The sequence below is a fragment of the Leucopleurus acutus genome (genome assembly GCF_964270905.1).
Source record: "Leucopleurus acutus genome assembly, chromosome: 21".
Taxonomy (NCBI): Eukaryota; Metazoa; Chordata; class Mammalia; order Artiodactyla; family Delphinidae; genus Leucopleurus; species Leucopleurus acutus.
In genome coordinates, this window is record NC_139163.1 from 16,818,235 (window position 1) to 16,880,213 (window position 61,979).

At 39.4% G+C, this 61,979-nt stretch overlaps 1 protein-coding gene across 1 annotated transcript; it reads left to right on the forward strand.

Annotated features, from left to right (window-relative positions):
* The first annotated feature begins 13,772 nt into the window (after positions 1-13,772).
* On the forward strand, positions 13,773-59,800 carry ASAH1 (N-acylsphingosine amidohydrolase 1). Its single transcript, XM_082863812.1, has 14 exons — positions 13,773-13,879; positions 30,718-30,764; positions 42,393-42,483; positions 42,893-42,979; positions 46,615-46,693; positions 49,924-49,998; positions 50,836-50,881; positions 51,541-51,685; positions 52,227-52,281; positions 52,413-52,494; positions 57,415-57,546; positions 57,653-57,776; positions 58,207-58,263; positions 59,436-59,800. Exons 1-14 carry the CDS (start codon positions 13,802-13,804, stop codon positions 59,523-59,525), a joined length of 1,188 nt encoding a protein of 395 aa, XP_082719938.1. The 5' UTR covers positions 13,773-13,801; the 3' UTR covers positions 59,526-59,800.
* Positions 59,801-61,979: the final 2,179 nt, after the last annotated feature.

Genomic DNA, 61,979 nt, shown 5'->3' on the forward strand with positions numbered 1-61,979 from the left:
TCCACCATAACATGCTCAAACTCTTACTTTTTCCTTGCCCTCTTCCCAAATTAAGGACCTGTCTGGACTTTCCTAGATACAGATACAAAACTCACCAACATCCTACAGAAATAAGTTAATAAAGAAATCATTAAAATCAATGAATACATTCATACATCTTAAAATAGGCCTGAATTCCTAAAATGGACTCAGCATACCAGATGACCCAGTACCCACCCAAATGCTACGGAGTTCCTGGGTCAGCTCTAGTGTAGAGCTAATCAGGGCATGGGTTCAACTCCTTATTGTAGGAATTATATTTACTCAGTTATTCTAAACTCTTATAATACAGAAGAATATATTAAAATATGCTAGCTTAACATCATATTTTATTAACCAAATTATTATGACATGATAGCTTTCATAATGGGTGAAAAACATCAAAAATTACTTTTCAAGATATTGTTCTTTTATGGTATTATTATCATCAATATTAGCCTAAGGAGATTAATGCAGGTAACCTCTGTGATAATTTTTTCAAGCTCACTCATCTTGAAATCCATTTCATTTAATTAAAAGATTAGAAACAAAATGAGAAAAAGAACAATTTCATACCTTTACTTTCCTTTTCCTCACCCACCTATTAGTTTACAGGCTTTTTTTTAATGCATATTTTATTAAGTGAACTGGATGGTGTTAAGGCAGGTTTTGCTTTATGACATTTCCTGTGTACTTTACCCCAGGAAAATCTCTGGCACTATTTGATGTATTTCTGCCACTGGGCTACTTAAAACATTACTGAGGCTTATTTTCCAAGATGGAGAAAAAACAAGCCTTCTTTCCATTTGGCCTTGTATTTCAACCCTGCCTTTGTATTTCATTAAAAAAAAATAGATTTTCTTTTCAGACTGCACAGCAAGGACTTATAAATTAAAATCTGCAGGTGTTGTTCTTACAGTGTTCTGCAAACCTAATGAGGTTCTGCAATCCTGTTAGTGCTGCTAGTAGAGAAAAAGGGGCATAGCACTACTTATTAGTGTTTATTTTTCCATCATGCTATTTCCTATTTCTGGTTCTTAGATACTAAGTGGAATCGTAAGGAAGAGAACAAAGAAAACAGAACATGTCTCTTTACTCCTTTAGAAAGGTGTAAACGTAAATATAAATAGACTCCAAGGTAAGGAATCAAGTCATGACTTCTAACCTTAGTTCCCTAACCACAACACCTGACAAAATTAAGTTGTATAGCTGTAGTCATTCACATGGGGGGAAAATAGGCAATGTCTTCTCATGTCTTATTTTTTCTTTATTATCCCTTATGCTTGTGTAAGTACTATTCCCTGTTTGTTTTTTCTTTAACCTGCTAAATATAATCCCCCAAGGCTTTTTGTTTGTTTGTTTTTTTACCTGATACTAGAAAAAAACCAGGGAAAACTTAAAATTAAGATAATAGTTTAGCAGGCCACCAGCATTCATACAGTCTGATGCTACCTGTGCATGCAAAATGGCTTTCTAAAGTGTGGTGACTTGTTTGGAAATCGCCAGTGGACCTCAGACCAATCTAGGCTGTCGTGCAGCTCCTCAGCCCTAAATCCTAGTATAGATCAGCTTTAAAGCAGAGCAGCAGGAATTGTTTAAATATATCCCTTCCTACTGTTCAGGAAAATAATTTTTCCCCAAATTCCTACAGATACAGAACCTTCTTGTATGCTCCCTTGTTTTTCATTTTTAGCCCAAAAATCCTCTCTAGAAGCCCTTCTGTATATCCATCACTGCCTCTTCAACCTCTCCCACCTCTCCACCTATGATTACCAACTCTTCTTTTTCCATGTTCCTTTTACTGCCATAGCCTCATTTCACACCAGTGTGCCCTTTCCATAATGTAGAAAAATGGACGAAAACTTAAGCATTTAGCAGAAGGTAAACAAAAGTTTCTAATAGACAAATTTCCTCTTGACTCTCCCATGAAAATGCCCCTTCTGACTTTTTCCACGCTGAATTCAGCTCTCATCCCAGTGCACCCAGAGTTAGAGAATCATATACTAGAGCCCAAGTACCAGTTTTGAAGCTTCTCATTACCCCTACCCATCAACTCAGGCCTTGTAGCACATACCATCCACACCCATTACCAATGCAGTTCTACACTGCTGTACATCAGGGTCCTCGACCCACACGGAACCTAGTTCCCGGTCTTTCTCTTCACTGAGCCTCGCATCCTCTGTTTCACTGACTTCAGCATTGACACTCTCGTGACGATTCATTCCAAAGATTCTGTCGACTCAGCTCAGCTGATCTTTTGCTCCACCTTAAATTATCTACAGACCAGCAAGGTTAAACACTGCTTCTACTACACCTTCATCCTGCATTGGAAATCCTTATCTCTAACTCTGAACGACCCTCCAGGAGCATGACTGTTCATTCTTTTACCAAGTACACTTTTCATTTTTAAAAGTTTTGAAATATACCTTCTCAGTTCCAAGCCCTCTCTTACTATTAGATTTAATTTTCTTGCAGTTAGTGTTTTATTTCTAAACCTAATAAATGATTTGCTTTTTAATACATTATTTTATAGTTACTGAATTCATAGACTATAAAGTATCATTTTTTCAATCCAATACTAATATTTTCTTGTAACAAAGAAACATATAACAAATATATTACCTCTAAGAAATTCCACATCTTGCCCAATTCCAACTGTAATCAGGACCCTCAGTTTTCTCTTTAATATTAGAAAATTACTGATCAATTCACCATGTGTAAATAAGAAGTGAATAAAAAAGTCATTTTATAGGTCTAAGAACACATTTACTATTTTTCCTTCTGCTTTCTGCCTCCCCCCACTATTCTAATGCATACCCAGGAGTTGGGGGGGTACGGTGCTAATAGACCTACCATTTAACTACACAGAGTCACAAAATAATAAGTACTAAACGCACTGACTTCTTTCTTCTTTCTTGGGATTTCTCATCTCACTCATATCAAACCCAGGAGAAGTGGGGTAGTTTCACCATGATTTTACAAAACCAGCGCTTGCATTTTCAGTAATATAGCAGATTAGACACCATGAATGGCACTCCTTATTAAAACAACTAATACACTGGGTGAAATATTTTAAATATCTTTTAAAACACCACTCATCCACACAAAAGAAAGGAATCTACAGATATCAAACAAAGGGAAAACAGGAACCCACAGAGATGAATGAGGACCAAACCTCACTCTCACCTGGAAGTTTCTTCCAAATCCTGGAGACTTTGAGCTTTTGCTTTGACAAGTGTCCAAGATATGGGAGGTAGGAGCCTGGACTCACCCAGGAGGGAATCTATGACTATAAAGGGCTATGCCTTCAAGGGTAACAGTGCATGAGAAATAAATCTTACTGCACAGAGGTGGGTGACAAAGAAAGTTTTTCTTTTGTTTGGCACTGAGTAGAAGGAAAGGAAAAAATTAAAAATACACAGAGAAACAAAGAACCATTCATGAGAATCAGGAGAAGCAAAAACAAAAATTAATCATCAAATGTATAATATTAAATAACTATACTTGACATGTTTAAAGAAATAAAACTTATTTCTGGGATATAAGCAGGAAATAAGAGATTATAGGACTTCCCTGGTGGCGCAGTGGTTGAGAATCCGCCTGCCAATGCAGGGACACGAGTTCGATCCCTGGTCCGGGAAGAAACCACATACTGCGGAGCAACTAAGCCTGTACGCCACAACTACTGAGCCTGTGCTCTACAGCCCGCAAGCCATAACTACTGAGCCCCCGTGCCACGGCTACTGAAGCCCATGTGCCTAGAGCCCATGCTCCACAACAAGAGAAACCACCACAACGAGAAGCCCATGCAGTGCAACGAAGAGTAGCCCCTGCTCGCCACAACTAGAGAAAGCCTGTGCGCAGCAACAAAGACCCAACACAGCCAAAAAATAAATTAATTTTAAAAAAACCCTCATTAAAAAAGATTATAAAAAGACTAAGAAGATTTGAAACAAGAACTTAATAAAAATAAGAACTTAACAAAATTAAAAACATAATTAAAAATTCAGTGGATGGATTAAACATCAGATTAAACAAAAGCAAAGAAAAAAATAATGAGCCAGAATATAACTGAGTAATTGATCCCAAATACAGCTCACAGAGACAAGGAGATAGAATATACAATGAAATAAAGATCGAGAGACACAGAACATGATGAGAATGTCTAATATATGCCTACTTCAGGTACAAAAAGGAGGTAATAAAAAGAATGAGAAAGAGATAATAGACATAACAACTGAGAACTTTTCAGACATCAGATCTTGGCATACCAGTGAATCCCAAACATGATAAATAAAGATACACACCTAAACACATTACGGTGAAACTACAGAATTACAGAGAAAAAAGTTTCATCTTAAAAGCAGCTGGAAAGAAAAGAGTGATCACTCCAAAACTTCAGCAATTCAGCTGATGGCTAGCTTCTCACTAGCAGATATGAAGCCAGAAAACAGCAGAGGAGTATTTTCCATGAGCTGAGAGAAAAAAATTGTCAACCTAGAATACTATGATCTATGAAACTATCTTTCAAGAATAAGAGAAAAGCACTAAAGCAGAATAAAGACACTGTCAACATAAAAATTGTGAGCATTTATCACCATTAGATGACCATTAAGAGAAGTCTAGGTAGAACAAAAATGATCCCAGAGGGAAGGTCAGAGGTATAATAAGAAATATGAAGCAAATATATTGAAGATAATAATGAGTAAAGTATTTATAAGATATGAAAAACAATTGTGAATGAATCAAAAAAAAAGATAGACAAAAAAATTTTTAAATAGGCAAAAGACACAAACAGATATGACATGGATTGAATGTTTATGTTCCCCCAAAATTCATATGTTGAAACCTAATTGCCAATGTGATGGTATTCGTAGGTGAGGTTATAGAGAAAAGACGGTGGTCTATGAACCAGGTAGCAGGCCCAGACCAGATAGCAAATGTGCCAGCACTTTGATCTTGCACTTTACAGCCTCTAGAACTGCAAGAAACAAATTTCCGTTGTTTATAAGCCACCAAGTCTATGGCAGTTTGTAATAACAGCCCAAGCCACTCAAGATAAAATAATTCAAAGAATTACAAAAGCCCATAAATATATGAGAAAATATTTAACCTTATCAACAATGGTATATAGGTAGGTAATCTTTAACACTTGGCTCTCCAGAGGGGAAAGCCCTGATTTGTAATGTTTGCTGATTTCCATGGGGTAAATATCATATGATGAATCAAACGACCAACATGATGTCACTGAACACAATCACACTGTGATGTCACTGGCTCATGAGAGCCCACCCCACCACTGCAAAAGAAAACTACAGTGAGACAGCATTTGCAGCCACCAGACTAGTAAAAATTTAAAAGTCAGTCAATACCAGAGTTGGCAAATATATGAAACACTAGGAACTCTAATCCACTGTTTGTGGTAGTAAATAGGGTTAATCGCTTTGGCTGAATATATGCATATCCTACAACTCACAGATACCACTCCTTCAGATCTTTGTATTTTAGGTACAGATGCAATATTAACATCCAGGATTAGATTTGGTCTTTTCCTACATGATCCTGATAAAATGAAGTATAGGATTATGGTTGGTTTGGTTGTGCTTCTCGTATCTTTAATAGAACAACAACAACAAGATCCCTAAAGCTTTATTTTAGAGCCTGAAGAATAGAAAGAAAGCTTATCTCTGAGACATTCTGAGATAAAAGCCAAGGTGTCTTACCCTAGGTCCTTGACCCAGTCCTTTTTCTAGAACTCACACTTCTTCCAAAGCCCATCACAAATTGGAGACTTGAGAGAGAAAGAGAGAGAAAATGAAAGAAATGTGATTGAGGGAAGAGAAGGGAAGGATAGGCTTGTAGAACCCCAGTTAGCACTTGAATGCATTCCCCACAAAGTATTGTTACTTACAGAAGTTAGGATCCTGAGCTCTGTAAGTAATAAGTCACTTAATAATCATATGTTTATTCTACACCATCATTATGTCAGGAATTGTGCTGGATATTGCAGATACCATGATAACAACATAGACATGACCCCTGTCTTGAAAGGGTTTATAGATTAAGGAAGGCAGACTTTAAACAAATAGTAATTAATCAAATAACTACGTGTGCAAAGGACAAGGAAAAGTACAGGATATCTGAGAATTGATTAACAGGGTATCAAAACTTGGTTTGGAAAGATGTAAGTCAGGGAAGCCTTTGCTAAGGAAGATATAACTTAAGCAGAACTCTCAGGAGTTATATGTGTGAAGGCGGCGTGAGAAAGAATATTCCATGCATAGAAAGCCAGTGAGTAGGTACACTAAGGTGGGAAAAAGCATAGTATTTTGGAAAAATTGCTTTAAGGGAATGAGCGAGTGGGTGTGATAAGCAATAATTCCTTCCAGAGAGGAAGTCAGAAGCAATCCAGCTTCTAAGCAGAGCCTTCTGAGCTATGGTTGAGAATGCGGGACTTGACTGTAAGAGTAATGGGAAATCACTGAAAGATATTAAGTGGGGAAGTGAGAACATGCGTGAAGAAGAAAAGACATCTGAAGACCAGGCTCTGGGGCACCCCACATAAAAAGGTCAGTTGATGAGTAGAAACCAACGGAGGATATTGAAGACGTGTCCAGTGAGGAATATAAGAATCAAAGAAGAGTGTTATTCCAGAAGCAAAATCAAGTAAGTGTTCTAAGTCTAAGATATGACAATGGAATTGGGCATTTGAGGTAAAATACAGAACATTGCAAGGGAAGAGGTCAAGAAACCGAGAAAAACTAGAATACTGGAAAAATTGTCTTTGTGGAAATTGCAAGTCAAGCTTCCAAGTCAAGTCAAATGACTGTGAATGTTTTGGGTGTCGGTAACATCAGGTAGGCCATATGAAAGTATCGGTAGTCAACTACTTATTAACCTACAAAAACGGCAGTCTCATATGGTTCAACCCAATATAACTGAATATATAAAACATACATTTGAATTGTAGTTGGCCTCATAAGTTGATATATATTTATGTTTGTGGTATTTTTCAGTTGTAAACTCCCTTTGATTAGGAATTCCTATTTTACTGCATGTGTGTCTTTCATGGCACCTAGTGGTCTGCTTGGTACTTTTAGTAGGTCATTTAGTACTTTTAATATATATATATTACTATAATTGCTACTGCTGACGTATGTTGTCATTTCAGGATAATAATCATTCTCCTCACCTTTCCTGTTTGGGAAATGATTGAGAAATATGCACAGGCATTGGGTGGCAATAAGTATCAGCTTTACTGCTGATTAAGCTGGAAAAGAGAAAACATCTTGGACCTGAGGCCAAGATGGGATGCCAACTCCTTCTCCTCTGGAATGAATTTATGCACTCAGTCATTTGACAAATGCAAACTGCTTCCCAGGGGCACAGCCAATTTCTAACATGACAGGGAGTAAACTGAGGGCAGAGTAGGCCAGGTTGGGGGGCAGCAGATGCAAGTACATACAAAAGGCTCCATTTTTTTTACTACCTTCTCTCAATGTCTCCCAGAGCCACCCTTTCATGATGCTTTCTTCAAAGTCTTCACAGCCATGACATTAACATAGTATTTTAAAAATTTGTTGGATAGGTGCCAATTTTGGAAGATGTAGTCAAAGACAGCAATTACTTCCCCCTCCACTCTTGTCATCCAGGACTTACCACTGTGGGCACACAGATCTGAGTGAGAGAGCTAGAGAAGTCAGGCCACACATGTGCAGTGACCCATCCAGCTATTTACCAATTAGGTAAGTCACTCTTCCCCTAGGGAAACATGAATTAAAGGTATTGGGGAGAAAGGTGGAAATTTTCTCCCCCAAGACATCTGATGGTTTTTTTTTTTTTTTTTTTTTAACATCTGATGGTTTTGTAAGGCCTAAAGCTTATACAATTTGGATGGTCCTCTTTAAAGACAAGAATACAAAATTACAAGTATAAAATTGGGTAGAAGGTTTGGAAGATGCCTGAGCAAGTGAAGGTCCTGAAACTTAAGCGTTATAGCTTTAAAAATTCTCCTCTGCTCTTCAGAAGGTAGACATATCTATTTTTATGTGTGCATCCCCTAGGATGCTATCAGATACAACAATTCAACTTGCAAGCAAACCAACTTGAACTGGCTTCAGTAATAAAGAAGAGTAGTGGCTTACCATAATTAAGAGTCCAGTTGTTGGACAGGCTCTGTGTTTGGTCATCTATCAGCTTAATGTCATAATAACCCAGTTTCTTTCCTTCTCTCCTCTGTGCTGTCCACAGTACCTATTCATCCTTAGGCAGCTCCCTTCAAGTTTACAGCATGAATGCCAGCAGTAATGGAGACTAATAGCTTACTCTTTCCTGTTAAAAGAGAAAGGACAATTGCCTCAATCATAGAGCAAAAACCCTGAGATTCAAACCATGGCCTACTGAATTCAAGAGTCCGAGTGACTAAGGCCGAAGCCAAGCATGGTGGCAAGAGGACTAGTGTAACCTTAAACATCAGGCCAACCCGGGCCCACCTCCAGAGATGAGGCTAAGGATGGGGACATGGTTCATCCAAATCGCATGTCTGCTGTATAATGGAGGAGTGGAACTGAGGTTGGCAAAACATCCACAATATTAAACCAGAGGGTAGAGCATGGAATTAGTTAAATCTATTGATATTTTACAAAATAGTCATTTGATTTACATTTTCCCTTCCATCTTCATTTTTCTCTCCCACAAGACAAAGCCCCAGGGCAGGGATCATTTGTTCGCTAGTTACCCAGCACCTAGAGTAAGTACTCAGAGTTTACTGAGGGAAAAGTGAATTTACCACAAACTTATGAGAAACAACTGGTGGGAAGCATTAAATAGGTAATTATAATGGTTTATGTAAAATGGAACTATGCAGGAATATGAAGTCAGAACAAGAAAAAAAGATTTAGAGATTATTGAATTTGAACTGAATTGACGAATAATTTTCAGATCAGAACTATATGTCTTATCAAAGAAAGTAGAAATAGACAAAAGGATTTTTTTGTAAAGTGTCTCTTCAGATTCTTACATGTCTGTGGTACCAGGGGTTCAGTAAGACATCAAAAATGATTAACAAAGTAACAAAAAGATAAGTGCAAAGTAAAGGATAATTAAGATAACCTTTTGATTTTTTTTTTTTTTTTTTTTTTTTGCAGTACGCGGACCTCTCACTGCTGTGGCCTCTCCCGCTGTGGAGCACAGGCTCCAGATGCGCAGGCCCAGCGGCCATGGCTCACAGGCCCAGCCGCTCAGCGGCATGTGGGATCCTCCCAGACCGGGGCACGAACCCGTGTCCCCCGCATCGGCAGCCGGACTCTCAACCACTGTGCCACCAGGGAAGCCCAACCTTTTGATTTTGACATTACATGGGGGCCAATTAGATTAAATGTGAGCAATTAATTTATAGTTTTGTAATGGAATAAAATATCATTATACCTTGAGCCAAAGGTAATAATTTGACATATTTTTCTTTATAAAAGTAAAACATAAAGCAAATAATCTTGCTTAGTGTGATAACTAAAGCTCCTGGAGGAAAAGAATCATGTAACAGTTTTGCAAGATTTCTGATTTTCCATCTATTTCATCTTTCATTCTCTAGATTCCTTCCTGAAAATATGGATAAAAATCAAAGCTTTGAAACTCAGATTACATTTTAGATATACTAAGTCTTTTCTTCTTAATTAAACAATTCATTGGTAAATACTTCTGGTAAAATTTTTTTAATTTATTATTTTTAAAAATTTTTATTTATTTTTTTGGCCGCACCGCGTGGCTTGCAAGATCTTAGTTCCCTGACCAAGGATTGAACCCAGGTCCCCTGTAGTGAGAGCTCAGGAGTCCTCACCACTGGACTGCCAGGGAATTCCCTAAAATGTTTTTTTTTTAAACTGGAACATTATTTCCATATTTCTTTCTTTTTTAGTGTAAACCTTTGAACATTCAGTTTTATTAAATCAAGTCATACCTGTTCTAGGTAATGGGTTATGTGCGGTAGATTTCATTAAGGGTTGGGTGATTAGACTGCAATGATTTTAAATCACCTCAGGAACCCAGGAATGTTAGGTAGGAGATTAGAAAAGGTCCACAGCTTGCCAAGAACTTCAGCTATTCTGATAAACAATTCGATTACTGATGCTGACTCTTGCACATTAAATATGTTATCCAAGTCTTACACCTGATGCTTGCTGTGAAGATAGTATTTGAACCACCCTTCCTGCCGACGTAATCATTCCTTTGTACACTTAAATACCATTTCCATGAATATGTCAGTGTGCCATAAACCATAGCAAAGTTTCCTATAGCCACATGCTTTGCCTTGGCCTTCCGTACATTTCTAGTACTGAAGAATCGAGTAGATTAAGAAAAAAGATGTAGGTGTAAGAAAAAAATGCATAGGGCTTCCCTGGTGGCGCAGTGGTTGAGGGTCCGCCTGCCGATGCAGGGGACACGGGTTCATGCCCTGGTCTGGGAGGATCCCACGTGCCGCGGAGCGGCTGGGCACGTAAGCCATGGCCGCTGAGCCTGCGCGACCAGAGCCTGTGCTCCTCGGCGGGATAGGCCACAGCAGTGAGAGGCCCGCGTACCGGGGGAAAAAAAAAAAAGCATAAAATGGTATAATTTTAGGGAAGTAGGTTTAAATTTTAATTTGCCTGAAAATAGAATCAATGGTATATAACAGGGCTTTGAAAGTTAAATGCAAAGTTATATGAAAATTAGAATTTTTCATGCCTAAGAATATCATGCTAATTGACGTAAATTTTCTGTATAAAGATTCTGATTTTGCCAGACCATCTAACCAGCAATTAATATCCTCTCATAGGGAAAAAATGTGTTTGGTGACATGTTTAAAGTGCTCTCGGTAGTATTTAAGATGAATGATCTTCAAGGATGTGGAGAAAAGGAAACCCTCATACGCTGTTGGTGGGAATGTAAATTGCTGAAGCCACTGTGGAAAAGAGTATGGAAGTTTCTCCAAAAACTAAGAATAGAACTACTATATAATCTAGCAATTCCACTCCTGGCTATATACCCCAAAAAAAACAAAAACACTAATTTGAAAAGATACATGCACCCCTATGTTTATAGCAGCATTATTTATAATGGCCAAGGTATGGAAGCAACCTAAGTATCCATCAAGATGAACGGATAAAGAAGTAGTGGCATATATATACAATGGAATACTACTCAGCCATAAAATACAAGGAAATTTTGCCATTTGTAGTAATATGGATGGATTTTGAGGGCATAATGCTAAGTGAAATAATACAGAGAAATATATATACTGTATAATATCACTTAATGTGGAGTCTAAAAAATAAAACAAACTAGGGTATAAAAAAAAACAAGCAGACTCAAAGATATAGAGAACAAACTAGTGGTTACCAGCTGGGGAGAAGGGAAAGGGGAGAGGCAATAATGGGATTATATGAAATCATGTGCATGAAACTTTTGAAAACTGTAAAGCACGGGCTTCCCCGGTGGCGCAGTGGTTGAGACTCCGCCTGCCGATGCAGGGGACACGGGTTTGTGCCCCGGTCCGGGAAGATCCCACATACCGCGGAGCGACTTGGGCCTGTGAGCCATGGCCGCTGAGCCTGCGCGTCCGGAGCCTGTGCTCCGCAACGGGAGAGGCCACAACAGTGAGAGGCCCACGTACAGCAAAAAAAAAAACAAAAAACAAAAAAAAACTGTAAAGCACCATAGAATTTAAAGAATCTTTCATTCAATAAAAAAAATGTTTTTAAAGATGAATGATCTTCAAACCAAATAGCTACTTATACAAAAGATGGGAATCCTCTACTTCTTTTTTCTTTTTTTTCAGACTTATTTTAAGGTCCAAGATAATTCAACCTATTTACACATTTGCACAGAGAAGCCCAGGTCTTTACAATAGCTCCTTATACCCTATATAATCTGCCCTACCCCCCCTTACCTCTCAGACTTCTACTTTTTTTACCCCCTCTTCCTTCTGCTCTACACACACTGACTTCCTCGCTGTAGCCAAACATGCCAGGCACATTCTCACTGTCAACCCTTTGCCCCAGCTGCTCCCTCTGCCTGGAATACTCTTCCCTAGGCATCCACAAAACTAACTTCTTCACCTCCTTCAAATCTCTGCTCAAACATCACTTTCTCAATAATGCTTGTCCTGTTCATCTTACTTAACATTGTGACTCTCCCTATTCTTGATCCCCCTTACTCTGCTTTTTCTCTATAACATTTATTACCTTCCAACATCCTATATAACTTTTCTCGGGTATGATGTTTATTGTCCATTTCTCATCTAGAATGTAAGCCTCATGAGGGAGGAACCTCCTGTCTTTTTTGTTCCCTGCTTATTCCCAATGTTTGGAAATATGATTAGCACATTGTAGGTGGACAGTAAATATTTTTCAATTAATGAACATTTCTATGATCTGCTTGCTCACTTTTCAATCAGGAACCACTGATATGTTTCAAAATCATGTGATATGTTTCAAAAGTCAAACTTCCTCCTCAGAGACAGGAACCCTGTCATTTACCAAAAACCAACCAAACAAACAAAAAACCCTAGGAACATCAATTCTCGTTTCCCAATCTCCAGCAAAAGGATTGTTTGGTTTTTCTAACCAAGTAATACAAATGGGTAAAATTGCAATTTCAAACACACACAAGAAAAAAAAGAATATATGAAGATTTTAGTGATAGTATTCTGAGTTTTACTAAAGCATTTAAAAAAAAAAAAAAGCTAGTTGGATTTCAGAGGCTCAATCAGAAAGTAGAACCCAGTGGGTAGGATTTCCTGTTGGACTTCTAAGTAACTCATCCTACTAGGGCGACGGCGTCCATACAAGGGACGAATGCCAAGCAAATACATCTGTAAAGCTGTTTTTCAGGTGCGAAAGCCTACCCTCCTCCCAGGTTCACCCCCGGCTCTGCCAACCAGAAGCGTTTCATCAGTTAAGTGAAAACACACAGCTGCTTCCCATCAGTGAAGGAAGGTTCGCGGCTCTACCTGGACATTCCACCTGTTGTCTAAGTGCAAGGAACTGAAGCCTAAATTCTGTGCCTTGTCAGGTCGGCTGCTAAAGTCTAAATGGGTAATTCACAGTCTTTACTATCCGTGAGAATTAATTATACCCCCTCCCGGGTATCCCCCCGCCTCGACACCTGTTCGGGGACCCCACGGTCTGGACGAAAAACCTCACTCACTTCGGCCCTGCCCTCCTTAGAGCGCAAAGACGGGTCGCGTTCGCGAGCTACGCCGCGTTTTGAGACTCTCGTGGCTTGCGCCCGTTTCCTGGGCTTTTGGTATCGAGCTGCCCGAAGGCGGACTTCGCCCTGGGCTGTTTGCGGACGCTGCACGGCCGCACCGGGCCGAGAAAGGAGTCGGAGAAGGTGCCCAGCCCCAAGCTCGGAGGTGGGCGCGGCCCTTCGTGAGGCAACTCGTCGGCTGTAAGTTCCTCAGACGCACCCGCCGGCGCGAAGCTGGGGCTGGAGCTCGGGCTCGGCGCAACCATTGCTCGCGGAGCAGTGGGGGGGTGGAGGAGACCGACAAACACCACGGTCCTAACGGAAGCGCTGACCCCCATCCTCTGGGTTCGTTCTTCCTCTCGGAAGGCTCCCTTGTCCTGCCTTACCACCGAAAAGCCCGGCCCTCTCCATCTCCTGCGCGTCCGTCTCCCCCCGCCTCGCGTGGTGCGGTCCAGCCCGCGGGTCACGCGGCGGCGGGGGCGTGGTCTGCTCTGAGCTCAGGTGGTACCTTGTGCGGCCTCTTTTGGCGTCATTTGTAGCGGCGTTCGCAGCAGGAGCGATGCTGGGTTGGAGTCGCCTAACCTTCGTCTTACTGAGCGTGACCGTCACCGGCTCGGTGGCGCAGCACGTGCCACCGGTGGGTGAGCTGGCGGCGAGGGCGCGGAGAGGGGCGCGCGGGAGCACGGGGAAGTGGGGTGCCCAGGTGCGGGGCCGGCGGGGCTTGAGGGACACCTAGTCCCGGCAGCATCTTTACAGGGGTCGGTGTTTTCCTGAGCAGAGTTGTGGGTGCAGAGCGGGCTGGGGAATTTCACCCCGGGTCGATTCGGTACAAGCTGGAACAAGGAAACCTTTTGGGGAAATCCTGATCTCTGCGGATTGGTGATTATGATTTGCATACCCTCACGTTTGATGGATTGCATCTGTTCTACCAGTACCAGCCTCGAGCATCCAGAACTGTAAGAGAAAAAGTTCCAGTTGATTTGTGTACATGATTAAGTGACGAACTTCCTGAGGACTTTGGCATCCTCTGCCTGGTGACGAGGTGCTGAAGGAAAAGTATTAGCTAAGGATCCTGAGGGTCCTGGGAAAGGGCGAGGCATCCCCAGTCAGGGCAATGGGAGCAGCCCAGGCCAACCTAGATGTGGATGCCTGGTCTTTATATCCGAGTCAAGTGAACACTGGACCTGTGGCTATTTCCCCTTGAGGGAAGTAGCAGGAACACAGACTTGATAACTACAAGAGACAATGAGGGACCAGTTTCACTCTTACTTTGCAAGGGAGGAAGTTGATTCCGAGTGAGAAAATGTCTAGAAGCATGACTGAACTCAGGCTTCTGGACATCTGGTCTCCTGGTCTTGCATAATTCTCTTCTTTAAAAGCAATAAGACTGCATTTTTCTTATCAACAGATCAGATAAATAGGAACTTGGGTGCATGTGACCTAAGACTAGGTGAGGATGTTTTTGAATAGTTTAGGTAGAACATTGACTTTGGGAGCAAGATGTGCATTCTCCTCTTTTATTTTATTTCTCTACGGAGAAAAGCTTTAAGAGTAAGATCATGGTGAGATATTACTCAGCCATTCAAAACTGATACAAGATAAAGCAAGTAAAAGTAGAATACAAAATAGTATACACAGCAATTTCAGTAACAGAAAAATACACAGTATATACATGTGGGTGAGGATTGGAGGGGTATAAGGAAAAATAAAATTAGTCTGCTTTAGTGTGAGTAGGGAGTTAATTTACTTTAAAGTGGTTGGGATTATGGGAATTTTTAAAGAATTTTATACTTTGACACTGTCAATGCTTTCAGCCAAAGACCCCAGGAAACACACCTGTAGTTGAAGAAATTGGGTTTATTATTTTGCAGTGAGTGAGAATGCATGCCATGGGCAACCGTGGGGCCTCTCAGTAAAAGGGCATTAGGAAAAACCTGTTTTATAATTTGGACTTTGTGTGTTTCAGGGGCAGGTCTAAGGAATCGGGGGTTTGCTCTAGATTGGTTGCTTTTAGAAAGTGAGGCAACACTATGGGTAAAGAAGAAACAGTTATTTGTTTAGCAAGAGAAGGAGGTGTTTGGTGTTTACCGTGTTACACGTACCTTTGTTTTTGTCTGTGCTTAGAGTCATGAAGTGGCCTTGCTTTGTCTCATTTGATCATGTCTCAGATTAACCTTCACTGAGGTGGGTATTCTGTGAGTTGTGTCTAACAAGAGAAGAGAAACGGCCTGGCTTTTGAGTGTCAGAGCAGCAAGTTAATACTGAGAGGTCTAGTTGTGGACCTCAGAACAGTTTCATATATCAATATCTGCCTTTTATTTTCGTTGTCAGTACTTTATTTTTTCAAGCAAAAGTACTTTAAAAGGTATTTGTAGAACAGGAAAAATCAACAGCCCCTCCATGAATTTCATAGTTCTTATCTGGAAGAGTGGTTGCCAAATTCTAGTCTGGCCTCTGGTGTCAATTTGGGAAACTGCTTCCACAAGTCTTTAATGAAATGAGAAAAATGAGGCCTTGAAATTATTAATTTAGAATGTTAGCTTTTATTCTGATTATGACCTTCCAATTTTTGTTGTTAAAATGTTCTTTTATATGTGTGAGTTGTTTTGTTTGTTTTAACATCTTCACTTTGTAGAACAAAAACTGGGACTCCTCTCAGTTTTTTAACTGATCTAGAAAACCTGGGGGCCACTGGCTGACAGGATTTTGGGAATTTCACAGAAATTCAGTGACCTCATCCTTTGACAAGAATAAGCATTTTTTTCCATTTTGAATTGTTCTGTGATAAACTGTAGCCACACATAGTAACAAAATATATTTCAAAACTACTTTTGATAAATATGATAGTGGGAACTGGCTTTAAATTACAAACAAAAATCATTGGATTTGGAATGTCTATGGATTTTGTTTTGTTTTGTTTTTGAGGCGCTTCAGACTATGGCATATTTTAAGGTCTTCTTGAGTTATTTGATTCTATTAAGAGATGGTGGTGACAAGCTATCCCACTTCTGGGTATTTATCCAAAGAAAATGAAAACACTAATTTGAAAAGATATCTGCACCGCCATGTTCATTGCAGCATTATTTACAAGAGCCAAGACATGGAAACAACCTAAGTGCCCATTAATGGATGAATGGATAAAGAAGATGTGATTCTCACTCTCACACACACACACCCACCACACACAATGGAATACTAGTCAGCCATGAAAAAGGATGAAATCTCGCCATATGTAACAACATGTATGGATATTGAAAGTATTATGCTGGGTGAAATAAATCAGACGGAGAAACACAGATACCGTATATGTCTAATAAATGAACAAACCAAACAAAAACAAACACGTAGATACAGAGAACAGCAGCATAGTGGTTATCAGAGGGAAAGGGGCAGAGGGAGGGTGAAATGAGTAAAGGGGATCAATTGTATCATGATGGATGGAAACTAAACTTTTGGTGGTAAGCACTCTGTAGTGTATACAGAAGTAGAAATATAATGTATACTGGAAACTTATGTTATAAACCAATATTATGTCAATAAAAAATAAATTTAAAAAATATTTTAAAAAGAGAGATGGTGGTGACAGAAGTGGTGCAAGAAAATCTGGAGAGGGAGATGGAGATGACATCATCCAGGGCTCTGTAGACCTTGATAAGGATTTTGGAATTCATCCTAAAAACAATGGGAAGCTGTTGACTGGTTTTAAAAAAGATGTGATAAATTTCTCACTTTCAAAAGATCAGTTTGGATTGGAAGGGAGCAAGGGTGGATGTGAGGAGACTAGTCCAATAGCACAACCCTCCTGACTTACAGGATGGTTGTGCTATTGGAAAAGGAAAGAAGTGGATGGTTCCGGAGAAGATTCGGAGGTAGAATGAGAAGAAGGAGGGGTTGGATGGGGATGAGGGACTGGCACCTTTCTGAAGTGCTCAGCTGGGAGAATAGTGGCATCACTACAGGAATATGAGGAGGGAAGAATGAAGATCATTTTTCACTCTGGTTATGTCGAATTTCAGATGGCACCAAGACATCCAGCAGACCTTTGGGACTGGAGCTCAGAAGAGGATATTGGAAGTCGTAGGCATATTATTTTGAAGCCCACTGGAGTGAACAATGAGCAGATAGAAGAGAAGAAGAGGCTTAGTCAAAGGCTCAGGGGACTTGCATGTGTCAGGTCAGGAAGAACTGGCAAAATTAAAGCAGCAGCCAGAACTGGAGAACAAGTGTTAGGGACGCTCAGGGGAGAGAGGGACAGGTCACCCGTGTTGAATGCCATTGAGATGTCTAGTATCTGTTGTACTTGGCACCTAGAGGTCATTGGTCACCTTGGCCAGAGCATGTTGGGAGCAGAAAATAGATTGTAGTAGCCTATGGAGTCATCAGAAGGAAAGGAATCAGTAGGCGAGATGGCTGTTCTCAGTAATAAATCTAAGCAGATCCCTAAAATGTGTGAAAATTAAACACACTGGCTCAGTAGTGAATTACTGAATCGAACTTATTTTTATGCATCAGCTTTTCAAGTGAGTGATAACGTTGTTGACATTAGCCACTGAATCAGGTTTTAGCAATGATTTTTACAACGTTTTCCCAAATCACTTAAACTCCATCTGGCCTGGCCAGTTTTACTGTACTGCATTTGTTTTCCACCCAGTACTTTAAAGGAAGGAATACACAGATACCATATGTTTGCTTAGTCAACAAATACTGCACGCCTACTCTGGGCCCGACTGTTACAGATGCTGGGAACAGGTCAGTGAACAAGATAGAGAGGTCTTTGCCCTTATGGAGAGTTTGTTCACATTCCTTTTACCTAAATATTCTCAATTTAATAGGGTACCATTCCATCAAAGGTCAGAAAACAAGTGAAAAACTTTGCATGCTCATTTGAATTTATTATATATGCAAGAAAACATGCCTTTTCTTATTCAAGTGTGTCTTGAATATGTGTCTGCTCTGTCTTACATAGAGAACACTTTAAGAAACAAATCTTATTTAGAAAATAGTTGTCGGTGAATTAAAGAATTGAATTGAAATTGTCTTGTTGGACTTCCCTGGTGGCGCAGTGATTAAGAATCCACCTGCCAATGCAGGGGACACGGGTTCAAGCCTTGATCCAGGAAGATCCCACGTGCCGTGGAGCAACTAAGCCCGTGCGCCACAACTACTGAGCCTGCACTCTGGAGCCTGCGAGCCATAACTACTGAGCCCCCATGCCACAACTACGGAGCCTGCGCTCTAGAGCCCGCGTGCCACAACTACTGAAGTTCACGCGCCTAGAGCCTGTGCTCCGCAACAAGATAAGCCACTGCAATGAGAAGCCCATGCACTGCAACGAAGAGTAGCCCCCGTGCAGAGCAACAAAGACCCAATGCAGCCATAAATAAATAAAGGAATAAAGAAAGAAAGGAAGGAAGGAAACAAAAGAAGGAAAAAAAGGAAGAAAGAAAGAAGGAAGGACAGGGAGGAAGGAAGGAAGGAAGAAAGAAAGTTGTCTGGCTGAAATTGTTCAGCTTCTTTTCCGATGGTAAGAACACTGGTGTGAGCTATATAATTAAATTACTTTTCACTGCCTTTTTCTGGTTATGTGAATAAGACAAGCACATGAGGGCTTTCTGAACTCTTTTGTACAGTCTTAGAAGCATACATTTCATTGAGGTTCTCATTCCAGAGGACTCAAATATTTTAGGGAGCTGGATGAATTATCTCATTTGTTTTAGGCATGGAGCATTCAGGTTGCTAATGGAATAATTTTCACTTTATATTTTATTTTCCTAAATACAGTTATGTCAAGTAGCTCTGTAGTTAGTTTTTTTTTTTTAGTGAGTGGGGAGGACGTAAAGAATGATTAATTTTGAAGACGTTCAAGTTCTTATCAAATAACTAGAATAATTAGAGAATTCGCTGACTCAGGAAGTATTAACAAAACATTTTACAGAGATTTTCACCACTTTCTTTGGCTTTAGGAAGCAAAAATGAGAGAAAACACACGTGAAAGATTGAGATTTTAAGTTGGTTGTATTTTTTCACCCTTTGACAAGGTAGCACAGTATACCAAGCAGACTACCTAATATCGCTCCCTTTCATCTATTTACATTCTATACCTATCATCTGTTTAAATTTTTACTTACCTTGATAAGGTTGTCTATTATTAAAACCATGTATAGTTAAATTTGGAGATAGTAAGAAACTTTCAATAACAAGTGAGCTCACTGTGATTTTATTTCAGGTCTGTACATAGATTTTTGAAGCTGTCTTTCCCTGTTGAGGTCTCCCTTGAAAGTAAGGATGTACCTGTCTCCACTCTACCCCAAATCTAATCTTTTTGTTTAAAATGACTGTTGTTAGAGGCTATTATGCTTAGTGAAATAAGTCAAAGACAAATACCATATGTTATCACTTATACAAGGAATCTAAAAAATAAACAAAAGAATATAGCAAAGCAGAAACAGACTCACAGATATGGAGAACAAACTAGTGGTTACAAGTGGAGAGGGGGAAGGGGGAGAGGCAAATAAGGAGTAGGGGATTAAGAGATACAAACTACTATATATAAAATAAATAAGCTACAAGAATATATTGTACACTCCAGGGAATATAGTGAATATTTTATAATAACTTTAAATGGAGTATAAGCTATAAAAATTTGAATCACTATGCTGTATACCTGAAACTAATATAATATTGTAAATCAACTCTACTTCAATAAAAAATTTTAAAAACAAAAAAAAATGACTTCATTGTCAGTACCTTATGAACACCTGAAGTACCCTGATCTTATGGCTGCTAGCTTTAAAAATTACAATCACATTTACCCTTTACTCTTACAGCCAATTTCTATGCAGATTTCATGTCTTTGTATTTCATGTTTATTTATTGCTGTCAGCATTATCATAGTAAAATGTTTTATCAATCTCAGACTCTTGCATATATGATTAGGTTGCTCTGTTACTTCTGGGGCAGTTGAACTCTCCTAATATTTGATAGAGCACTTGTAACTTCCCTCACAGTCGTAAGAAATATGCCTTGTAGTTTAATTTTATATTGGCTTTGGAACCCAGGTCATGCAGATAAAATTACTAGGGAAAGACGAGCGTCATTACATTTCATTTACTCACTGAGTTGATTCTAGTGATCATCAAAAGCCCTGAAGGGAATGCAGATTGTTCCCTATTAGGAATTAAATTGAGGTTTTCTTGTTATCTCTGTGGGAAGCTATGAGAAAGATCAGGGGGAGCCTGAACTGGGGCTCTGTCACCCGTTGTGTAACCTTGTCACTAATGGAGCTGGGCCTTGCATCCAGAACATGACCCCATGACCCTAAAGTTTCTGAAAACTTGAACTTCAGTGAAAAGGGCATAAATTAGATTTTTGTGAATCAAATCACATTTTAAACTCACCAAAAGGGCTGATATTTAGAAGAATCTTATAGTGAATAAGTTAGAATGAAGTAAGAGTTGTATTTCTAAAGTTAATACTTGCCCTTCTTATTAAGTGCTGTTTGGAAAATTCGTAGTTTTAAATCAAGATGTTCTTAAGTAGAGTGTTGCTTTTTGGTGTCCATTTCCAATTTCACTAAGCAAGGACTAGTGAATTTAGAATACCCTGCCCTCCAATGCAGTCATATGTTGTTATCTTAAAATAATTTTAGATACTGACAGCTAAAAATACTTAAAATCAGGGTTTGCCTGGTGGCGCAGTGGTTAAGAATCCGCCTGCCAACGCAGGGGACATGGGTTTAAGCCCTGGTATGGGAAGATCCCACATGCCGCGGAGCAACTAAGCCCGTGCGCCACAACTACTGAGACTGCACTCTAGAGCCCATGAGCCTCAACAACTGAGCCCGCGTGCCACAACTACTGAAGCCTGTGCTCCGCAACAAGAGGAGCCACCGCAATAAGAAGTCCGCGCACTGCAACAAAGAGTAGCCCCTGCTCCCTGCAACTAGAGAAAGCCCGCATGCATCAACGAAGATCCAACACAGCCAAACATAAATAAATTAAATAAATATATATATATATATTTTTTTGCGTTACGCGAGCCTCTCACTGTTGCGGCCTCTCCCGTTGCAGAGCACAGGCTCCAGACGCGCAGACCCAGCGGCCATGGCTCACGGGCCCAGCCGCTCCGCAGCATGTGGGATCGTCCCAGACCGGGGCACGAACCCACGTCCCCTGCATCAGCAGGCGGACTCTCAACCACAGCGCCACCAGGGAAGCCCAAATAAGTAAATTTTTTAAAAAAACTTAAAATCATGTCAGGGAATCACTCTGAAAATCCTCAACATAATGTAAATGAAATGTACATGTAAATGCAGTTTTTTAATTTGATATTTTAAAATGCGTATCAAAGTGTACATAGTTAAAATCAAATAATATAGAGAGGCTTATGATTAAAAAAACCCAGCCGTCTCCCTGCTTATTCTTTCTACCCCATCCCCCTTCTCTGGAAGCAAACACTTTTTTGTTGTTTTTGTTGTTAATTGTTGTCGTGTTTTTCGAAGTATAGTTGATTTACAATATTGCATTAGTTTCAGGTGTACAGCAAAGTGATTAAGTTATATGTATTTTTTCAAATTATTTTCCATTATAGGTTATTACAAATACTGCATATAGTTCCCTGTGCTATACAGTAAATCCTTGTTGCTTATCTATTTTACATATAGTAGTACGTATCTGTTAATCCCATACTCCTAACTTATCCCTCCCTACCTCCCTCTCTTTCCCCTTTTGTAACCATAAGTTTGTTTTCTATGTCTGTGAGTCTATTTCTGTTTTGTAGGTAGATTCATTTGTATTGATATTACTTTTTATATTCTACATATAAGTGATATCACATGATACTTTGTCTTTCCGATTTACTTCACTTAGTATGATCATCTCTAGGTCCATCTGTATTGCTGCAAATGGCAATATTTCATTCCTTTTTATGGCTGAGTAGTATTCCATTGTGTATATATACATCACATCTTCTTTATCCATTCATCTGTTGATGGACACTTAAGTTGCTTCCACGTCTTGGCTATTGTAAATGTGCTCCTGTAAACATTGAGGTGCATGTATCTTTTCAAATTAGAGTTTTCATCTCGGAAGCAGACACTTTTAACTGTTTGTACTCAAGTGATGTTCAGCCAGATACCACCTCTACTGTCCTACTAGTTATTTGCAGCTCATTCTGTTTTGATTAATTGGTGCCCATGCCAAATTGGGTGCTGAAGGATCCAAATATCACCCCTGGTTAGCTTTATGAATACTGCTACTGATAATGTGTTTATGCTGAATTTGTCTGAATCCACTTGAGGCATTGTCTGCTCTCATACGTATCCATCTCAGTGATGGATAAAAATTTAGTTTACTTTCAACAATCTTCCCTGAACCTTTCTTTTTTCTTTTTTTAACAGTGTTACTGAGATATAATTCACACCATAAATATCACCCACTAAAAGTATACAACTTAATGGCTTCAGTATATTCACAGAGTTGTACAACCATCACTACAATCAATTTTAGAACATTTTCATCACCCCCAAGAAACCCCTCACCACTTAGCCTTAACCCTGAAACCTACTTCTCAGTCTTAGGCAGCCACTAATCTACTTTTTGTCTCTATAGATTTACCTATTCTGGACATTTTCTATAAAGGGGATCATACAATACATGTGACTGGCTTCTTTCACATATCATAATGTTTACAAGGTTCATTCACATTGTAGCATCAGTACAGTAAATGTGCATTCCTTTTTATGACTGAGTAATATTCCACTTACGGATATACCATATTTTGTTCATTCATCACTTAATGGACACTTAGGTTGTTTCTGCTTTTGGCTATTACGAATAATGCTACTGTGAACATTTATGTACAGTGTTTTTGTGTGAACACATGTTTTTATGTCTCTTAGGTTTATACCTAGGAGAGTAATTTGCTGGGTCACATCATAACTCTGTGTTTAACTCTTTGAGGAACTGCCAGACTGTTTTCCAAAGCAGCTGCACTATTTTGTATTCCCACTGGCAGTACATGAGGGTTTCAGTTTCTCTACATCCATGCCAACACTTGTTTTATTATTATAACTGCCATCCTACTGGGTGTGAAGTGGTATCTCATTGTGCTGTTTTTTTTTTTTTTTTGCCATACGTGGGCCTCTCACTGTTGTGGCCTCTCCCGTTGCGGAGCACAGGCTCCGGACACGCAGGCTCAGCGGCCATGGCTCACGGGCCCAGCCACTCCACGGCATGTGGGATCCTCCCAGACTGGGGCACGAACCCACGTCCCCTGCATCAGCAGTCGGACTCTCAACCACTGCGCCACCCGGGAAGCCCTCATTGTGCTTTTGATTTGCATTTCCCTATTGGCAAATGATGTTGAGCATCTTTTCATTTGCTTATTGAGTTATATTTTATGTGGAAAAATGTCTGTTCAGATCGTTTTTTGAGTTGTAAGATTTTTATATATTCTAGACAAATCTTTTACCAAATATATGCTTTGTAATCGGCATAAATGTAAGGGTTTATTTCTGCACTCTCAGTTCTATTCCATTGATTTATATCTTTATGCTGGTAGTGCACTATCTTAATTACTGTAGCTTTGATAGTACGTTTTAAAATCAGGAAGTGTCAGTCCTCTAACTTTGTTATTATTCTTTAAGATCGTTTTGGATGTTCTGCGTCCCTTGAATTTCAGTGTGAATTTTAGGATCACTTGTCTATTTCTGCAAAGAAGCCATCTAGGATTTTGATAGGTATTGCATTGAATCTGTAGATCAATTTAGGGAGCATTGCCATCTTAACAATATTAAGTCTTCCAATCTATGAACAATGTATATCTTTCCATTTATTTAGGTCTTTAATTTTTTTTCTACAGTGTTTTGTAGTTTTCAGTGTACAAGTCTTACACATCTTTGGTTAAATTTATTCCTAAGTATTCTTTCTGATGCTGTTGTAAGTGGAGTAGTTTCTTAGTTTCATTTCAGTTTGCACATTGTTACTGTATAGAAATACATTTGACTGTTGTACATTCATCTTATATCCTGCAACCTTGCCCAACTTATTTATGATTTTTAAAAAGTTTTTAATGGATTCCTTAGGGTTTTCTGTAGAAGATAGTGTCATGTGAAAATGAGACAGTTTTACTTCTTTTCCAATTTGGATGCCTTTTATTTCATTTTCTTGTCTAATTGCCATGGCTCAATACTTAAGCACAATATTGAAGTGGGGCAAGTGGACTCTTTGACCCCTCTACCTTTTTCTCCCTTTTCTTCTTCAGTTCTATGTGCTTTCAGTCTTGTTTAGTAAACATTGGTAACATAATTGTAACTGTAATTGAGTCATCTATGTTTCGTATGTCTCCTTTCAAAGAATGAAGACAGTAAACAATGTTTAAAGAAGTGTGACTTGAAAACATTGGTCATTGCTCAGTGTGCTGTGATTACATGTCCTTCTCTATAATTCTAAAGCCGTAACTCTAACGGCACTAAAATATATATATTTTATATATATATAAAATATATTCAAATATATTTTCTACCAAATACTCATATTCATGCCAAATGCTCATATTCCTTTTAATTTGCTTCATTTTAGTTTGCTTCATATTTATATTATGCCTTGTACAAATTTTTTCATTGGAGTTTCTAATTTCTTTCCCTTTTTCTCATTAGAAGAAGAAAACAAACCTATGCCATCATCACTGTATCCTGTATATTTTTCAGCTTCTGACATATCTTCTCAATATTCTGTCTATTCTTCTTGAAACCTACTGAAATCCGCTTCTAGTTGAGACCATTTTCTTTTTATTTGGACCATTCTTTTCCAAGACTGTAGCTTCCCCCTATAGTTTCTGGTTGTTTTTCTTTTTTTCTTACACTGTGTGCCTCTTATCATATTCTCAAATTCTTCCAGCCTTTCAACTGTACAGTTTATACTGTAGAGTCCCACTTTTTAGGGCACCTGTCTCCTTGATATAATGTTGCACTATTGCTTTCTAGGTCTGTTGACTAGCTGTCACCTTAAGGGCTCCCTTTACCACTCTGTGTTAAGTTGGAGCCATTCTTTTCTGGATCCTGTCCCATCTTTCTCTTGGTTTATGCCAGTGTTTTGCTAGAGTACATCTTGAAGTAATTTAAGAAAGAATGTATGGGAGGTGAACTTTCTGAGTCCTTGCAGTGACTTAATAGTAAAGACTTTAAATAAACTCAAAATTGATCGATGCCTTTACCAGCTATAAAATTCTAGTTTTAAATCAATTTCCTGCCAAGTTTGGAGGCATCACTCTCTTCTAGCATTTATATAGCTGTTGAGAAGTTTGGTGGAAGTGTGATTCTTATTCTTTTGTAGGAAACCCACTTCCCCTGGCCCAAACGCGGTGCTAGAAGCTTTTATGTTTTTCTCTTTATCCTTTATGTTTTGAAATAACTCAGTGATGTGTCTGACTGAAAGTCCTTGTATTCAGTCATTATTTCAAATAATCAGTAGGTCTTTTCATTTTCAGGACTCATCTCCTTTCAGCTGTGGGAAATTTTCCTATATTATTTCTTTCATAATTTTCTCCTCTTTATTGTCTCTGCTCTCTTTCTGGAAATCCAGTTAATCAGATGTTGGGCCCCCTGCACTGATTCTCTAATTCTCTTCTTTTTTTTTTCCTCCTGTGTTTTCTATATAATTTTTCCCCTGTATTCTGGGAGAGATTTTCTCGCCTTTATTTTCCTATCCTTTTTATTTCAGCAGTTACCTTTTTTATTGAAGTATAACTGATGTACAATATTATTTAAGTTACAGGTGTACAATATAGTGACTTACAATTTTTAAAGGTTATACTCCATTTATAGTTATTACAAAATACTAGCTGTAGTCCTCATGTTGTACAGTATATCCTTGTAGCTTATTTTATACCTAATAGTTTGTACCTCTTAATTTCTTACCCCTATATTGCCCCTCCCCGCTTCCCTCTCCCCACTGGTAACCACTAGTTTATTCTCTATATCTGTGTCTGCTTGTCTTTCGTTATATTCAATAGTTTGTTGTACTTTGTAGATTCCAGACATAAGTGAGATCATACAGTATTTGTCTTTCTTTGTCTGACTTATTTCACTAAGCAGAAGGCCCTCCAGGTCCATCCATGTTGCTGCAAATGGCAAAATTTCTTTCCTTTTGTGGTTGAGTAGTATTCCATTATGTTTATATACCTTCTTTATCCATTCATCTATTGATGGATGAGCAGTTATGGGTTTTTTTTGCGGTACACAGGCCTCTCACTGTTGCGGCCTCTCCCGTTGCGGAGTACAGGCTCCAGACGCACAGGCTCAGCGGCCATGGCTCACAGGCCCAGCCGCTCTGCGGCATGTGGGATCCTCTCGGACCGGGGCACAAACCCGTGTCCCCTGCAGCGGCAGGCGGACTCTCAACCACTGCATCACCAGGGAAGCCCAGCAGTTATGTTTTTAATTACCTGGTTGAACTTATTTTTTATAACATCTTGTTTTTGTTTTATAGATATAACAGCATATTGAATTTCTCTTGAGGTTACTATTAGAGTATTGAATCCGATATTAATTTATATTATTTTGTTTTATATTTTCCTCTGTTCCTTAAAGTATTGGAATATTTTGGAGCTAGATTTTTTTTTGTTTTGTTTTTTTTTTTTTTTGGCGGTACGTGGGCCTCTCACTGCTGTGGCCTCTCCCGTTGCGGAGCACAGGCTCCGGATGCGCAGGCTCAGCGGCCATGGCTCACGGGCCCAGCCGCTCCACGGCATGTGGGATCTTCCCGGACCGGGGCACGAAGCCGTGTCCCCTGCATCGGCAGGCGGACTCTCAACCACTGCGCCACCAGGGAAGCCCAGTTTTCTTTGTATTTTTCTAAATGTTAGAATAGGAGGCCTTTACTCTCAGGCAGGAGTCATTAAGCTTTTCCTGCACAGGGCCAGATAGTAAATCTTTTAGGCTTTGTGGGCCAAGAGGCAAAATCAAGGATGTTATATAGATATTTATATGACAAGAGAGAAGACAAATTCCCACAAAATTCTTATTGATGAAAATGTTTTAATAACAAGTTAGTACGCTTTTTGTAATAGAGGTCTGCTAATGCGAAGAATTGAATTCTTGTGGGGTGGGCATTTGATTTTTGGGACTTAGGGTTAGTGTCCCAAAGTGATTGCAAATGTTTCTATGTTATTCCTGATCTGTAATGAGATTTTACATATTTCATCTTTGAAAATGTCTTTTTGTATAGATATATGGTAGGATGAATAATGGCTTCCCAAGGATGTCCATGTCCTAGTTCCTAGAACCTGTGAACATGTTATTTTTTATGGCAAAAGGAACTTGGCAAATGTGATTTAGTAAAGAATCTTGAGATGGGGTTGTTGTATTGGATTATCCAAGGGGGCCGATATAATCACAGACATCTTTATAACAGGGAGGCAGGAGGCCAAAGAAGAGAGAAGATGCTATACTGCTGACTTTGCAGATGGAGGAAGGGGGGCACAAACCAATGAATGTAGGTGACCCCTAGAAGCTGGAAAAGTCAAGGAAACAGATTCTGCCTTGGAAACCCAGGGGAAACTCAGCTGTGCAGAACCATTTTAGACTTCCAACCTTCAGAGCTGTAACATAATAAATTTGTGTTGTTTTAAGCATTAAGTTTGCAGTAATTTGTTACAGCAGCAATAGGAAACTAATACAACTAAGTGCCACCAAAGTCTAATATCAGTCCACGAGCGTATGATTTTAATTGAGTTGCGGTATGTCCGAGAGATTTTTAGTTACTTCTCGGCATTTAGGTAGTAGGTGGAGGAGTTTTGACTGATGAAACAAAGTGGACAAAGCTGTTTTGAGGAAAGGAGATCCCAGAGAGGTTCCTGGCTCAGAGTAGCATTTATTCTGGAGAGTAAGAATAATAGATGAGGATGAAAAGAGTTTAGTTGAGGGGCCAGCAAACAGAAAATAACCCCCATCCCAACCTCTGCACAGAGAACTGCATATAATATTATAGCTAAGCAAAAGACTAAACCCACACACTCTCTTCCCCTCTTCTCTCTTTTTTTCACACATACATACCACCTCAAAGGGTTTTCCTTGACAGAAACTGAAGAGATCATCTGGCAAGAGCAAGGGCAACTTGTGTGCGTGTTAGTACCCTGAGTGGTGGTTGGCAAACTACAGCCTGGCACCTGTTTTTTTAAAGTCTGCGAGTGAGGGATGGTTTTTACGTCTTTTAAAAGTTGGGGGGAAATTCAAAAGAAGATTAATATTTTGTAACATGTCAAAATTTTGTAAAATTTACACGTCAGGGTCCATAAACTGAGTTGTATTGGAGCACAGCTACACTTGTTTGTTTGCATTTTGTCTGGCTGCTTCAGCACTACAGCAGTTGGGTTGTTGCAGCAGAGCCTGAATGCAGTGTGCTTGTAGCTTTCACTGCTGCTCTGCACACTTCAGATGACACGCAATTGTAACTCAGCTGCATTTTAAGTGCCGCATGTATCAATGCACCAGGTTATTTTTAATCTTTAAGAAAATTACTAGTTTAAACCTATCACGTCAAAACAAGAAAAGAAGAGAAAAGTGGACTTCAGACGTGCTTTCAGGCCAAGCGGAGTAGGGATTATCTTGTTAATTAGCTGGCAAAGCATTGTGTTTATTACACAGTGACGCTAGAGTTGTGCTAAAAGAATACAGTGTATGTTGACATTACGAGACCGAGCAGTCATCACAGTATTCCCAACTCCTAGGGAAAAAAGTGGTTAGAAAAACAAGATCTAGAGTATCTCATCACAGCAGAATTTATTTACACATTTTACAAAGTAAAATGAGGCTGCAGCCAAAGTAAGTCTCCAAGTAGCTTATTTGTTAGCAAAGCGAGAAAAGCCATTTGCCAAAGATGAGTTGATGAAATCACATTTGCTTGTAGAAGTTGAAGAAATGTGTCCTGAGAAAATTTGTTCCACACTATAAGCTTTTAGCCGAGAACAGTTGCCTGGGACTTTGGCAGCAACATCAACATCAATTAAAGAACAAGGCAAATGATTCCTAGTTGTTTTTCTTGACTCTTGATACTGATCAGTTATCAATATTTATTAGAGCATCCGATGCCAAGTTTGAGACTAAAGAATTAGTCTCTATGAATAGTCTGCATAAAACAACAACAGGCAGGGTTGTTTTCAAAGAAGTTGAGAATTGAGTAATTCAGAAAGACCTGAAGTGGAATCTGCCATGATGTGTAACAGTTGACAGTGGTAAAAATTTGTGTGGAGCAAAAAAAAGCTTAGTTGGACAAATGTACAAAACTTCTGAAAATGCAAGATGTTTAAAGCTTGTGGTTATTAAATATATTGTTGATTGGCAGGTACTTTGTGGACAATACTTAAATTGATCATTCTGTTATTATTCAACCATGAAGTTCTTTTGCTCTCATAGATTTTCACTTGAGTGCATTTTGTAAGAAATAGATGCTGAATATCCTGACTGCCCCTACCGCTTAACAGTTAGATAGGTTGGCAGCAGTGAAGTTTTACTACAACTTTTGAGCTCAGGGTTGAGACTGAAATTTTTCTGAATAAGAAGAACTACCCTCAGTCACTATTATCGAACACTGAATGGCTTTGGAAATTAGCTTTTGCTAATTTGATACTGAATTATCAAATTGATATTATTTAATATCTAATATTTTGTATTCTAATAATTTAGAAACAGAATTTAAATGCTAATTAAATTATCCTTTGATAATTTAAGTTTACACTTGATGCTGTTACTTAATGAGGTCAACCTAAAATTACAAGGCAAAACAGTACTTATATGGGAAACATACTGTAGTATTTTGACAACAATTAGTGTTTGAATCTCAGGTCATGTCAAGGTACCTTATATACTTCCCATACAATCAAAAGTTAAAACAGGATGTGAGATCTCATTCCCACACAAATTTGCTGCAGATATATTTTCTGAGCTCAAACTACAGTTCTAGTAGTTTCCGTCCCTACTTCGCCTTCCTCTTATTGTGGATTTATACTTCTTAAAAAAAATTTTTTTGTCTTTTACAATATTGGGTCTCCAGCAGAAAGGAGATGAACATGCCTTGGCATCATGAACTAGTAATAAAAGAATGATAAATCACTGTGGGGTATCTCAGTTCCCCCACCATGGATTGAATCCGAGCCACAGCAGGGAACACCCAGAACCCTAACCACTGGGCCACCAGGGAACTCGGTCCATCTACGTTCTTATATTTTCTCTCTACTCAATATATTTGCAGTAGAAAAGGGAAATTACAATACCTGGCAAACAGTGCAAATTGCATTGAGTGAAAATGCACTTAGGTTTGAGATTCTAGAAGTTTTCAGGGGAGGAAAAGACTTTTAAGAGGCATTGAAATGGTCTAAAGTGGCAGATCATATTTGATTTTGTCTTCACAAGCTTCAACTGTTTTTGCAGATTGCCTACTCAGTTTGTTTTTCTGAAACTTAATTGTCTTTGTTTTTTAGTGGACAGAAGACTGCAGAAAATCAACCTATCCTCCCTCTGGACCAACGTGAGTAAACATCAGATGATCAAGACTCACTCTGACCTTCGTGGAGACTTTTCTCCATGTGATGATCTCATAATAATAATGACAGTGAATAAAAACTTAAGTCATGTCTTCTTTTATCCTGAGACAAATTTTTCTTCCCTCAGGTTTGTGTATTATGCATTTGGCTAAGACTTTGAACAAATATGAAAATACCCCATGATGAAAATGTCCATTTCTAGCCTTTTGAAATCATAGGAGAAAAAAAACGATTTCCATTCTCCACTAAATTCTTCTATCTACCCCTGAGTATTTTTCTCATCATGACAAATGCAGAGGTGACCTGTGATTTTCTGTGGTGCCTGAGTATAAATTACTGGATCATACTGAAACAAAAAAGTGTAGGGTCTCACGTGAAACATTAAAAAAATTAACCCTGGCATGATAATCAAAGCTACTGAGGGCAAAACAGGATTGGAAAGCATAGGGATGGGCCAATATCGTGTTTTAGTGTGTTTACATTAATATTTTTAGTTTAGGGTTTTGACCTTTTCATATCCTATGTGGCTAAATAAGCCTGTGGGAAAGACATGAAAACAGCTCACTGGCCCAGAGGGTAAAGAATGTGAAAAAGAAGGAAGAGGTGTGTCGGGAAGGGTAACGTACTATCCCTGCTCTTCCCTCTCGCTAAAAGCTTGCTGCAGGGAAGGGAAGGCAGGGTACGTACAACTTTAACCAGTAATATCAAGATGACATTTCAGTTTTTATGGCACTTCAGGTATATATATATTGTGCTACACTTGTCTGGATTATGTTTTCTAAATAGCCTCTGTCCTAGATACAGTGAAACCATAATAAACTAAATTCTTTGTAGTTACTCACCTTTCTGTAGAAAGAAGCAAATATTTGGCAGGAAGTATTTAGAAGTTACCAGTTTCTATGTTGCAATGAAGCCAGTGCACACTCCAGCCCTCTAGCATGGCTCGGTCTCTGAGGCTCTTCCTTTTCATCGCCACTGGCATTGTATTGATCTGCAGTGCCTTAAGGATTGCGACTGTCTCTTGGCTGCTCTCTCTGCCCCAGTTCATCGAACATTTACTGAGTACCTGCCACATTTAAGGCTTTTTTGTCCCTACTCGCTTTTATGTGTAGGTGTCAGTGAATTGACTGCCCTGCAAACTGTCCCTGCTTGGGCATTTAACTGGTTCAACGTTAGCATGTGTGTGTGTGTGCATGCACGCACATACACACATATGCAAATAAACATTTTTCTTATATTTACACATCTACATAATATAAATATGTTTGCCCTGGTGTTTCTGCTGGATTCCTTCCTACCTCACTGGCTTGTTCGCAAGACGAAAGTCCTTAGCTCCGCTATGATCTTTGTTCTCTATGAATTATAAATGGATGTTGAGGACTCGGAGAGAAGTGTGGTATTCATATACCTTTGAATGACAACACATCCTCCTGTACCTTTTTTTTAAATTTTTAAAAATTTTTGGCTGTGTTGGGTCTTCATTGCTGCACGTGGGCTTTCTCTAGTTGCAGCGAGCGGGGGCTACTTTTCGTTGTGATGCACAGGCTTCTCATTGCAGTAGCTTCTCTTGTTGCAGAGCACGGCCTCTAGGCGAGCGGGCTTCAGTAGTTGCATCTCGCAAGCTCGGTAGTTGTGACGCACGGGCTTAGTTGCTCCATGGCATGTGGGATCTTCCCAGACCAGGGATCGAACCCATGTCCCCTGCGTTGGCAGGCGGATTCTTAACCACTGTGCCACCGGGAAGTCCCTCCTGTACCTTTAAGACCATCCTTTTTAATCAAGTGCACAGATTCTGGATGTATGCATTGGCAGTTGTGAGGGAGGAGAGAAATACCTGTTTATCCAGCCTGACCGGTCAAATCAGTGCTGGAGGTCAAGGGACTGACAACAAGGGCATTCCTGTATCCAACTGAATCCCATTATCATTTCTTTTCTGCTGCTCACTGGTGCTAGCATCTGCTGTCTTATTTGTGTATCTGTGTGTGTTGTGTCACTTGGACTAGTTGCCAAACAACCAGGTGGGTTCAGTCAATGATTAATGTTGCTTATGATGACCAGGGCACAGGAAATGCTAAGTTTCAAAAATAATTTCATGATGTTTATTGTTCACAGTAAAGGAGGAAAATATTCTATAGTGATCACTACTGATTAAATACCAATGCAGTGAGGCTACTGAAATAAGATGGCGGAGTAGAAGGATGTGCTCTCACTCCCTCTTGTGAGAACACCAGAATAACAACTAGCTGCTGGACGGTCATCAACAGGAAGACACTGGAATTCACCAAAAAAGACACCCCACATCCAAAGACAAAGGAGAAGCCACAATAAGACAGTAGGAGGGGCGCAATCACAATAAAATCAAATCCTATAACTGCTGGGTGGGTGACTTACAGACTGGAGAACACTTATACCACAGAAGTCCACCCACTGGAGTGAAGATTCTGAGCCCCACGTCAGGCTTCCCCACCTGGGGGTCTGGCAACAGGAGGAGGAATTCCTAGAGAATCAGACTTTGAAGGCTAATGGGATTTCACTGCAGGACTTCGACAGGACTAGGGAAAACAGAAACTTCACTCTTGGAAGGCACACACAAAGTAGTGTGTGGATAGGGACCCAGGGGAAGGAGCAGTGACCCCAGGGGAGACTTAACCAGACCTACCTGCTAGTGTTGGAGGGTCTTCTGCAGAGGCGGGGGGTGGCTGTGGCTCACCGTGGGGACAAGGACACTGGCAGCTGAAGTTCTGGGAAGAACACCTTGGCGTGAGCCCTCCCAGAGTCCACCATTAGCCCCACAAAAGAGCCCAGGTAGGCTCCAGTGTTGGGTTACCTCAGGCCAAACAACCAACAGGGAGGGAACCCAGCCCCACCCATCAGCAGTCAAGCAGATTAAAGTTTTACTGAGCTCTGCCGACCAGAGCAACAGTCAGCTCTACCCACCACCAGTCCCTCCCATCAGGAAACTTGCACAAGCCTCTTAGATAGCATCATCCACCACAGGGCAGACAGCAGAAGCAAGAAAAACTACAGTCCTGCAGCCTGTGGAACAAAAACCACAATCACAGATAGACAAGATGAAAAGGCAGAGGACTATGTACCAGATGAAGGAACAACATAAAACCCCAGAAAAACAACTAAATGAAGTGGAGATAGGCAACCTTCCAGAAAAAGAATTCAGAATAATGATAGTGAAGACAATCCAGGACCTCAGAAAAAGAATAAAGGCAAAGATTGAGAAGGTGCAAGAAATGTTTAACAAAGATCTAGAAGAATTAAAGAACAAACAAACAGAGATGAACAATACAATAACTAAAATGAAAAATACACTAGAAGGAAACAGCAGCAGAATAACTGAGGCAGAAGAATGGATAAGTGATCTGGAAGACGGAATGGTAGAATTAACTGCCACTGAAGAGAATAAAGAAAAAAGAATGAAGACAGCTTAAGAGACTTCTGGGACAACATTAAACACAACATTCGCACTATAGGGGGCGCAGACAGAGAAGAGAGAGAGAAAGGACCTGAGAAAATATTTGAAGAGATTATAGTTTAAAACTTCGCTAACATGGGAAAGGAAATAGCCACCCAAGTCCAGGAAGCGCAGTGAGTCCCATACAGGATAAACCCAAGGAGAAACATGCCGAGACACATAGTAATCAAATTGGCCAAAATTAAAGACAAAGAAAAATTATTGAAAGCAGCAAGGGAAAAATGACAAATAACATAGAAGGGAACTCCCATAAGGTTAACAGCTGAATTCTCAGCAGAAATTCACAAGCCAGAAGGGAGTGGCATGATACACCTAAAGTGATGAAAGGGAAGAACCTACAGCCAAGATTACTCTACCTGGCAAGGATCTCATTCAGATTCGACGGAGAAATCAAAAGCTTTACAGACAAGCAAAAGCTAAGAGAATTCAGCACCACCAAACCAGCTCTACAACAAATGCTAAGGGAACTTCTCTAAGTGGAAAACACAAGAGAAGCAAAGAACCTACAAAAACAAACCCAAAACAATTAAGAAAATGGTCATAGGAACATACATATCGATAATTACCTTAAACGTGAATGGATTAAATGCTCCAACCAAAAGACACAGGCTCGCTAAATGGATACAAAAACATGACCCATCTATATGCTGTCTATAAGAGATCCACTTCAGACCTAGGGACAAATACAGACTGAAAGTGAGGGGATGGAAAAAGATACTCCATGCAAATGGAAATCAAAAGAAAGCTGAAGTAGCTTTCAGCTACTCATATCAGATAAAATAGACTTTAAAATAAAGAATGTGGGCTTCCCTGGTGGCGCAGTCGTTGAGAGTCCGCCTGCCGATGCAGGGGACACAGGTTCGTGCCCCGGTCCGGGAAGATCCCACATGCTGCGGAGTGGCTGCGCCCGTGAGCCATGGCTGCTGAGCCTGCGTGTCTAGAGCCTGTGCTCCGCAACGGGAGAGGCCACAACAGTGAGAGGCCCACATACCCGAAAGAAAGGAAGGAAGGAAGGGAGGAAGGGAGGAAGGCAGGAAAGAATGTTACAAGAGACAAGGAAGGATGCTATGTAATGATCAAGGGATCAATCCAAGAAGAAGATATAGCAATTATAAATACATATGCACCCAACATAGGAGCACCTCAATACATAAGGCAACTGCTAATAGCTATAAAAGAGGAAATTGACAGTAACACAATAATAGTGGGGGACTTTAACACCTCACTTACACCAATGGACAGATCATCCAAAATGAAAATAAATAAGGAAAGAGAAGCTTTAAATGACACAATAGACCAGGTAGATTTAATTGATATTTATAGGACATTCCATCCAAAAACAGCAGATTACACTTTCTTCTCAAGTGCATACGGAACATTCTCCAGGATAGATCATATCTTGGGTCACAAATCAAGCCTTAGTAAAATGTAAGAAAATTGAAATCATATCAGGCACCTTTCTGACCTCAACACTATGAGATTAGAAGTCAATTACAGGGATAAATACATAAAAAACACAAACACATGGAGGCTAAACAATATGTTACTAAATAACCAAGAGATCACTGAAGAAATCAAAGAGGAAATCAAAAAATACCTAGAGACAAATGACAATGAAAACACAACGATCAAAACCTGTGGGATGCAGCAAAAGCAGTTCTAAGAGGGAAGTTTATAGCTGTACAAGCCTACCTCAAGAAACAAGAAAAATCTCAAACAATCTAACCTTGCACCTAAAGGAACTAGAGAAAGATGAACAAACAAAACCCAAAGTGAGCAGAAGGAAAGAAATCATAAAGATCAGAGCAGAAATAAATTAAATAGAAACAAAGAAAACAATAGCAAATATCAATAAAACTAAAAGCTGGTTCTCTGAAAAGATAAACAAAATTGATAAACCATTAGCCAGACTCATCAAGAAAAAGAGGGAGAGGACTCAAATCAATAAAATTAGAAATGGAAAAGGAGAAGTTACAACAGACACTGCAGAAATACAAAGCATCCTAAGAGACTACTACAGGCAACTCTTTGCCAATAAAATGGACAACCTGGAAGAAATGGACAAATTCTTAGAAAGGCATAACATTCCTTGCCAGACTTAACCAGGAAGAAATAGAAAATATGAACAGACCAATCACAACTAATGAAATTGAAACTGTGATTAAAAATCTTCCAACAAACAAAAGTCCAGGAACAGATGGTTTCACAGGTGAAGTCTGTCAAACATTTAGAGAAGAGCTAACACCCATCCTTCTCAAACTCTTCCAAAAAATTGCAGAGGAAGGAACACTGCCAAACTCATTCTATGAGGCCACCATCACCCTGATACCAAAACCAGACAAAGATACTACAAAAAAAGAAAATTACAGACCAATATCACTGATGAATGTAGATGCAAAAATCCTCAGCAAAATACTAGCAAACAGAATCTAACAACACATTAAAAGGATCATACACCATGGTGAAGTGGGATTTATCCCACGGATGCAAGGATTCTTCAATACATGCAAATCAATCAATGTGATACACCATATTAACAAATGGAAGAATAAAAACCATATGATCATCTCAATAGATGCAGAAAAAGCTTTTGACAAAATTCAACACCCATGTATGATAAAAACTCTCCAGAAAGTGGGCATAGAGGGAACCTACCTCACCATAATAAAAGCCAGATACGACGAACCCACAGCAAACATCATTCTCAATGGTGAAAAACTGAAATGAAAGCATTTCCTCTAAGATCAGGAACGAGACAAAGATGTCCACTCTCACCACTGTTATTCAACATAGTTTTGGAAGTCCTAGCCATGGCAATCAGAGGAGAAAAAGAAATACAAGGAATACAAATTGGAAAAGAAGAAGTAAAACTGTCACTGTTTGCAGATGACATTATACTGTACATAGAGAATCCTAAGAATGCCACCAGAAAACTAGTAGAGCTAATCAATGAATTTGATAAAGTTGCAGGATACAAAATCAGTGCACAGAAATCTCTTGCATTCCAATACACTAATGATGAAAAATCTGAAAGAGAGATTAAGGAAACATTCCTATTTACCATTGCAACAAAAAGAATAAAATACCTAGGAATAAACCTACCTCGGGAGACAAAAGACCTGTATGCAGAAAACTATAAGTCACTGATGAAAGAAATTAAAGATGATACCAACAGATAGATATACCATGTTCTTGGATTGGAAGAATCAGTATTGTGAAAATGACCAAACTATCCAAAGCAATCTACAGATTCAGTCCAATCCCTATCAAATTACCAATGGCATTTTTTAACAGAACTAGAAGAAAAAAATCTTAAAATTTGTATGGAGACACAAAAGACCCCGAATAGCCAAAGCATTCTTGAGGGAAAACAACAGAGCTGGAGGAATCAGACTCCCTGACTTCAGACTATACTACAAAGCTACAGTAATCAAGACAATATGGTACTGGCACAAAAACAGAAACATAGATCAATGGAACAAGATAGAAAGCCCAGAGATGAACCCACGCACCTATGGTCAACTAATCTGTTACAAAGGAGGCAAGGATATACAATGGAGAAAAGACAGTCTCTTCAATAAGTGGTGCTGGGAAAACTGGACTGCTACATGAAAAAGAATGAAATTAGAACACTCCCTAACACCATACACAAAAATAAACTCAAAATGGATTAAAGACCTCAATGTAAGACCAGGCACTAAAAAACTCTTAGAGGAAAACATAGGAAGGACACTTTTTGACATAAATCACAGCAAGATCTGTTTTGATCCACCTCCTAGAGTAATGGAAATAAAAACAAAACTAGGGCTTCCCTGGTAGCGCAGTGGTTGAAAGTCTGCCTGCCGATGCAGGGGACGCAGGTTCGTGTCCCGGTCCGGGAAGATCCCACATGCCACGGAGCGGCTGGACCCATGAGCCATGGCTGCTGAGCCTGCGCGTCCGGAGCCTGTGCTCCACAGCGGGGGAGTCCACAATAGTGAGAGGCCTGCGTACCACAAAAAATAAATAAATAATAAATAAAACAATAAACAAATGGGACCTGATGAAACTTCAAAGGTTTTGCACAGCCAAGAAAACCATAGACAAGACAAAAAGAAAACCCTCAGAATGGGAGAAAATATTTGCAAAGGAATCATCAGACAAAGGATTAATCTCCAAAATATATAAACAGCTCATGCAGCTCAATATTAAAGAAACAGGTAACCCAATCCAAAAATGGGCAGAAGACCTGAACAGATATTTCTCCAAAGGAGACATACAGAAGGCCAAGAAGCACATGAGAAGCTGCTCAACATCACTCATTATTAGAGAAATGCAAATCAAAACAACAATGAGTTATCACTTCACACCAGTTAGAATGGGCATCATCAGAAAATCTACAAACAACAAATGCTGGAGAGGGTATGGAGAAAAGGGACCCCTCTTGCACTGTTGGTGGGAATGTAAATTGATACAGCCACTATGGAGAACAGTATGGAGGTTCCTTAAAAAACTAAAAATAGGGCTTCCCTGGTTGCGCAGTGGTTGAGAGTCCGCCTGCCGATGCAAGGGACACGGGTTCGTGCCCCAGTCCGGGAAGATCCCACATGCCACGGAGCAGCTGGGCCCGTGAGCCATGGGCGCTGAGCCTGTGTATCCGGAGCCTATGCTCCACAACAGGGGAGGCCACAACAGTGATAGGCCTGCGTACCGAAAAAAAAAAAAAAAAACTAAATATAGAATTACCATATGATCCAGCAATCCCACTACTGGGCATATTCCCAGAGAACACCAGTATTTTAAAAAGACAAATGCACCCCAGTGTTCATTTCAGCACTGTTTACAATATCCAGGTCATGGAAGCAACCTAAATGCCCATTGACAGACAAGTGGATAAAGAAGTTGTGGTATATATATACAATGGAGTATTACTCCGCCATAAAAAGGAACGAAATTGGGTCATTTGTTGAGACGTGGATGGATCTAGAGACTGTCATACAGAGGAAAATAAGTCAGAAAGAGAAAAACAAATATTGTATATTAATGCATGTATGTGGAACCTAGAAAAATGGTACAGATGAACCGGTTTGCAGGGCGGAAGTTGAGACACAGATGTAGAGAACAAACATATGGACACCAAGGGGGGAAAGCCGTGGGGGGCTGGGGATGGTGGTGTGATGAATTGGGAGATTGCAATTGACATGTATCCGCTGATGTATAAAATCTATGACTAATAAGAACCTGCTGTATAAAAAAAAAAAGTAAAATTCAAAAAAAAAAATAATAATACCAATGCTATGGAACTTCCCTGGCAGTCCAGTGGTTAAGAATGCGAGCTCCCGATGCAGGGGGCACAGGTTCAGTTCCTGGTTGGGGAACTAATAAGATCCCACGTGCTGCACAGCACAGCCTAAATAGATAAATAAATACCGATGCTGCTAAGTATTTTTTGCATATTTCATGTAATCTTCACTGCTCTCGTAAGGTAAATACTCTTTATTTCTCTAGGAAATTGAGGTGCAGATGTTAAATACTGAAATACTTTAGAAAAGTGTTGAATGAGAAGTGAAACATGGGATTATAGTTAGCCAAAATCATAGTAAGCTTTAGCTATTAAAATAATTTTCTGAATCAGATTAATAACAGTTTTGTCAAAGAATTCTGATGAGTGGAGATTTTACTGTAGAGAGGCTTCTGGGGTCTTCCCACTCCCACTTAATCATAATCCTCTGCTGTAATGAGTTTGTCCTCTCCATTTTTACTTTGGAATCCTATACTGAAAAAGAATCAGGAGTTCATCGCAGATATAGGGGCATGTTTTGGGTTTTGTTGGAAGTTACACGGGGAGAAGCAGCTGATTGGAGTTCACAGGTAGAACACGTATCTTATGACGGTGCCACCAACGTGCCTGCGTCCAGCGGGCTGCTGATTTATCATTGCTACTAGACGAGGAAATCCAAATGCGTGCTGGCGGAGAAGCGAGGGAGTTGTAGCCCCTGCCATAACAGGAGGAACAGTCATTATTTTACTGAATTGTGGGACAGAATTTCACGTGTGAAATTATGGTTAGAAGCTGAATTCATTTGTTTTTATATAAAGCTTTTTTCTGGGATTTAAGTGTTACAGTGTTTAATATAGATATCAGCTACTAAGGAAATGGGAGGTTGAAAGTGCTTTGAGAAAAACAAAATTCAATCTTGCGATTTGGTTTAGATGTATGTTTCCAGAATTGCCTGTGCTTTCCTTTTCTGTCTAAATCACGACGTGAGTGGCTTCTGGTTAACAGTTTCATAGAACCGTATACATACGCCCAGGCCCCAAGCTCAGCAACGTGAATCAAGTAATTATTCATGACTCTAGAAGTATAAATAGGACTGCAATTCTTGACTTTTAGGAACTAACTCATACTCCCTTAACCCATCCCCGCTGTACACATAAGTCTGGATTTATGTCTGTATATTTAAGAGCCTGGTAACATTGTAGCACCCACCAGACCCCACCTTCTGCTTCTCTGAGGCAGGGCAGTAAGGGAGCAAATGCTGGCTATTTTTAGGCCACTTTAAGCTGATGAGACACTGACTGGCACACCCTTAGAGGCTATTTCAGTTCAGTAGCAAGTGCCAGAAGATAATGTTTCTGTGGCGGCAGAGAATAGTTGTAGAGTTCATCCATCAGGAATACGGCCCAAGTCCACTGGTACGGGAGTGGGTGTTGCTATATCCTCATAGTAGAAATTGCTGTGCGTAAACTGAGGAGTAGGACTTTGAGGAATGGGTATGATCAAACAGTGCTTGGGCTTGGACTTACTACAGAAGACTGAGTGTTGTAGTTTTTCTTATGTCAGGTTTCCGAAAGCAAGCTCATCACACGAGATGAATTGTGCCGAAACACAGCAGTAGAGGGCTGCCGCTGGCTCAGGCAAAACAGCGCCGTCTGTCCTGCTGTGGTAGCTTTTATTTAAGTATTATCTATGTTTACATTTTAAGACTTGTTTTCTTAACATTCCAGAAATGTCAAAGCAGCAACATATGCTTTTATTGATTATACAAGCAATAATGGGCTTTCTTGAAAACATGCCGTGCTTCGTCCTTGAGCGCAAAAGCAGCACAAGGACATTGCCTTGTGTTCCCACCATTCTGATTATACTGAAGTAGCACAAGGACATTTCCTTGCGTTCCCACCATTCTGATTATACTGAGGTAGCACAAGGACATTTCCTTGCGTTCCCACCATTCTGATTATACTGAAGTAGCACAAGGACATTTCCTTGCGTTCCCACCATTCTGATTATACTGAGGACATCTCATGGATCAGTGCCCAAAGCACTCAATGCTTATTCGCAGGCCCCTGGTTTGCCGGGGTGGGGGTGGGGAGGCTCAAAACATCCAGGACTGTTTACAGTTCTGGCTTATTCACATGCCCCCGGTTTGCCAGGGGGGCTCAAAGCAATCAGGACTGTTTGCAGTCTGGCTTATTCGCCAGCCCCCAGTTTGCTGGGCGGGGGGAGCTCATGGGTCACATCTCCTTTCCATGTCCTCAGTTATTCCACTGCAACTGAGAAGAGAGGAAAGAGAGGAAGTACAGTAGGAAGAGTAGCATGACCGAGGGAATGGTAAAGTTTCTTGAAGCCAGTCATGGGAAGCTCATACACTGTGTTGCCACTCCGGGGGCTTAAAAAGGACCTTACTGAAGCCAGCGCTGGAGTCAGTGGGTTGACAGTAGTGTTAAGACCGTCTAAGAGGGAATTCTGAGACTGGGAAACCAACTGGGGAAGTGCCCAGAGCCTAGACTAAATCTTTGTTGAGATTTAGGAGGGAAAAAAGGGCAGATATTTTCCAGCAGTGATATTCAGTTTACGTATAGCTCTTGAGCCAAAGTTGATTATTTTGCCTATCACCACAACACATTAACCTTCTAGAACATATAATTCTATGCTAGGATTTCTAAAATGTCTTGTGATTGTATATACAACATAGGGCAGAAGCGCTGGGTGGGAAATGAGCTTTTTCTACGAGTTTTGGTTTGAGTACCAGTTTCTCTATTGTTATTAAGAATATGTCTCTAACATATCCATATAGATGTAACTGTCTGACCATCATCAAAAAACTGCTTTTAACATTTCAAGATGATACACCTCTCATTACAGCTATAGGGGTCCGGTTCCGTGGTACACTATAAATCTCGATTTACCACCGTACAAAAGATGGCATGAATTGATGGTTGACAAGGCACCAGCGGTATGCTATGATTCTTAAATCTTTTGTTTCTGACTTTACTGGATATAATTGCATTGGAAAGAACACGTCATGATATTATGTACCAAGTAATTTAAGAATCTGCTTTCCATGGTTCTCTGCCATTTACAATAAATGATAGTAGAGGAAAGATGTCATTTCTCTGTAGCGTCTTGCTCTTTTTACTAGCCTTTGCCTTTGTTTCTTTAGCTCATACCATATGCATCATCTAAATGGTTAATCAAATGTCATGTTAAAGATGTGTTTACATATACGTTTTTAAATAGTACTCCTCTATTTAGCTGCATATGGGTAAGTCAGAAGGTCTAGATCTGTTTTCATTATACCAGTATTAATCTTAAATGTCAACACTTCTTTATGTCTCTTATCAACTTTTAAATTTATTTTTCAGCTAAAAGTTATAGTGAATTCCCTGAAAAATATGATAAATGCATTTGAGCCAAGTGGAAAAATTGTGCAGTTAGTGGATCAAAAGTTGGTAAGAAATATTATTTCCTACAGTAAATGTTAAACACACACAGGTACACATATACACACACGAGTTCAGCAAAGGCTCTGTTATTTATTTAAAGGCATAATTTGGACAAGTGTGCTTTTATTCCAGACTACTGTCAAAACTTCAGAGGGACTTAAAATTCTGGGGCTTGGTAATATTACAGTAATAGGACATAAAATAGCATGGCAAATTTTGGCAGTTAGCTGCTCTTTAATGTTTTCTGAAAGTATGAACTGTTTTACAGAGCATTGGGCAAATATCCGTGTTTCATCTGGGAGTACAGCATTTCCTTCTGTGATGTGTACTTAGGTTTGCAAGTTCACTATTGAAAATTTGGGTTTTTCTTAAGTACTTTGCCTGAGCATGTCAAGACACTGAGCGATGTTCTAGATATGACCAAATGACACGCTCAGCCCAGCCCTGCCCCTCAGTAGCTGTGACCATTGAAACGCACTTGGGTTGTGTGTTTCGTGTCTTTGTGCGTTCACCAGACCATTTCATTTCTTGGTCCTGCAGGAAGATTCCATTTCTCAGACCCTTTATTTATTTAGATGAAACCAGTAGAAAATCTAGGGCCTGGGCCCTAGAGCCCCCAGAGAGATCCTCATCACCCTCTTTCAGTCTTTGCTTTGGGGAAAGGATTGGGGAGGAAACCAAGGCCCTAGGGCAGATGTTTTAACCTCAATAGTGATGACATGTGGGATTGGATAATACTTTGTCGTGGGCACTGTCTGTGCATTGTAGGGTGTTGAGCAGCGTCCTTGGCCTCGACTCACTGGATGCCAGTAGCACCCCTTCAGTTGTGACAACCAAAAATGTCTCTAGACTTCACCAGATCTTCCCGGGAGGAAAGCCATCCCCGGTTGAGAATCATTGTCCTAGAGGCTGGACGTTCCGGGCATACCATTCCTATGACGCTTGTACCTGCCAGCCACCAAACCTGTTATTCCTCATGTTTATGCTCTCAGAGCCTTTGATTAAGGCTATCCTTTATGTTCATACTCACCAGACTTCCCCAAAATACAAATGTTGGCAGAAGCAGTAGCAGAAGAGGCCCCCAGATGCCCCAGGTGCCCTAATCCCCCTAACCTGCGTGTCAGCAGGGAGGGCAGCATGCAGAAGGTTTAAGTGCCCAGACTTCGCAATCAGACATTAGGGGTTTTGTTTGTTCTTTAAACATTGGATTTTAAGGTTAGATCAGTCACACACTAGCTGTGTGTCCTTCGACAAGTTTCTTAACATATGCAACTTCAAATTCTCTCCAGGGAGAATTTACTAATAATACATATTTCATATGGTGGTTGTGAGGATTAAACGACTTACTGTATGTAAAGCCCAGTGCTTGCATGTAAAAAATGGTAAACAACTGTTCAGTAAGTCATTTTCGTTTGTTAAATTGGCAGGAGTGTTCCACTTGTGCAATGCTTTGAATTCCTAGGCAAAAAAATGATTTGCCTAGTTAGATAACATTACATATAATTACCAAGTTAGTGAAAAATGAGACTTGCAAATCTTAAACACATTATCTTAGCAAGAGGCTGTAAGCTTAATTCTTTATCTAATTGTTAGTGAATAGTTGCAGTTGAGAATAAAAGTATATATGAATGGGTAAAGAGGATGTGGCATATGTATACATACAATGGAATAATAGCCATAAAAAAGAATGAAATCCTGCCATTTGTGACAACATGGAAAGACCTAGACGGTATTATGCTAAGTGAAATAAGTCAGAGGAGGACAGATACTGTATGTTGTCACTTACATGTGGAATTTAAAAAACTGAACAAACGTTAAGAAAACAGAAACAGAGTCATACATACAGAGAATAAACAGGTAGTTGCCAGAGGGGAGAGGGGTTGGGGGGAGGAGAGGAACAGGTGAGGGAGATTAAGAGGTACAAACTTAAAGTTACAAAATAAAAGAGTCATGGTATAAAATGCACAGTGTGGGGAATATAATTAATAATAATAATTTAACGTCTTTTTATGGTGACAGATATAACTAGACTTGATCATTTTTAAATGTATAGAATATTGAATCACCGTGTTGTGTACTGGGAGCTAACATAGTGTTAGTAGGTCAATTATACTTCAAAAACAAAGTAACTCATAGAAAAAGAGATCAGATTTGGGAAGGTGGATTGGATGAAGGTGGTCAAAAGGTACAAACTTCAGTTACAAGATAAATAAGTACTAGAGATGTAATGTACAGCATGATGATTGTAATTAACTCTGCTGTGTGTTACATATGAAAGTTGTTGAAGGAGAAAATCCCAAGAGTTCTCATCACAAGAAAAAAATTTGTTTCTTTTTTTAAAAATTTTATATTTATTTGAGATGATGGATGTTCACTGAATTTATTTTGGTAATCACTTAATGACATATATAAATCAGACCATGCAAAAGAAGTATGTATGTCCACCATTGAATTTGCTCATGTGTCCGTTGTTTGCTAACAGGATGTGGTAATGCATCTCAGCCTAAGATTGGCTGTTAACCTTACAAATGTTTTGTGAATCACTAGAATACAGATTTGTTGCTATTAGTGTGGGAAGGGAATAGTACATTAGTACCCCTCATCCTTGGGAGATACATTCCAAGACCCCCAGTGGATGCCTGAAACTGTAGATAGTACTGAACCCTATGTGTACTTTGTTTTTTTCCTATAAGTACATACCTATAAGTTTAATTTTTAAATTAGGCACAGTAGGAGATTAACAACAACTAATAATAAAATAGAACAATTATAACAGTACAGTGTAATAAAAGTCACGTGAATGTGCCCTCTCTCTCAAGCTATCATACTGTCCTGTACTCACCCTTCTTCTTTGTGACGATGTGAGATGATTAAATGCTTACATGATGAGATGAAGTGAGGTGAATGAAGTGGGCATTGTGACGTACCATTAGGCTACTAGTGACCTGACGTTACTTCAGAAGCAGGAGCATCTGCTTCTGGTGATCCTGGATCATCAAGCCGTGACAAAGCTGATGGTTGAATGTCAGGAGCAGACAGTGTCAGTGGTTGGGGACCCCAGGTGGGACAGGGTAGGATGGCAGGAGATTTCATCGTGCCACTCAGAATAGCATGCAGTTTAGTACTCATGAATTGTTTACTTCTGGGATCTTCCATTTAATATTTTTGGGCTGTGGTTGACCATGGGTAACAAACCTCAGACAGCAAAACCACGGTCAAGGAAGGACAGCAGTAATGAGGGTGTGATGTTAATGGCTAGAGGGCAAGTTTGAGCAGAGATGAGGAATGCTTGTTGTGATGTTCCTGTGTTGTGAGCCATGTTAGGACATCCAAGTGGAATTATTCTAGTTCATCTCTCTAGAGAATAGGGTGAACTATAAGGCAGGAAAAAACAATCTGAGAATCATAGGTCTCTGCCTAGTACTTGAGATGAGTTTATGGGGTACACAAGCAAGAGTTATAGGGGCCCAATATTGAGTATTACATAGAATCTTTTAGAAATACATGATGTGAAAGTGCTTTCAAAAGTAAGCTTTGATCATCTATTATGGCAGCAATAGCTAGTACAAATTATATGTAAAAGAACCAAATCTCAAAGCCACACTTTAGGCTGAATGACTGTTAGTGTATTTGTTTTTCAGCCTGGTCTACTTGGCAACTTTCCTGGGCCTTTCGAGGAGGAAATGAAGGGGATTGCAGCAGTTACTGAAATACCTTTAGGTAAAGTTCACCTGGCAGCTTTTTTCTTTTTGTGGTACGCGGGCCTCTCATTGTTGTGGCCTCTCCCGTTGTGGAGCACAGGCTCCGGACGCGCAGGCTCAGCGGCCATGGCTCACGGGCCCAGCCGCTCCGCGGCATGTGGGATCTTCCCGGACCAGGGCGCGAACCCGTGTCCCCTGCATGGGCAGGCGGACTCTCAACCACTGCGCCACCAGGGAAGCCCCCACTTGGCAGCTTTTAAAACATTGAATAAAGTACTTAAAATTTTTTTTATTGAGGTATGGTATACATACAATAAAGTGCACAGATCTTAAGTATACAGCGCAATAGAGGTTTTTAAATGCATACATGCGTGTAATCACAGCTCAGAACAAGATACAGAAACAAATTCCAGCAATCCAGCATGCTCCATCCTGCACTTTCGCACAGTTCTGAGTCCCCTGTTAACCACTGTTCTGACTTCACTGTAGATTAATTTTGCCTCTTGAACGTCTTACAAACAGAGCCAAACAGTATGAACTGTTGTCTGGTTTCTTGCACTTATCATTATAGGTAGTAGGCTATTGTATGAATAGGATATTTTTTGTTTCCAGATTTGGGATATTAAGAATAAAGCAGTTATGAACACTCTTGTACATGTCCTTTGATGGGCATACGCACTCATTTCTCTGCGATATGTCCTGGGTCATAGGGTAGCTATATGTTTAGCCTTGTACACTCTGCCAGCCAGTTTTCCAAAGTGATTGTACCCATTGACAGTCAACCTAGTACAAGAGTTTTCGTTTTCTCCACTTGCTAAGTCTCCACGTGATAGTCTCAGGCTTTTATTTGGTCCACTTTGTCGAGTGTGTTATATTTGCCCATTATTGTTTAATTTGCATTTCCCTGATGACTAATAAGATTGAACAGTTTTTTGACCTTTTCCTTTCTTCCTTGCTTTCTTCTTCCCTTCCTCCCTCCCTCCCTCCTTCCTTCCTTCATTGTGCTTGTTAAATCTAATGCCCATTTTTATTGGTTTGAAGGAATTCTTTATATGTCTACTGATACAGGTCCTTTGTCAGATATATGTATGCCAAACCTTCTCCCACACTGTAGCTTGCATTTATTTTCTTATTGGTGTCTTTTGATGAACAGAAATTCTTAATTTTAATGCAGTCCAATTTTTCAGTTTTTTGATGGGTAGTGCTTTTTATGCCCATTTAAGTGATCTTTGCCTACCCCCAAACATATTCTTCTGTGTTTTCTTCTGTATGTTTTTGTTTACTTTTTTCATATAGGCCCATTGTGTATCTTGAATTAACTTTTGCATATGATATGAATTATGGATCAAGGTTCAAGTTTTCTCCAATTGACAATACCGTTTATTAAAAAGACTATCATTCCCTCAGTAAATTGCAGTGGTGCCTTTGATATAAATCACATGATTGCGTGTATCTGATTCTATTTGGGGACTTTCCACCTAGTTTCATTTGTCTGTTTGTCTTTTCTTACACCAATACTATGCTACTGCAATTACTAAAGCTTTATAGTAAGTCTTAATATTACGTACTGTAAGTTTTCTTTGTTTTTTTCTTTAAAATTCTCTTAGGTAGTCTAGACCCTTTGCATTTCCACATAAATTTTAGAATCAACTTGACAAAAGAACCTACTGATATTTTCAGTGGGATTATAATACTGAGTTTTCCAAGCCACAAACTTGGTATATGAGATTTCAGCATTTATTTAGGTTATTGATTTCTCTGAGCAGTATTTTTTTATTTTCAGGGAAGAGGTCTTGCATATCATTCATTCATCAGATCCTTTGTTATATCATTTATCATATTCTTCATATTCATTATATCCTTAAATTAAGTATTGATGTTTTTGGAAGCTGTTTCTAAAATTTCCATTTCCAATTTATAGCACTTAATTTAATGAAAAATACTTTTTCTGTCGCCCCAAAAGTTTTATTTTTAAGCCATCAAATCAATAGAGTTCTTATTTTAAGTAAACTCTATATACCTTGGTTTTACAAGAGATGACTGAGAATTTCTAAAAATCAATAGTATTTATCAACAAAAGTGGCTAGATTTTTTTTGTTTTTGCTTCTTTAAAAAGATAATTAACATACTAGAAATATGTTTTTTCAGTCTATATGAGAAATATCTTTAATTCCTTTATTATGTAAAGGACTCTAGCAAATGAATACCACGTATAACTCAAGAGAAAAATGGATTGAGAAGATTAACAGATGAGTCATAATAAAATAAGAGTGGAATTTCACCAAAATAGAAATCAAATGGAAATAAAATAAACATTAGGGTGGGAAAAAAAACCTATTAAGCTTAACATGTTAACATGAAATGGAACAGAGAAAAAGTGTGTTGTATACCTTCAAATTAAAAGCTGAGTGGTATTATTATTGTACAGGTTAGGAAAAATGTTCAAAAATTAAAAATGTTTTACAATGGAATTTCTTGATAAGCTCAGCACTTATTTTACTGTCTCTTTTCTCACCTTAGAAATATTAGTCACACTCTAAAAACCTGAGCAAAATACATTTTCCGCATCCAACCAAGACCCAGATGTATTAAATTATCATATTTGAGCCCTCCAAAGAAAACTAAAATGAAGCATATTGTCGAAAATATGGACATTATGTTGCCGTATAATTCCAACGTGCCCAGATGTTCAGCTTGCCCAATAGTTGCTTCTCTGGGGACTCATTTTATCTTGAATCTGCAGAAAGTACAGGCTACTGAGACACCTGCACCCAACCAGCCATTCAGACTCAACTCAGACTGTCTGCGGACACTTACGTATGCCCAGGCAGAAACTCACACGGCGATGATATTTCAACCTTTTCTTTCTTTTTTTTTTTTTTTACATCTTTTTTGGAGTATAATTGCTTTACAATGGTGTGTTAGTTTCTGCTTTATAACAAAGTGAATCAGTTATACATATACACATGTTCCCATATCTCCTCCCTCTTGCGTCTCCCTCCCTCCCACCCTCCCCTTCCCACCCCTCCAGGCGGTCACAAAGCAGAGCTGGTCTCCCTGTGCTTTGGGGCTGCTTCCCACTAGCTATATACCCTATGTTTGGTAGTGATATATGTCCATGCCTCTCTCTCGCCTTGTCACAGCTTACCCTTCCCCCTCCCCATATCTCAACCTTTTCTTAAAAAAAGAATTTTCTAACAATGTCATAGTTCTATATATTGACCAAAAGTTTCCTGTCTTTTCTCACAGGAGAGATTATTTCATTCAATATTTTCTATGAATTTTTTACCATTTGTACTTCAATAATAACAGAAGACAAAGAAGGTAAATAAATGTGTGCTGAGGGAAGGTGGGTGGTACAAGGTACAAAGTAGAAGAAAAATCTTTAACTAAATGAAATTAGAACTTGTAAAATACAGGCTTGCTATGTAAATACCATGTGCATGTTGCGTATGGTTTTATAGATCTTGGTAAGTTTTTGAAAGTGAATTGAAAGCTGTTCTTATTTTAAGACCACTGTAATGCCTATTAAAGTTTAATTCAGGTATGCAAAACTCTTGGAAGAAGTGTTTCAGGATTATAAACATTCTTACTATTCTTCATAGTCTACTTATACCCCTATTTATGATTTGATATAAGTACTCACAGGGGCAGGACAGACTTTCTCCCATCATTTTCCAGCCAAGGGACCCTGTGCTCACTTTTCCATGTTTTTCCTGACAAGTGCCCAGTGTACAAGGCACAGGATGATTTACCCTGATTCACTCTTAGTTTTGACCTGTTCTCTGGGTATAGCTGTAGGTGACAATACCTGAAGGGAAGCATGTTGGTAAGTTGCATTAGATGAGGCTGAGATAGCTGTGTCTGAGTAGGACTGTGTCATAGTGAACCACAAAATGACCACCTACCCTTGTCCCATATTCCAGTCTCAGTTCTCTGGAACCCTCTGCTCTCAGATATTGGGGGGGAATCTGGCCAGTGTGACAGGGACAGCAGTTTGATCTTGTTACAGCCTATGATATCAGATGCTGCTTAATTCTTATTGTTGGATTGAACAGTTGGGAATATCACTTAAACAAAATTAAGTGTCCAGCTTTGGTTTAGAATCAGTCATACTGTCGTAATTGCTGTTACATGTCTCTTCTGCTTACTTTGAATTAGGTCATCTACTACATGCACGAAACATGGATTTTGGAGTATTTCTTGGGTAAGTAAAACATGTGGTGTGTCTCAGTCCCTGAGAAGAGTAGGTTGTATTATACTGATGAAAAGTAAGTCCCAAGTCATTCCCAGAATATGACCAGAAGTAGAGATCCTAGATTCCGTAGTTTTGAGACCAGGTGGGCACACTCTTATTCATTTATTTGAGAGTTTGTAGCTGAGGTGCACCCAGTGGACAGAAATCTGGAGCATGCTTGAAGGCCCTAGATGCACATCTAGTTTATTGCTTAGAAGGAAGAGTAGCATTCTATTTCATGTGTCTTCTTGACCTTTCTGAAAAAAATATAACAGGGCTTTGTAATTAGAGACCTAAATACTAACCTGGGGTTTGCTAATATAGGCTGTGCCATGTTGGGGGAGTTACTTAACTTCTCTGAGCCTCAGTTTTATCATGTGGAAAATGGAGGCTAAAACTACCCATACTGAAAAATCCTTGTGAGGATTGATCATTAGGGATTAGGTAGATAAAGCACATGGTATAATGCCTGACCATCATTATCATATTCATCATTATCATTCATCATATTATTCATATCATATGAATAATATGATATGAATGATATGATTCATATGATATGATTCATATCATATCATTCATCATATTATCATTGTTATCAAATGTCAACTGAAATTTGTCTTTTGTAGGTGGAATGTAAACAATAATACCTGGGTCGTAACTGAGGAACTAAAACCTTTAACAGTGAATTTGGACTTCCAAAGAAACAATAAAACTGTCTTCAAGGCGGCAGGCTTTGCTGGCTATGTGGGCATGTTAACAGGATTCAAACCAGTAAGGAATCTGTTGTTACATAATTTTACAGGTAGCTCTCTGTGAAAGGTGGAGTCTAAGGAAATGAGGACCTAAAAAGAATATGAAGCCCCAGTTCATCGCATTGTACTTGTTGTTACCTTCCTTCTTAGGTTTGAGCTCACATGGTAGAGAAGAGTAGGAAGCGGGGGTTTCAGAGCCTTTTGTGGAGATAAAGCATGTGGTGGGTCTCAAGGGCTGGGAGTGTAAATCTGGAATCTGGCCATGGGTCTGCCCCTCAAGCAAGTTAGTCATTAAGTCTCTGCACTTAAGTTTCCTGGTCAGAAAATTGTGGCCAACAGCATCCCACCTACTTTTCTCACGCAGTATATGTGAAAAATGCCTTGAACTTCTAAAAAAGCTCTGTTAATAGAAGGTGATAGTATCATGGTTTTGATTTTCCTCCCCCCACCCCGGCTCAATTTCCCGATCCAGGACCTGATATAACAGTGTAAAATAGCACAGTGAGGGGGCCTTAAACAGGATGGCTGAGGTTTCTGACATTGCTTGGTTTTCTTTTCAGGGACTACTTAGTCTTACGCTCAATGAACGTTTCAGTACAAATGGCGGTTTTATGGGTGAGTAGAGAGTTCTTAAATAAAATGGGAATTTCATAGCTGTTTTAAGAGGAGGGCTAGACTGTGCCTTCTGGTTAATAGTTTAATGTCTTCTAGGACCTGTGACACTGTGTGTGTTTGATCTCTTCCAGGTGTCATAGAATGGATTTTGGGAAAGAAAGATGCCAAGTGGATAGGGTTTATCATTAGATCAGTTCTGGAAAATAGCACAAGGTAATCTGGTTGCTTTATTATCAGATTTAATATTTATTATTTTTTTCTTGAGATACAGTTGACATACTAGTTTAAGATGTACTACAAGATGTTTAGATACTTGTATATATGGCATAATGATTACCACAATAAGTCTAGTTAACATCCATCATCACCTCACATAGTTACACATTTCGTTTTCCTTTTTTTTTTTCTTTTCTTTTTTTATTTTTTTGCGGTGTGCGGGCCTCTCACCGCTGTGGCCTCTCCCGTTGCGGAGCACAGGCTCCAGACGCACAGGCTCAGCGGCCATGGCTCACGGGCCTAGCCGCTCCACGGCATGTGGGATCTTCCCGGACCAGGGCATGAACTCATGGCCCCTGCATTGGCAGGCAGACTCTCAACCACTGTGCCACCAGGGAAGCCCTCTTTTTCCTTTTGAGGAGAACTTTTAAGATTTCCTTTCTTTGCAACTTTCAAATATGCAGTACAGTATTATTAACTGTATACACTATGATATACATTACATCCCCAGGACTTATTTTATAACTGGAAGTTTGTAGCTTTTTGACACTTCACCCGTTTTGCCCACCTGTCACCACCCGCCCCCAGTCAACCACCAGTTTGTTCTCTGTATCTATGAATTCCTTTTGTTTGTTTTTTGATTCCACTTATAAGTGTGATCACATGGTATTTGTCTTTCTCTGTCTGATTTATTTCATTTAGCAAAATGCTCTCAAGGTCCATCCATGTTGTCACAAATGGCAAGATTTCATTCTCTTTTTTTGGCTAAGTAATACTCTTGTATATGTACCACATCTTCTTTATCCATTCGTCCTTAGATGGACACTTAGGTTGTTTCCATAACTTGGCTTATTGTAAATAGTGCTGTGGTAAATGTGGGGCTGCAGACATCTTTCTGAGTTCATGTTTTCATGTCCTTCAGATAAACACTTGGAAGTGGGATTGGTGGTGGTGGTAATGGTGGTTTTAGCTTTTTGAGGAACCTCCATACTGGTGGTTTCATAGTGGCTACACCAATTTACATTCCCACAAACAGTGCACAAGGGTTCCCTTTTCTCCACACCCTGGCCAACACTTGTTACCGCTTGTCTCTTTGATAATAGCCAGTCTGACATGTGAGATGATACCTTATCGTGGCTTTGACTTGCATTTCCCACCTTCTCATGCACCTGTTGGCCATCTTTGGAAAAATGTCTATTCGGATTCTCTGTCCATTTTTTAACCAGGTTGTCTTTTTTTTTGCTATTGAGTGGTATGAGTTCCAGATATATTATGGATATTAACCCCTCCTCAGATAAATGATTTGCAAATATTTTCTCCCATTCACTAGGTTGCCTTTTCATTTTGTTGATGATTTTATTTGTTTAGAAGCTTTTTAGTTTGAGGTATTCCCACTTGTTTATTTTTGTCTTTGTTGCCTTTGTTTTGGTGTCAAATCCAAAAACTCATTGCCAGTGTCAGGGAGCTTATTGCCTGTGTTGTCCTTTAGGAGTTTTATGATTTCAGGTCTTACATTTAAGTCTTTAATCCATTTTGATTTTTGTGTATGGTGTAAGATAGTGGTTTGGTTTCATTCTTTTGCATGTAGCTGTGCAGTTTCCCAAACACCATTTATTGAAGAGACTGTCCTTCTCCAATGTATATTCTTGGTTCTTTTTTCATAACTTAATTATGGGCTCTCTATTCTGTTCTATTGATCTATGTGTCTGTTTTTATGCCAGTACCATTGTTTTGATTACTATAGCTTTGTAATACAGTGTGGAATATAGTTATTCTTTTTTTCAAGATTGCTTTGGCTATTCAGGGCCTTTTGTGATTCCACACAAATTTTAGGATTTTTCTATTTCTGTGAAAAATGCCTTTGGAATTTTGATAGGGATTGCAGTGAATCTGTAGCTTGTTTTGGGGTAGTTTGGACATTTTAACATTAATTCTTCCAGTCCATGACAGTGGAATATCTTTCTGTTTGTGTCTTCTTCTGCTTCTTTCAACAGTATCTTATAGTTCTCAGTGTACAGGTCTTTCACCTCCTTGGTTAAATTTATTCCCATGTATTTTATTCTTTTTTATAGAGATTTTTATATATGTATATAAATTTATTTATTTTATTTTTGGCTGCATTGGGTCTTCGTTGCTGTGTGTGGGCTTTCTCTAGTTGCGGTGAGCAGGCTTCTCGTTGCAGTGGCTTCTCTTGTTGCAGAGCACAGGCTTTAGGCACGGGCTTCAGTAGTTGTGGCTCGTGGACTCAGTAGTTGTGGCTCGTGGGCTCTAGAGCGCAGGCTCAGTAGTTGTAGTTGTGACATATGGGCTTAGTTGCTCCGCGGCATGTGGGATCTTCCCAGATCAGGGATCGAACCCGTGTTCCCTGCATTGGCAGGTGGATTCTTAACCACTGTGCCACCAGGGAAGCCCTATTTTATTCTTTTTAATGTAATTGTAAATGGGATTGTTTTCTTAATTTCTCTTTCTGATAGTTCGTTATTAGTGTATGGAACCACAACTGATTTTTGTATACTGATTTTGTGTCCTGCAACTTTACTGAATTTATTATTCCTAACAGTTTTTTTGGCAGAGTCTTTAGGGATTTCTATATAGAGTATTATGTCATCTGCAGAGAGTGACCATTTCAGTTCTTCCTTTCTGATTTGGATACCTTTTATTTCTTTTTCTTGCCTGATTACTCTGGCTAATACTGCCAATACTGTATTGAATAAAAAGGGCAAGAGTGGGCAACTTTGTCTTGTTCCTAATCTTAGAGAAAAAGCTTTTAGCTCTTCACTGCTGAGTATGATGTTAACTGTGGGCTTGTCATATATGGCCTTTATTATGTTGAGGTATGTTTCCTTTATACCCACTTTTTTGAGATGTTGAATAAATGGATGTTGAATTTTGTCAAATGCTTTTTCTGCATTTATTAAGATCATATTTTTATCCTTCATTTTGTTAATGGGTGTATCAAATTGATTTGTGGATGTTGAACCATCATTGCATCATGCTGTATGATCCTTTTAATATAGTTTATTTTAAATTACTCATATTAAAATATTTCCCAGCTTTATCTTCCACTGAGGAACTATTTCAGAATTTCTTAGGTGAACCTTTGACACTCATGGAATTCTTCATGTTTTGTATGTGTATGTTTATAGCAAGAAAATGAAATGGTTTATTTAAAAAGTTCTGGGGATAGTGCCCCTATGAAGGGCATCTATGAATTTTTCTTGGTGTAAAAAAAAATCCCCATCGGTACAGAAAATAAAAATTTGTATAGTAAAATCTTCATTTAGATCATAGTACCCCAATGCACATATGGTTACCTTATCTTTGATAAAGGAGGCAAGAATATACAGTGGAGAAAAGACAGCCTCTTCAGTAAGTGGTGCTGGGGAAACTGGACAGCTACATGTAAAAGAATGAAATTAGAACACTTTCTAACACCATACACAAAAATAAACTCAATATGGGTTAAAGACCTAAATGTAAGGCCAGACACTATAAAACTCTTCGAGGAAAACATAGGCAGAATACTCTATGACATAAATCACAGCAAGATCCTTTTTGACCCACCTCCTAGAGAAATGGAAATAAAAATAAACAAATGGGACCTAATGAAACTTCAAAGCTTTTACACAGCAAAGGAAACCATAAACAAGATGAAAAGACAACCCTCAGAATGGGAGAAAATATTTGCAAACGAATCAACGGACAAAGGGTTAATCTCCAAAATATACAAGCAGCTCATGCAACTCAATATCAAAAAAACAAACAGCCCAATCTAAAAATGGGCAGAAGACCTAAATAGACATTTCTCCAAAGAAGATACACAGATTGCCAACAAACACATGAAAGGATGCTCAACATCACTAATCATTAGAGAAATGCAAATCAAAACTACAATGAGGTTATCACCTCACACCGGTCAGAATGGCCATCATCAAAAAATCTACAAACAATAAAATACTGGAGAGGGTGTGGAGAAAAGTGGGAACCCTCCACTGTTGGTGGGAATGTAAATTGGTGCAGCCACTATGGGGAACAGTGTGGAGGTTCCTTAAAAAACTAAAAATAGAACTGCCATATATGACCCAGCAATACCACTGGGCATATACCCTGAGAAAACCGTAATTCAAAGAGTCATGTACCACAATGTTCATTGCAGCACTATTTACAATAGCCAGGACTTGGAAGCAACTTAAGTGTCCATCAAGAGATGAATGGATAAAGAAGATGTGGAACATATATACAATGGAATATTACTCAGCCATACAAAGAAACGAAGTTATTTGTAGTGAGGTGGATGGATCTAGAGTCTGTCATATAGAGTGAAGTAAGTCAGAAAGAGAATAATAAATACCATATGCTAACATATATATATGGAATCTAAATTTTTTTAAAAATGGTGCTGACAAACCTAGGGGCAGGACAGCAATAAAGACGCAGACATAGAGAATGTACTTGAGGATACAGGGAGGGGGAAGGGGAAGCTGGGACAAAGTGAGAGAGTGGCATGGACATACATACACTACCAAATGTAAAACAGATAGCTAGTGGGAAGCAGCTGCATAGCACAGGAAGATCAGCTCGGTGCTTTGTTACCACCTATTTTATATATATATATATATATATAAATTTATATTATTTTTCCTAGTTCTATTGTTGAGTGAAAGGTATAGACTATAAGGGTGAAAGGTGATCTCTTGAGACCGTTTTTTTTTGTCCTTCAGGTTAGAGGGAACATTTCAGATCTCAGTGTTTCACCACATAGGAGTCAGCGATTGTTTCTTCCTGAGCCATTGTTCACTATCCTTTTTAAAAAAAGGTGTTCCTCAGATATTTGTTTCCCTTTAGTTTCCACAGTTAAAAAATTCCCATTCCAAGTCGACTAAAAATGTTTCCTTTGTTTCAAATGTTTCTGTATAGTTATGAAGAAGCCAAGACTATATTGACCAAAACCAAAGTATTGGCCCCAGCATACTTTATCCTGGGAGGCAACAAGTCTGGGGAGGGTTGTGTGATTACACGAGACAGAGAACAGTCTTTGGATATATATGAGTAAGTACATTTGTTAAAGCAAAATAAGCAGACAGTAAAGCATAGACTGACGTGTGTACAGGTTTAAGGCATGAAACCTAGGAGGAATCTCTGTTTTTGTATCTAGACTCGACCCCAAGCAGGGTATATGGTATGTGGTGCAAACAAATTATGACCGTTGGAAAAATCCCTTCTTCCTTGATAATCGCAGAACACCTGCAAAGATGTGTCTAAACCAGACAACCCAAGAGGTACGTTCACAGTGTCATATACAGAAAGAAAGGGTGACTATTAAAGGTTATGTCCATTCTGGCATTTTTCATTGGCCTTTGAAGAATTTATAAACCTCCCATTAGTCATTGTCTCTGGACAGTCCCAATTGAGTTTCTGTTTTGTTTTTAATGTAAAGAGCAAAATTTTGCCGTACTTTTTCGTTTCTTAGTTAATGCTGGACACCACTCTGTGGAGTTGAATGGCAAGAATTCAAGAGGGGAGGAAGAGAAAGAAAGAAAATGTGATATATTAGAATCATCACCTGTAACAGTGACCCCAAGGGAAATTCTTTTATGGAGGAGGGGGGAGGTTGATTGAAGAATGTCTTGGTCTGATGACCCACTTGTGTGGATAAGGCTGCCAACATCTGTATTTAATATACTGAAAACAACTATTTTTGTGTTTTAGAATATCTCATTTGCAACCATGTACGATGTCCTGTCAACAAAACCTGTCCTCAACAAGGTATTTTTTTAAATAATTAATTAATTAATTTGCTTTTAGGAAAAGAATTTGATCCCATGTTTTATCTTTCCCTGTTGTCTTGGATTAATCAGAGCTAGAATCCCAAGTCATGTTCAGCTTAAGGCTGCTTTTTAAAATGTTTTTGTGACCAAAGCCGTAACTCTTGGAATGTGACAAAGAAGTTGGTCACTGCAGCTTGATAATGCAGTTTGGTCAGTGTTATTTCCAGCTTTTCTTACATGGCATTTGGACTGAGTCTAGCATGTCAGTCTTGACTTCTCCGTCTGGGGGGAACCGAATGTTGTATGCTGCACCTGATACTTGACAAAGTCTGAAGTATCTTTTCAGACAGCTTGCTTTCTTAGTGGATTAGGGTTTCTCTTAAACGTTATTACATCCTTTTATCTTATCCCTACTCTATAGCTAAAATATGCAAAAGTGTCCTAATCATCCAATTTGCCAGTAGCCCCTTCTTGTGTATTTCTGATCCTCTGATTTTCCCCATTTGTTCCTTCTCTTCTTTTCCTTGGTCCTTTTCCTAAACCCTCCCTGAAATCAGTGTGCCTCCGTCACCTCTGCCAGAACAAACTGTCCTGTTCGTTAGCATGTGACTGAGAACCTGGCCCTGAGGGAAGCCTTCCTTATGCCCACTGACCCCGCCATACTTCTCATGTTGCCCACACCATCTTCGTGTGAGCTCACGGTTGGGTTACTTACACATTCTGTGTGAGCTGGGTGTGTGCCTTCTGCATGTCTGCAGAGTTTCCCTCACTGCGTGAGAAATGCTTTCAGGATAAGGATAGCCAAAGCTAAACTGTTCATACTCCATAGTACACCATTCGTCTTTGTAAATTATGCATTGAGGAGGGTTAAGTGAGCCTGAAAGCTTTGGTGGTGAAGCAGTATACTGCTCAGAATTAAGACCTTGTAAAGAACTGAAGATTCTCTCCCATGCCTGTTTATATCATGACCTATTTTAGTTGTTATTGACTTATTAATTTTTTGGATCTTTATATTATATGATACTTATTTTGTATCTTTTCACATATATATTACATATTAATTATTTAACGTTAAGAAACTTCATAAGCAATTCCACAAGAAATGCTAATATGAGGCAGGTCATCTTAGAACTGAAAACATCCTCAAAGTAAAAATAACTTTTCTTTCAGTTGACGGTATACACAGCCTTGATAGACGTTACCAAAGGTCAATTTGAAACATACCTCCGGGACTGCCCAGACCCCTGTATAGGTTGGTGAGCACACACCTGGCCTATAGGGTGCGACCTGTATGACATCAAGATGGGAGCTCACACGGGGCTGAGAAGTACAGCCGTCTGATCTCCTTCAGAAGACTGAGACTGAGGACGGGTTCTCTTTGAGGTGCGAGCTTGTCCTGCTTGGTATGTTTACAATTCACAGGCTGTTTTTGCCGTAATGGTTGATTTTTCTTATATACAAATAACTCCTTTTAGTGAAGTACAACAATCATCCAGAACTTACTGTGGTTCATTTCAGTCTGATTCATTTGGGGATGGGGGGACTCACCCCCATGGAATAAAGCAAGATTCTCTGTGAGCACAGAATCCTGTACATCTGTGTAATAGTTAAATAGTCCACATTATTCAGTTTTTCACTTTTATTTACATATTTGTATGTTTTTGTCTTTTCTTCCTGGCTCTTACTATTAAAATTAATATACCATTGTTTTTGCTGTCTGTGACAGCAGTGTATTTCACTAATTTTGATTGGAGGGGGATGAGACAGGTATTCAGCTGTATGTTTCTCTTCATGGGCAGCACATGGGCTTTTGACTGAACAGAAGTATTTTCTGGGGTTCTTGAAGTAACCGCTTTGCAAGGCAGTCTTTTATACTCAGCATTGAAGTGTTTGCTTTTTCATAATTAACCTACCACCCACTAACCCCAGGAAGTTATTAAATAAATTTCAAAAACAATCCTGGGTTCTATGAATCAATAGTAAATAAGCAGGTCAAAGACTAGTGGAAAATGGGAGGTGAACTGTTAAACTCTCATAAGTATCATTCATTTAATAAATAGATTTTTAGGGCTTCCCTGGTGGCGCAGTGGTTTAGAGTCCGCCTGCCATTGCAGGGGACACGGGTTCGTGCCCTGGTCCAGGAAGATCCCACATGCCGCGGAGTGGCTGGGCCCGTGAGCCATGACCGCTGAGCCTATGCGTCCGGAGCCTGTGCTCCGCAACGGGAGAGGCCACAACAGCGAGAGGCCTGAGTACCACAAAAGAAAACATAAATAAATAGATTTTTAGTTTTTCCTTCTGATCAATATGTATTTTTTTAACTAAGTATAGTTACTAAAAATGTTTTTCAGAAATCTATGAGAAGTGCTGATAGGACTTGTTACCCTTTCAGACCTTCAGTTTTGAAATGTATGACAGTTGGGCAAGACTGCAGCTACTCCATTTCTGTATAATGTCAGCTGTATTCGTGACATTCAGTAAACAGTCATTGGAAGAAGTGTCAGTCAGCAGTCATGTGGGCTGAGTGTGTACCTCACGTGTTGGTTTGAGGGTGGGGATATGGAGAAATCTGAGCTGAATATAATATTTGAATTAACATTACAAGGGTTATGGAAGTGGGTTATTCAACTTAAGACTAAATGGTCACAGTCTTACATGACTAACCCTAACTCAGTGCTATCAACCGAGTGTGTGTCCAGAGGCAGCTTCTCCCCGACAGGTGGTGTGACTGCAGTGATGCTAGTATTATCTTAGTGAAGCAAGGAGAATTACAAGAGGATTTGTGTTGAAAACAAGATTCGATTAATTTTTTAAAAAATCTTTTGTAATGTACACGTTTTATAACTTTTTAATAGAAAATGTCATGAATTTTTCATGAAGTCCCTTGTCCCCTCCAGTTTACCTCAGTGTGTCTTAAAACACTGTCAGTCATTTTCTATGTGCGCCATGGCACGCGAAAAGGTTGGAAAGCACCATCACAGAGCTCTGGGTGGAAAGTGAACCCGGAGGCCTTTCATCGCAGCTGCGTGCCCTGGGACAAGTCACCAAGCCTTCCTACCCCCTCAGGTCTGCCTTTGTCAAGTGAGGGTTTAACCCCAGTTTTCTCCAGGGTTTTCTTCTAGCTTTATGAATCCAGTTTTAAAATGCATCTCAGGTTAGGAGGCAGTTAGGTAGCAGCCGACCGCCAGGTGCTGTTGGAGACGTCAGAACCGTCGTAGTTTTCTTTATTCACAAACATGCATGGGTGAATCTAATCAAAAGTTTTCTTAATAAGTATTTCAAAATAATGACGACACACTAATTTGCAGAAAGCATGTGCATTGTTAAAGCAGTCATGGGCAGCTAGCTCGGATGCCTCCAAATAGCCTGTCAGTTGGAAGTGGACGTTATTTTTATACACAGATAACATCTGTATAATACATATGTGTATCTTACACACTGACAGTAAATTTGTTTCATTTTGAAAACATGTAGCACCTGAGTTCAATGCCAACCCTATTTCAGTCTCAGGAAAACATAATCAATTCAAGTTATGCTCTATAGTAGCCCACTGGGCTAAACAAACAATTTCAACTCCCACATACAGATATGAGACTGGGGTGAGAGCATGATTTCAAAATATGACAAGAGATGGGTATTCTAACACATCAACTTGCAAGACCATGCATGCCCATGTATGTGTGGGTGAGTGAAATCTCATTACCCCCAGGAGCA

Bases quoted from the DNA above. Each gene is read 5' to 3' on its own strand.
- ASAH1 (XM_082863812.1), top strand. From the start codon at position 13,802: ATGCTGGGTTGGAGTCGCCTAACCTTCGTCTTACTGAGCGTGACCGTC. The intron at 30,765-42,392 runs GTGAGTAAACAT...CTCTCATTACAG, and splicing joins TATCCTCCCTCTGGACCAAC to CTATAGGGGTCCGGTTCCGT. The intron at 42,484-42,892 runs GTATGCTATGAT...TTTATTTTTCAG, and splicing joins TGGTTGACAAGGCACCAGCG to CTAAAAGTTATAGTGAATTC.